The 72,089-nt window shown below is 44.3% G+C and overlaps 1 protein-coding gene, 1 long non-coding RNA gene and 2 pseudogenes across 5 annotated transcripts in view; 3 read left to right on the plus strand and 1 right to left on the minus strand.

The window, feature by feature from the left end:
- Positions 1–35,639: 35,639 nt before the first annotated feature.
- Positions 35,640–39,653, minus strand: LOC120976561 (uncharacterized). Its single transcript, XR_005772335.3, has 3 exons — positions 38,592–39,653; positions 37,031–37,555; positions 35,640–35,726 (listed from the first exon to the last, which is right to left on the minus strand). It is a non-coding gene; the product is annotated as an uncharacterized lncRNA (long non-coding RNA).
- A 3,914-nt stretch (positions 39,654–43,567) lies between these two features.
- LOC109771079 (UDP-glucose 6-dehydrogenase 1-like) lies at positions 43,568–46,737 on the plus strand (annotated as a pseudogene).
- Positions 46,738–47,250, plus strand: LOC141020957 (UDP-glucose 6-dehydrogenase 2-like; annotated as a pseudogene).
- A 23,219-nt stretch (positions 47,251–70,469) lies between these two features.
- The window catches only part of LOC109754123 (uncharacterized), an 11,247-nt gene continuing 9,627 nt past the window's right edge, over positions 70,470–72,089 (plus strand). For 3 of the 4 annotated variants that reach the window (XR_002230634.4, XR_005772336.3, XM_073510184.1), the window contains exons 1-5: positions 70,475–70,786; positions 70,889–71,096; positions 71,183–71,291; positions 71,650–71,860; positions 72,029–72,085. The gene's annotated coding sequence lies outside the window, so the exon portion shown is untranslated. Of the gene's footprint in view, positions 70,787–70,888; positions 71,097–71,182; positions 71,292–71,649; positions 71,861–72,028; positions 72,086–72,089 lie in introns of all 4 variants that reach the window. The other variant, XM_073510185.1, reaches the window with a different exon arrangement.

Here is a 72,089-nt window from a genome sequence, read left to right on the forward strand (position 1 = left end):
ACATGCACCCTTCTCATTTACTTCACGACTATCAGTTATCAATATCTCCCATGCTAAACAAGCTAGTGGCGGTTCCCAAGCGATAAAAAGTATAGGTTTTGACTCGGTTGGGAGTTTTTGTTTGATTATTCGAGCGATTAACTCTTTTTGTATTTTGCAGTTTGGGACTGGCATCCCTAATACCGCCCTTTTCTCGTGCGATGGCGAGTGAATAAACACTCGACCTGAGAATAACCCGCTTAGCATGGAAGATACCGACTACCTCATGTCGTTCCATGAACGATCCAGGCACACAAAATGGATATTTTTAGAAGTTTTTAGAGGTGGCACATGCAAATTTACTTAGGATGGCAGGGTAATACCGCATATAGGTAGGTATGGTGGACTCATCTGGAATAACTTTGGGTTCAAGGTTTTTGATGTACAAGCAGAATTCCCACTTAGTACAGGCGAAGGCTAGCAATTTAGATTGAGAAGCGACCAGCTAGAGAGCAACAACGATCATAACCATGCATTATGCATAAGTAACATTGGGCACTAGCATGAGTAGGATATGAACACCATGAACATAAATACCATAGAGGCTATGTTGGTTTTGATTCAACTACATGCATAAACATGTGCCGAGTCAAGCCACTAGAACATTCAGAGGAGGATACCATATCATCATACTACATCACAATCATTTTAATGCTATGTTGATATCCAAGATAAATCATTATCAACTCCCAGCTACTTATGCATGGCATGAGAAACTATAATCTCTAATTGTCATTGCAAACATGTTTAATAATAATGGGCTGAATCATGGATACTAGGTTAAACATATTTACACAAACAGAACAAGTCGAGTTCATACCAGTTTCTCTCTGCCACGGCCAGTTCATCGAATGTCGTCATTATTGCCTTTCACTTGCACGACCGAACGATATGAAAATAATAATAGTGCAAGAGTGTCGTGGACTAAGCTGGAATCTGCAAGACATTTTATTCAACAGGAGAAGACAAGGTAAAATGTGCTCTTTATTAGATCAACAATTATTCTTTTGAGAGCCACTCAACATTTTCATCGTGGTCTTCTCCTTGGTACAACCCGAATAAAAAGAAAATAAATTCAAAGAAACACACTGAAATATTTTTGGAGTTTTTGGTTTTCTTGAACAAGCAAGCAAAAACGAGAAAAACTATTTACACGAGAAAGCTCCCAACAAGCAAAGGAAGAAAAAGGAAATCTTTTTGGGTTTTCTTTTTAATATTACTACTAAGCATGCATAGAAAGTAAATTAACTACAATTAATTTTTTTGGTTTTTATAAAGTTTTTCAAACACACAAGAAGAAAGCAAGAAAATAAATCTAAGCATGGATGGTACAATGAAATAGTGTGGACACCGATAAATGGAATAAGTGGACATGAATGTAGAGTCGGTGGAAACACGTATGATACGTCTCCAACGTATCTATAATTTTTTGATTGTTCCATCCTATTATATTATCTGTTTGGATGTTTAATGGGCTTTACTATTCTCTTTTATATTATTTTTGGGACTAACCTATTAACCGGAGGCCCGGTGCCAATTTCTGTTTTTTGCCTATTTTAGAGTTTCGCAAAAAAGGAATACCAAACGGAGTCCAAACGGAATGAAACCTTCGCGAGGATCTTTCTTGGACCGAAAGCAATCCAGAAGACTTGGAGTAGAAGTCTGGAATGCCACGAGGCAGCCACGAGGCAGGAGGGCGCGCCCCCCACCCTCGTCGGCCCCTCGTAGCTCCACCGATGTACTTCTTTCGCCTATATATACTCTTATACCCTAGAAACACTAGGGAGAGCCATGAAACCACTTTTCCACTTCCGCACCTTCTGTACCCGTGAGATCCCATCTTGGGGCCTTTTCCGGCGATCTGCCGTAGGGGGAATCGATCACGGAGGGCTTCTACATCAACACCATAGCCTCTCCGATGAAGCGTGAGTATTTTACCACAGACCTTCGGGTCCGTAGTTATTAGCTAGATGGCTTCTTCTCTCTCTCTCTTTGATTCTCCATACAAAGTTCTCCTCGATGTTCTTGGAGATCTATTCGATGTAATACTCTTTTGCAGTGTGTTTGTCGAGATCCGATGAATTTTGGATTTATGAACAATATTATCTATGAATATTATTTGGTTCTTCTCTGAATTCTTATATGCATGATTTGATATCTTTGCAAGTCTCTTCGAATTATCGGTTTAGTTTGGCCTACTAGATTGACCTTTCTTGCAATGGGAGAAGTGCTTAGCTTTGGGTTCAATCTTGCAGTGTCCTTTCCCAGTGACACTACGGGAAGCAAGGCACGTATTGTATTGTTGCCATCGAGGATAAAAAGATGGGTTTTATATCATATTGCTTGAGTTTATCCCTCTACATCATGTCATCTTGCTTAATGCGTTACTCCGTTCTTATGAACTTAATACTCTAGATGCATGCTGGATAGCGGTCGATGTGTGGAGTAATAGTAGTAGATGCAGAATCGTTTTGGTCTACTTGACACGGACGTGATGCCTATATTCATGATCATTGCCTTAGATATCTTCATAATTATGCGCTTTTCTATCAATTGCTCGGCAGTAAGTTGTTCACCCACCGTAATACATGCTATCTTGAGAGAAGCCACTAGTGAAATCTATGGCCCCCGGGTCTCTTTCTTATTATATTGCATCTCTTTTATTTACATCGCATCTCCTTTACTATTTTGCAATCTTTACTTTCCAATCTATACAACAAAAATACCAAAAATATTTACTTTACTATCTCTATTAGATCTCACTTTTGCGAGTGACCGTGAAGGGATTGACAACCCCTTTAACAACCCCTTTATCGCGTTTGTTGCAAGGTTCTTGATTATTTGTGTAGGTACTAGGTGACTTGTGCGTTGTCTCCTACTGGATTGATACCTTGGTTCTCAAAAACTGATGGAAATACTTACGCTACTTTGCTGCATCACCCTTTCCTCTTCAAGGGAAAACCAACGCATGCTCAAGAGGTAGCAATGTACTCCCCCAAGCTTAGGCTTTTGGCCTAACTTGGTAGTCGATCAGTAGCCTGGAGGGTAGTAGTCGGCATGGTAGCTCACGGAGGCTCTTGGTGCTGATGTCTTAGTCTGCCGTGCTGCTACCACTGCTGCGTTATGAGCTCGGGCCTCGCTCTCAAGAACAAAATATCTCCCCTTGCTGTGATAATAAAAAAGAGCAGGCGCAGGCAAATATGTGTCCACAACAGATTTTTGGTTAAACATTAGATTGTAAGTGAAATTACCAACCTTTCCCATAAGGATCTTATGTTCTTTTAAAGTGTCAAAATCTAAATACCGCGTGGGTAGGATAGGATCAAAGGGCAAAGGTGAAATACCCAGCTCTCGTGCTAAACGTGTGGCATAAATTCCACCATAGAACCAGCCACTGTTGGCATTATGTTGAAGTCTACGTGCAACAATCGCTCCAAGGTTATAATTCCTTTCACCAGTGAGAGTGGTGCGAATGAGGCTCAAGTCTGGCGCACAAAGTATGCTACAGTCCTGCTTGCCTACTATGCATTTCCCATTAAATAATGCAAAATACTGAATTGCGGGAAAGTGAATGCTCTTTATTCTTCCTTGTCTCACTCCCCTATTTTCACCGTAACAAAGGCTAGTCAAGAAAGACTCGAACCCGGCCATGGGTGGCTCATCAAGAGAGCCCCAAAATGGAAGTTTGCAATGGTAAGCAAAATTCTCCATTGGGATAGTAAATGGTCTATCATAAAGCATAAAAGACACCCTAGACTCACGATGGAAAAATGTAAATCCTTTGACAAATGACCCAGTGAGAAGTTGGCGTTATTCACACTTATTTGAAAGGTAGGGACCGAGGCCGGCATTGTAAACATATTGCTCAAATTCCTCCTTAATGCCCACACGCACCATATATTCATCACAAGGCCATAAGCATGTTTTGGTGGCGGCATCTTGCGTGGAACTTTCACTCGTTTCAACATAAGACCGGCAAGCAGAACTGTCACTAGAAGATGCCCCCGAGGATCGTCTCCTCGAAGAACTCCTTCCAAATAGTTCATCATGTCCGCGTACAATTTTTCAAAAATAAAATTTTTGGGGTGACAAAAATTTATCAACAAAACTTATGAAATTGATAGCAACTACTCATAGGGATACATAGAGGCCATAGCAAGCATTCAAACTACTTAAAACACTAAGAATTCAACATGCAAGCACATCTATGATAATCCCCAAGTGCAGGGAATCATCGTAGCAATTCCCAATGGTGGAAGTGATAAGTATGGAGTGTCGAACCCACAAGGAGCTAAAGGTAAGATCAATATTCTCTCAAGTCCTATCTGCCAATGATACGACTCTACGTACACCGAACGTTTGCTTCAACTAGAAACGAGAAATAAAACTATGTTGTGGGTATGAAGAGGATAACTTTGCATGATATCTAAGAGATAAAACATAAAAGTAGGTGTTGTTATCATAAAGTTAGAATATATTACTAAATATTATAAATAGCGAGTGTGGAATAATGATGGATCGGTGTGCGGAATTATCCTAGGCAATCGTTAACAAGACCGGTAGTCGTCATTGCAATTTCATATGAGGGAGAGGCATAAGCTAACATACTTTATCTTCTTGGATCATATGCACTTATGATTGGAACTCTAGCAAGCATCCGCAACTACTAAAGATCATTAAGGTAAAACCCAACCATAGCATTAAAGCATCAAGTCCTCTTTATTCCCATACGCAACAACCCCCTTACTCGGGTTTGTGTTTCAGTCACTCACCAACCCACTATAAGTGAATCATGAACGTATTGCAACACCCTACAACGGGAATCCCTCACGCTTGCGCGACACGGATGGCACCATAGGACAGCACCAAAATAAAACATACAACTCGTACCAATCTAGATCATCAATCAACCCAAAGACAAAGGATATCTACTCAAAACATCATAGGATGGCAACACATCATTGGATCATAATATGTGGCATAAAGCACCATGTTCGAGTAGGGATTACAGCGGGGTGCGGGAGAGTGGACCGCGTAAAAGAGATGAGGATGGTGATGATGGTGGTGACGTTGATGAAGACGATCACCGCGGCGATGATTCCCCTCTCAATGGCACTCTAGTGCCACCAAGAGAGAGGAGGAGAGGTTCTCCCCTTGTGCTTCCTCCTCCATGGCCTCCCCCTAGATGGGGAAAGGTTCTCCCTCTGGTCCTTGGCCTTCATGGCGATGATGGCCTCTTCGGGATACTCCTCCATGGCCACCGGTGATGATGGCCCCCTCCGGCAGGGCGCCAGAGAGGGCCTAGATTGATTTCTCGTGGCTACAGAGGCTTGCGGCGGCGAAACTTCCGATCTAGGTTATTTTCTGGGGGTTTCTGTATTTATAGGAATTTTTGGCATTGGTTTCACGTCAGGGGGGTCTCCGAGTTGTCCACGAGGCAGGGGCCCACGCCCAGGGGGGTGGGCGCGCCCCCCACCCTCGTGGACAGCCCGGGACTCTTCTGGCCCAACTCTTTTGCTCCAGGGGCTTCTTTTGGTCCATAAAAAATCAACAAAAATTGGCACGTCAATTGGACTCCGTTTGGTATTCCTTTTCTGTAAAACTCAAAAACAAGGAAAAAACAGAAACTAGCACTGGGCTCTAGGTTAACAGGTTAGTCCCAAAAATCATATAAAATAGCATATAAATGCATATAAAACATCTAAGATGGATAATATAATAGCATGAATACTTCATAAATTATAGATACGTTGGAGATGTATCAGCATCCCCAAGCTTAATTCCTGCTCGTCCTCGAGTAGGTAAATGATAAAAGAAATAATTTATGAAGTGTGAATGCTAGCAGGTGCACAAGTTTGATCAATGATAATTTCAATCACCTTTTCTAGTATCAGTATATGTCATAATAGTAGCTCATCTCATAAAACTTTTCATGATCAAGTAACAAGCTATTCACATGTTAAAGTATAGATCATAAACTTTCTTGAAAACTAACAAACAGTGCTCTTAGTCATCAAACAATTGCAATTCATCTTATTTTCGGGAAGGGTCTATGTAAGAGCTTTGAGTCAGCAAACTTCACATACTCAACTATCATTTAATCTTTCACAATTGCTAACACTCATGTGATAATTATGGGTTCAAAGTTTTAATCGGACACAAAGAAAGATAGGGGCTTATAGTTTCGCCTCCCAACCTTTTACCTCAAGGGTAATGTCAACAATAATAATGTATGAAAACCTACATCCAAGTGGATATATATATATATATATATATATATATATATATATATATATATATATATATACGGATCGCTCCAACACAAAGTGCTTGCCGAAGGAAAAAGTGTAAAAAGGAAAGGTGATGATCACCATGACTCTTGTATAAGGGTAGAAGATAAAAGTAAAAGATAGGCCCTTCGCAGAGGGAAGCAGAGGTTGTCATGCGCTTTTATGGTTGGATGCACAAAAACTTAATGCAAAAGAACGTCACTTTATATTGCCGCTTGTGATAAAGACCTTTATTATGCAGTCCGTCGCTTTTATTTCTTCCCTATCACAAGTTCGTATAAAGCTTATTTTCTTCGCACTAATAGATCATACATATTTAGAGAGCAATTTTTATTGCATGCACCGATGACAACTTACTTGAAGGATCTTATTCAATCCTTAGGTAGGTATGGTGGACTCTCATGGAAAAACTAGTTTAAGGGGTATTCGGAAGCACAAGTAGTATCTCTACTTGGTGCAAAGAATTTTGCTAGCATGAGGGGGAAAGGCAAGCTCGGCATGTTGGATGATCCTGATAATATACTTTATTTCGGATATAAGAAAACATAACCCATTACGTTGTCTTCCTTGTCCAACATCAACCTTTTAACATGTCATATTTTAATGAGTGCTCACAATTACAAAGATGTCCAAGATAGTATATTTATATGTGAAATCTCTCTTCCTTCAATATTCTTTCATGAATTGTTCAAGTGACCAATTCTGCGTTTGCTAACCTTCAATAAGTTTACTACCTATACTTATTCTGTGTGAAGTAATTACTCCCCATGGTATAAGCATAAGTAACATATATAAATTCAGATTTATGACATTCAATTCATTCAACCATTTACTCATAGGATATACGTGAAGCACGTGAGTAAATGACAAACTACTCAAAAAAGATACAAGTAAAGAACACTGAGTAGTCAAATAATTAACTAGCCATGGGAGGATACTTTTTCATTCAAGATTTCAGATCCAATGATATTATTCAAACAGCAAGTAAAATTGAAAATACGCTCCAAGAAAAACTCATATCATGTGACGAATAAAAATATAGCTCCGAGTAAGGTACACCGATAGTTTTGAAGACGAAAGAGGGGATGCCTTCCGGGGCATCCCCAAGCTTAGGTGCTTGAGTCTTCCTTGAATATTACCTTGGGGTGCCTTGGGCATCCCCAAGCTTAGGGTGTTCCCACTCCTTATTCTCCTCATATTGATATCTCACCCAAAGCTTGAAAACTTCAATCACACAAAACTTAACGGAACTTCGTGAGATAGGCTAGTATGATAAAGAGCAAACCATTCACTTTGGTACTATCAAAGACAAGGTTCATAATTGTTATCACACAATGCCTACTATACCATATTATTTCTACAATTTATATTGAGAAACATAAGCCATAGAAACTAGAAAACAAGCAAACTATGCGATGAAAACAGAATCTGTCAGAAACAGAACAGTCTGTAATGATCTGAACAGAAAACATACTTATTCTACTCCAAAAATTATGAAATAAATTGGTGGACGTGAGGAATTTGTCTATTAATCTTCTGCAAAAAGAATCAACTCAAAATCACTCTTCTGAAAAAAATGACATCTATTCTCGTGAGCACAAAGTTTCTGTTTTTTTACAGCAAGATCACATTAACTTTCACCCAAGTCTTCCCAAAGGTCTTACTTGGCACTTTATTGAAACAAAAGCTATGAAACATGATTAATACAGTAGCTTAATCATGTAATCACACAAAAACAGTAAGGGTAAATATTGGGTTGACTCCCAACAAGCGATTTTCTTTAATGCCTTTTAGCTAGGCATGATGATTTCAATGATGCTCACATAAAACATAAGAATTGAAACATAAAGAGAGCATCATGAAGAATATGACTAGCACATTTGAATATAACACACTTACTATGCCTAGGGATTTTGTGAGCACATAATTTATAGGAACAAGAATCAACTAGCATAGGAAGGCAAAACAAGTATAACTTCGAAACTTTAAGCACATAGAGAGGAAACTTGATATTATTGCAACTCCTACAAGCATATATTCCACCCTCATAATAATTTTCAGTAGCATCATGAATGAATTCAACAATATAACCATCACATAAAGCATTCTTTTCATGATCTATAAGCATAGAAATTTTTCTACTCTTCACATAAGCAAAATTCTTCTCATTCGGAATAGTGGGATCACTAATTCCTAAAGTCGACACTCTTCCAAACCCACCTTAGATGATAGTATTATTCATACTCCAAAAGATATAAGTGAAGTTCATGGAGAATTCTACAATTAATATAGGCTTAACCAATATCCAAGCTCAAAATGTATAAGTGAAGCACACGAAGCATTCTATAAAACCATACTCAAAAGATTTAAGTGAAGCACAAAGACCATTCTATAAGATCATACTTCAAAGATATAAGTGAAGCACATGAAGTATTCTATAGATTGATGAAGGTACATCTCATACTAGCATGGTTCTTAAAGAAAAGGAAAACACAAAGGACACAAATCATGTGAACAAAACAAAAACCGAGGTACACCGATATTTGTTGAAGAAGAAAGATGGGATGCCAACCGGGGCATCCCCAAGCTTAGATGCTTGAGTATCCTTTGAAATATTTACTTGGGGTGCCTTGGGAATCCCCAAGCTTGAGCTCTTTCCCCTCTTTATTCTTCTCATATTGGTAGCTCCTCGATCTTCGAACACTGCATCCACACAAACTTAACAAAAACTTTGTGAGATCCGTTAGTATACTAAAGCAAATCACTACCTTTAGGTACTGTAATGAACTAATTTTTTATTTATATTGGCGTTAAATCTACTGTATTCCAACTTCTCTATGGTTCATACCCCCCCCCCCCCCCCCCCCCGATACTAGCCATAGATTCATCAAAATAAGCAAACAACACTCGAAAAATAGAATCTATCAAAAACAGGACAGTCGGTAGTAATCTGGAAGTTTAGTAAACTTCTGTAACTCCCAAAATTATGAAATAAATTTGACAATTTGAAACTTTTGTACAGAAGTAATGTGCAGAACGTTTCAGACCCATTTGACCTTCCAGTAAAAAATGTAAAATCACACACTACAGCCAAAGTTTCTGTTTTTGTTCTGCACATAGTAAACAAGCAATCTAATCATCCTAAAACCAAAGCTTGGCACATTATTCTTATAATACAATGGATATACACAAGGGGATAATTATTTACAGAGAAACTTCCATGAAAAATTCTACATTTTTTCCGTGAGCATGAACACAAGTGCTCAAGGTCGACCCTCACTTCTTCAATGCATAACTTTCCAATCACTTCTCTTTTTGAAAAACTTTTTAGGAATGAGAGGCAAGTAAAAAAATTGTATTTTCATTCTTAATTTTTTTGTATGTTTCACCCACAACTAAACAGAAAAAAAAGGAAAAACAAAATCTACTTAGTGAAGAAAGCAAACAAGCACACATGAGAATATCAACCCCACGCAATTGCTCCCCGGCAACGGCGCCAGAAAAGAGCTTGATAATCCCCAAGTGCAGGGAATCATCGTAGAAATTCCCAATGGTGGAAGTGATAAGTATGGAGTGTCGAATCCACAAGGAGCTAAAGGTAAGATCAATATTCTCTCAAGTCCTATCTGCCAATGATACGACTCTACGTACACCGAACGTTTGCTTCCAACTAGAAACGAGAAATAAAACTACGTTATGGGTATGAAGAGGATAACTTTGCATGATATCTGAGAGATAAAACATAAAAGTAGGTGTTGTTATCATAAAGTTAGAATATATTACTAAATATTATAAATAGCGAGTGTAGAATAATGATGGATCGGTGTGCGGAATTATCCTAGGCAATCGTTAACAAGACCGGTAGTCGTCATTGCAATTTCATATGAGGGAGAGGCATAAGCTAACATACTTTCTCTTCTTGGATCATATGCACTTATGATTGGAACTCTAGCAAGCATCTGCAACTACTAAAGATCATTAAGGTAAAACCCAACCATAGCATTAAAGCATCAAGTCCTCTTTATTCCCATACACAACAACCCCCTTACTCGGGTTTGTGTTTCAGTCACTCACCAACCCACTATAAGCGAATCATGAACGTATTGGAACACCCTATAGTAGGAATCCCTCACGCTTGCGCGACGCGGAGGGCACCATAGGACAGCACCAAAATAAAACATACAACTCGTACCAATCTAGATCATCAATCAACCCAAAGACAAAGGATATCTACTCAAAACATCATAGGATGGCAACACATCATTGGATCATAATATGTGGCATAAAGCACCATGTTCGAGTAGGGATTACAGCGGGGTGCGGGAGAGTGGACCGCGTAAAAGAGATGAGGATGGTGATGATGGTGGTGACGTTGATGAAGACGATCACCGCGGCGATGATTCCCCTCTCAATGGCACTCCGGTGCCACCAAGAGAGAGGAGGAGAGGTTCTCCCCCTTGTGCTTCCTCCTACATGGCCTCCGCCTAGATGGGGAAAGGTTCTCCCTCTGGTCCTTGGCCTTCATGGCGATGATGGCCTCTCCGGGATACTCCTCCATGGCCACTGGTGATGATGGCCCCCTCCGGCAGGGCGCCGGAGAGGGCCTAGATTGATTTCTCGTGGCTACAGAGGCTTGCGGCGGCGGAACTTCCGATCTAGGTTATTTTCTGGGGGTTTCTGTATTTATAGGAATTTTTGGCATTGGTTTCACGTCAGGGGGGTCTCCGAGTCGTCCACGAGGCAGGGGCCCATGCCCAGGGGGTGGGGCCCCCCCCCCACCCTCGTGGACAGCCCGGGACTCTGCTGGCCCAACTCTTTTGCTCCAGGGGCTTCTTTTGGTCCATAAAAAATCAACAAAAATTGGCACGTCAATTGGACTCCGTTTGGTATTCCTTTTCTGTAAAACTCAAAAACAAGGAAAAAACAGAAACTGGCACTGGGCTCTAGGTTAATAGGTTAGTCCCAAAAATCATATAAAATAGCATATAAAACATCTAAGATGGATAATATAATAGCATGAATACTTCATAAATTATAGATACGTTGGAGACGTATCAATCTACCGCAGCACCAAGAGTAGCCAATTATTCAAAGTATAAACCACTAAAACAAAAACTAATTGGACAAACGGTGGAGTCACATACCAAGGAAGTATCCTCCGAAACAGTTTCGGAAACGGGGCTTCGAGCAAAGAGATCGAAATCCGCGGGTTTGAGCTCAAGAACACGGGAGAGAGAGCAATGGGGATTTTTTCCGGAGGTAAGTGATGATGTGGGATGAAGAGGTAAGTGAGGGGGACCACGTGGGAACCACAACCCACCAGGGCGCGCCTGGGGGTCCTGGCGCGCCCAGGTGGGTTGTGCCCACCTGGTGCACCTCCCTCTAGTATTATTTGCACCAGAAATTCGGAAATATTTAGAAAAAAATCATGTAAAATTTTCAGGGCATTCTGAGAACTTTTATTTTTGGGTCATTTTTTATTGCACGGGAAATTCAGAAAACAGACAAAACATGGCATTTTATTTTATTTAACTAATAAAAACAGAAAACAAAAGGTAAGGACAGAAGGTAGTGCTTACTAAATTCATCAACTTCATACCGTTCAAAAATGATCCATTAATAAGGTTGATCAAGTCTTATTAACAACCACTTTCGATTAGCATGAAACCGAAGAACTTTCGTAAAGTCACTAAGTTACCTCAATGGGGATATGCATTTCCCCAACAATAAGTATTTCATATTTCTTTTTGACAGTAGGTAGAGGTATTTGAAAACTTCCAATAGTGATTGTCGGAGATTTTTCAATAACATTAATACCATTCACTTGGAATTGTTTCTTTGCAAAGTGCATCGTATGCTCATTACCATTAATATGAAAAGTGACCTTGCTTTTATTGCAATCAATAACAACCCCTGCAGTATTCAAGAAGGGTCTGCCAAGGATAATCGACATGTTGTCGTCCTCGGGCATCTCAAGTATAACAAAGTCAGTCAAAATAGTAACATTAGCAACAACAACGAGCACATCCTCACAGATACCGATAGGTATGACAATTGATTTGTTATCCATTTGCAAAGATATTTCAGTAGGTGTGAGTTTATTAAAGTCAAGTCTTTTATATAAAGAGAAAGGCATAACACTAACACCAGCTCCTAAATCACGCAAAGCAGTTTTCACATAATTCTTTTTGATAGAGCAAGGTATAGTTGGTATTCCCGTATCTCCAAGTTTTTTAGGCACTCCATATTTAAAAGTGTAATTAGCAAGCATAGTGGAGATTTCAGCTTCTGGTATTTTTCTCTTATTCGTGATGATGTCTTTCATATACTTTGCATAAGGAGGCATTTTCAAGATATCAGTCAAGCGAGTATGCAAAAAGACTAGCCTCAGCATTTCAGCAAAGCGTTCAAATTCTTCACCATCCTTATTTTTAGTTGACTTGGGTGGAAAAAGCATAGGTTTTTGAACCCACGGTTCTCTTTCTTTACCGTGTTTTCTAGCAACAAAGTCTCTTTTATCATATCTTTTATTTTTAGGTTGTGCGTTATCAAGATCAACTGGTGGTTCTATCTCAACATCATGGTCTGGTTCTTTATCATTGTTTGGTTGAGAGCCTTCATGAACCTCATCATTATCTTTTTCATTATCAGTAGGTGGGTGTTCAAAACCAGATTGAGTTTCAACATCAGAGATAGAAATTTCATTATCATTATCAGGAGGTTTTTCTATTTCAGGTTCACTAGAAGTATGCAAAGTCCTATCATTTTTCTTTTTCTTTTTGTTTTTAGAAGGACTAGGTGAACTAGTGTTATTTCTTTGTGAATCTTGTTCAATTATTTTTGGGTGTCCCTCGGGATAAAGTGGTTCCTGAGTCATTTTACCTCCTCTAGTTGCAACTCTAACAGCAAAGTCATGCATATTATGATTCATTTCATCAAGCAATTCTCTTTGAGATTTAGCAACTTGTTCTAACTGAGTTTGAACCATAGAAGCATGTTTTCCCACACCTCTAACATCATTTGATATTCTAAATAACAAGTCACTCAAGCGAGCAATCATATCAGAATTGTATTTCAATTGTTTCATAACATTTGCATTGAAGTGATCTTGTTTTTTAATGTAGTTTTCAAACTCATAAAGGCATTGACTAGGATGCATATTGTGAGGATTATCATTATCATTGAACTTCATTAAAGAATTTACCTCTACCACCTTAGGCAGCGGTGGTGTATTAAGCCCATGTATTTCTTCAATAGGAGGTAAATTTTTAACATCCTCAGCTTTAATAACTTTTTCCTTCATAGATTTATTTGCCTCTTACATATCTTCATGACTGAGATATAATATACCCCTCTTCTTTAGAGTGGGTTTAGGCGGTAGTTCAGGAAGAGTCCAATCATCATAATTTTTCAATATGTTATTCAATAATTCTTCAGCTTGTCCAACAGTTCGTTTCCTGAAAACACAACCAGCACAACTATCTAGGAAGTCCCTAGAAGCATCGGTTAGTCCATTATAGAAGATATCAAGTATTTCATTTTTCTTAAGAGGATGATTAGGCAAAGCATTAAGTAACTGGCAAAGCCTCCCCCAAGCTTGTGGGAGACTCTCTTCTTTAGTTTGCAGAAAGTTAAATATTTCCTGTAAGGCAGCTTGTTTCTTATGAGCAGGAAAATATTTTTCAGAGAAGTAATAAATCATATCCTGGGGACTATGCACACAACCAGGAGCAAGAGTATTGTACCAAGCTTTAGCATCACCCTTTAATGAGAAATGAAATAATTTGAGAATAAAGTATTAGCGAGTTTTCTCATCATGAGTAAAAAGGGTGGCTATATCATTCAACTTAGTAAGATATGCCACAACAGTTTCAGTTTCATAACCATGGAAAGGATCAGATTCAACCAAAGTAATTAACTCTGGGTCGATAGAGAATTCATAATCCTTATCATCAATAAAAATAGGTGAAGTAGCAAACTTAGGATCACATTTCATTCTAGCATTCAGAGATTTTTCCTTATACTTGTGTAATAATTTCTCTAGATCATCTCTATTATTGCAAGCAAGAATATCTCTCGTTGTTTCTTCACTCATAACATAACCTTCCGGTACCTTAGGCAATTCATATCTGGGAAGGCTAGTTCTAGCAGGTGTTTCAGGAGATTTAGTTTCAAGCTCATCATCAGATTCAACAACATCATGTTGTATTACTCTAGTAATTTGTTCATCGAGAAATTCACCAAGTGACACATCATCATTATCAAGCAAGGTACTAGCATCATCATAAGCATCATTCATAGTAGAAGTAGCATCATCAATAACTTGCGACATATCAGAATTAATAGCATGTGGTGGTGTTGCAAGTTTACTCATAACAGAAGGTGAATCTAAAGCAGAACTGGATGGCAGTTTCTTACCTCCCCTCGTGCTTGAGGGAAATATCTTAGTCTTAGGATCCTTCAGATTCTTCATAGTGATAAATTGATTATAATCCCAAGTGACTCAACAAATATATCTATTCTCCCCGGCAACGGCACAAGAAAAAGGTCTTGATAACCCACAAGTATAGGGGATCGCAACAGTGTTTGAGGGTAGAGTATTCAACCCAAATTTATAGATTCGACATAAGGGGAGCCAAAGAATGTTTGAAGGTATTAGCAGCTGAGTTGTCAATTCAACCACACCTGGAGATTAATTATCTGTAGCAAAGTGATCAGTAGCAAAGTAGTTTGATAGTTTTGATAGTAGTGACAGCAGCAATAGTAACAGTAACAGTGATAGCAGTAATTTTGTAGCAAGTGTAACAGTGATGATAGCAGCAGTAACTTAGCAGAAACAATATGGAAAAGTTCATAGGCATTGGATCGGTGACTTGTTGGATGATATTCATCCTGTGATAGTTATAACCTAGGGTGATTCGACACTATCTCCAAAAATTCTCTTTTATTGTATAAAAATTCCTCGCAAAGATTCGTTCATTCCGAGAACTTTTATTTCTACACAAAAACAACACCATGGCAGTTCTGCTGAAAACAACGTCGGTCTGGGGTTAGTTTCATTCAAATCATGCAAATTAAAGTCCAAAACAAGAGGAAAAGCATTAGGAAAAGTAGATACATTGGAGATATATCAGGTGTGAAGTTGAGTAAGACTCAAAGCCCGACCATGACATAAGATAGAGAGAGAATGGAAGTCATTCCCTATGCCTCAACCATAGGTTCTATAAAGTATGCCATGATGTGTACCAGACCTATTGTGTACCTTGCCATGAGTTTGTCAAGGAGTGCAATAGTGATCCAGGAGTAGATCGCTGGACAATGGTCAAAATTATCCTTAGAGGACTAAGGAAATATTTCTCGGGTATGGAGGGGATAAAGAGTTTGTCGTAAAGGGTTACGTCGATGCAAGCTTTGACACCGATTCAGATGACTATGAGTCTCAATCTGGATACATATTGAAAGTGGGAGCAATTAGCTAAAGTAGCTCCATGCAGAGCATTATAGACATAGAAATTTGCAAAATACATACAGATCTGAATATGACAGACCCATTGACTAAACTTCTCTCACAAGCAAAACATGATCACACCTTAGTACTCTTTGGGTGTTAATCACATGGCGATGTGAAATAGATTATTGACTCTAGTAAACTCTCTGGGTATTGGTCACATGGCGATGTGAACTATGGGTGTTAATCACATGGCGATGTGAACTAGATTATTGACTCTAGTGCAAGCGGGAGACTGATGGAAATATGCCCTAGAGGCAATAATAAAATGGTTCTTATTATATTTCCTAAATCATAATAAAGGTTTATTATTCATGCTAGAATTGTATTGACCGGAAACTTAAATACATGTGTGAATACATAAACAAACACTGTGTCCCTAGTGAGCCTCTACTAGACTAGCTCGTTGATCAAAGATGGTTAAGTTTTCCTAACCATTGACATGAGTTGTCATTTGATAACGGGGTCACATCATTAGGAGAATGATGTGATGGACAAGACCCATCCGTTAGCTTAGCATAATGATCGTTCAGTTTTATTGCTATTGCTTTCTTCATGTCAAATACATATTCCTTCGACTATGAGATTATGCAACTCCCGGATACCGGAGGAATACCTTGTGTGCTATAAAAAGTCACAATATAACTGGGTGATCATAAAGATCCTCTATATGTATCTCCGAAGGTGTTTGTTGAGTTGGCATAGATCGATATTAGGATTTGTCACCCCGATTATCGGAGAGGTATGTCTGGGCCCTCTCGGTAATACACATCATAAGCTTGCAAGCAAACAACTAAGGAGTTAGTCATGATGTGATGTATTATGGAACGAGTAAAGAGACTTGCCGGTAACAAGATTGAACTAGGTATGAAGATACCGACCATTGAATCTCGGGCAAGTGACATACCGATGGACAAAGGGAATTACGTATGTTGTCATAACGGTTCGACCGACAAAGATCCTCATAGAATATGCAGGAGCCAATATGGGCATCCAGGTTCCGCTCTTGGTTATTGACCGGAGAGGTGTCTCGGTCATGTCTACATAGTTCCTGAACCCATAGGGTCCGCACAATTAACGTTCGATGATGATATAGTAGTATACGAGTTATGTGATTTGGTGACGGAATGTTGTTCGAAGTTCTGGATGAGAACAGGGACATGACGAGGAGTCTCGAAATGGTCTAGAGGTAAAGATTAATATATAGGATGATGGTATTCGGACACCAGAAGTGTTTCGGGCGGTACCGGGTACTTATCGGGTCACCGGAAGGGGTTCCGGGCACCGCCGGCAAAAGATCTGGGCCTTATGGGTCAAGAGGGGAAACGCACCAGCCACAAGGGGCTGGTGCGCCCCCATATGGGCCGGGCTAGGAGGAGAAGGAAAGGGGGAAGGGAAAGGAAAGTGTGGATTAGGATTCCTACTTCCTTCCCTCCCACCTCTTTCCTTCCCCCTCGGTTATATATGGCAGGGAGGGGGCGCGGCTTGGGAGGGACTCCAAGTAGGATTCCTCCTACTTGGGCGCCTCCTATGGCTGCTCCCCTCCCCTCCCACCTATATATATGTGGGAGGGGGGTGCCTAGCACACACTAGATCAATTGTTAGCCTTGTGCGGCGCCCCCCCTCCACCATTTACACCCCCGGTCATATTTTCGTAGTGCTTAGGCAAAGCCCTGCGGAGATCACTTCACCATCACCGTCACCACGCCGTCGTGCTGACGGAACTCATCTACTACCTCGATGTCTTGCTGGATCAAGAAGGCAAGGAACGTCACCGAGTTGAACGTGTGCGGAACGCGGGAGGTGTCGTGCGTTCGGTACTTGATCGGTTGAAGCACGAAGAAGTTCGACTACATCAACCGCGTTGTGAAACGCTTCCGCTAATGGTCTACGAGGGTACGTAGACACACTCTCCCCCTCGTTTCTATGCATCTCCATGGATAGATCATTGCGTGTGCGTAGAATTTTTTTGTTTTTCATGCAACGTTTCCCAACAATCCGGCCCCCACTGCTTCTAGATATCCAGAAGAGCTCTTTCTGCCGCGGCACTGGCCATACCGCGGCAGTTCCAACTTAGTGTTTTCATTGTGCCCGGTGATCCTCCTCGAGGGAGGTCGCCGATTGTTGTGTTGCTCCGTCCTCTGACACACTCAGGTCAGCCCTCTGCCTCTTAGGATCATGTATTTTCTGCGGGGTGTTTAGTAAACTCTTATCCACATGTTCAGCTGCTTTACTCTCAATAAGGTTTACTTTGCCAGTCACAAATCCGGGTGGAGGATTTACCGGGCCTGTAGGTCTCTCAAAAACAGTACCATCCTGGCCGATTAGGCGTTTACATGCTAATGGCACCATTGCACCAAAATTATTATCAAACCTCGGGTCGCTTATCATGTCATTATTTTCTTCCACATTCGGGTCTCCCTTCTTGCCTCTTCCCCCATCAGTGCCTCCACCTCTGCCCGCTCTTCCTCCTCCACGGCCAGCGCCATTACCATTCCCACGGTTTAACTGAGCATCGAAATTCACCAATAGCCATTCACCTCATTCATATTCCTCTTCCTTGTGTATATACCATCACCGCACTCCAAAACTGTATATCCTATGAGACCGCAGAAATTACAAAACTCAGGAAGTTTTTCGTACTCCACTGGATACTTCTTCCTCTCCTTCAAGGTTAACGATACAAAATGCACCAGTGGGGTATCTAGCTTCACAAACACTCAGGCCCGAAGGTACTTCCTAGGATTAATCCCGCCTTCATTCACTATCATGTTGAACGGGGGGTTCCCTACTTTCGCCGCTATCTTCTCTGCAATTTCTTTCTTCTTCATCAGTCCATCTGGCAATCCAACGATCCTAGCCCACACTGGTATTCCGTCGAGCTTGTATTCATGGACATTTGTTATGCCATCAAATTCACCCAGGACCACTGCAGCGTTCCAGAACAGCCACGGGCCATTGTTCGTCACCCAGTTCCAGTCCCCCAGGCACATGAATTGTGCCAAGAGGAGGTTCTCATCCTTCGGTTTGAAAATCACCCCTTGGGCCGGCGCCCAACCATTGCGTAGCGATTTGAACAGCGTTGTGTGGCTAAAGGGTCTCTGGGTATCTTTCCCTAATAATCTATATCTATACCTACTAATAAAAGAAATAGGTATTCTTAGTCCGTCATGCTATTTTATAGAAAACCCCCTGATTTTTCTGACATTAAACCCGCAGTAGATATCAAATGTTTTTTAAAATACTCATATCTTCTAAACCGTAACTCCAAATTTAACATGTTGTATATGAATTTTGATTAGAAAAATATGTAGAATCTGAATATGATGTTATTTTTACCTGTTAAAAATCTTTAAAAATACTATCTAGGGACCAATACCTATGACATGCATGGCAAGAAATAGTGATGAAATATGGATGCAAGTACCTGCATCCATAGAAGACCATACAAAAATATTCTTTTTCAGACAAAAAAATCCCTTTATGCTTAAAAAATCATCTATCTTTTTAACAACTCTTCATGTATTTAAGAAATATGCATGTGGAAAAAGTGTTCAAGAGTTACCCTAAGTTGGTGATGCTTAAACTGAAAACCGCCCTTGATGCACACATGTCTATGTAGTGTGTTAATGTGTCATCGTCTATTTTTGTCGTTTTTCTTTACCGGCCCGTAACAATACCCCATTTTACACATGACATGAATAAATGCATGATCACTTGTCCGTTTCTTTGTACGGATTAAATCTATATGCAAGCCGTGTTGAAATAGAATACCCGTGAAATCTTAAATTGCGCTTTTGTAGGCTAAGACCATCTTTGTTTGGGCCGTAGCTACAAATTCTCATATTATAGACAACTTTTTTGTAAATTAAGAGCGTGTGGTTTTTTTTTCTCCCGTTGCAACGCACGGGCCTTTTTGCTAGTCTTTCCCTAATAATAAAGCACGGATTGACTTTGTCGGGTTCACCGTCACAATACGCTTCTTCCCGTGAATTTACGCTTTCGGTTTTTTTCTTCAACACGTCTATATTTATACGGTACTAATCTATCTACGCCGGCTGCCTGTACGTCAAAAGCATTGCGCGACTTGGGCCTGCACCAGCGTGTTATGGCTCTTGAGCCAGTCGCCTTGGCCCGTTTAAGTCACACACCTGGTGAAAGGTGGCCCCGCTGCATTGGAGGACGGGAGGCAAAAATTGATGCTGCTATACGATTCGAACTCTTGACTTCCAGCCCTGTAACAGGGATTGCAACCAACTCAGCTAGCTCAAATTCTACTAGGAAAAGGTTAGATGCTCCTTTTAAATAGTCCCACCTCGCCCCCTTCCACTTGCTTCTTCCATTTTTATATGACTTAAACTTTTTTGGTTATCGAGGAGGTGTTTCGGGAATCAATAACAAATTAAGATACAGACGCTGAAAGAGAAACGAGGAAAGAGGAGGATCGAGTGCTGCTGTTGAAGGAAAGAGGAACATTCAGTCTTGCTTCTAAATATATAGAAAGCTTCCAGAGAAATAAGAAAGGGCCATGGCCTCGGTTCGCTGCAGGAAGTCGAAGGGAGGAAAGAAAACGGGAAGGAGGCCCAGCGATGCAGCAGGGGAGGGAGGGGTCAGCCGCTGTGCCTCTCTCCGTTGTGGCGCTGGGCGGCGGCGCCATTGCTGCGGCTCGGGCGAGCTCGCGAGAAGGCAGGGGCACGAGGTCGGCGTCCATCGCGCGACAGAGGAGACCCGCAGAGGACTGGGTCGAGGCAGAGAGGGGTGCGGTGGAACACCTGCCGGCTGTGCGGGGTCGCTTGTCAACTCGAGGTTGCTGCTCCATGGTGTCTTCCTGTGACGACTGACGAGTGAGTGAGAGAGAGAGAGAGATGTGGAGAGGCGGAGCCAGGAAAAGAAGCTTCAGAAATATAAGCGGCGATGCTTGAAGAGCGTGGGCCGTTCAATCTCGCATGCAGCCAGGGGCTACGAGAGCAGGCGTGTTGCACTTACTTTATTTTTTATTTAAGCCGGGGTGCACTTCTTGTCAGCCAAATTGGTCTTTCGGCTTGATGTGCACGGACTAAGATTGAGGCCTACTCAGGGAAATTTTTTGCCCAATATGAAACACGGAAAAAAATGTAAAACTGGCATAAGCTTTTGAGCTGCAATTTTATGTGCTATGGTAACCCGATCACAATGGATTGTAGGGTATGTATAAACTCAGATTTTGTCTGCCCTGCTGTACACTATATTGTTAATTTCGCCCGATTTAATTTTTAACCATGGCAACAATGCTCAGTTTATTGAAGCTAAGGAGCAATAGGTAGGATGCATGTTCTGAATTTTTGCATTGAGATTCAGACAATACCACAGTTGAGATTGCTAACTGTGATATTGATTTATGATGTTTTTGGAAAAGAGCGAGGAGGCTATGAACAAATTTAAGTGGTCAAGGACGGTAATACATACCATCTTCCCAAACTAGCATCCCAAAATACCTTTCATCTATAATTATTTTTTCATCTGAGATTTTTGTCCCGTGTTGTCTTGACTAAAGTAGATTTATGTTACTTAGGTGACAAGAGAGTTAAGTCACGATCAATTGATTTTTTTTTGCATAGCAACGCATGGGCATTCAACTAAGGATCTCCTTATGTAGACAAATGCATGTCTTGTGCATGTATGATACTTTAGCAAATGGATAAATAAGTTTTTGATTAAGACAAATCTTGACAGTATCACATACGTAGTGTCTTTCCTTGGCAACTCACATACCCACAAACTAAACATGAAAGATATTTTTTTCTCCCGGTGCAACGCACGGGCATTTTTTGCTAGTCTTTCCCTAATATATATATATTATATATATCTCCCTAATAATAAAGCATGGATTGACTTTGTCGGGTTCACCATCACAATACGCTTCTTCCCGTGATTTTACGCTTTCAATTTAAATTTAAAACATATACACGAGGTGGTACTAATTCGGGGAATCACGTCGTGTGCATAATCGTTCACTAGACTGGGCCGCCTGTTAGCGCGCTCCAAGTGCCTATTACTTCGGGCCCACCGAAGAGGTACGCTGCCGGGTCCAGACCCGCTTTGCTGATCTCCTTCTTTTTTTAATCCAATCATCCCTCTGATTCAGAAACATCCTTCGTGGTTCAATCCTACCTGCGCCCGTCTCCTTCTCCGACACAAACTCTCTTCGAGCTCGCACGCGCCCATGGGTGTCCGGCACAGGTCGGTGCTTGCCTAGCCTCTCTCCCATAAATACTCCACGGTTGACGCGATGGGAAAGATGAAGGCGGAGCAACAAGATGATCAGCCGTAAGCCGAGACCGTTCCCACAGGCAATTCATCCGGCTACGTATCTCGCCGAGGCCAATGGCAGCAACAGCCGAGGCCCAAGTCGTTGGGATTCCCTTTTTCTCCGCGGCTCCATACCCGGTATCTCCGTACTGTTGCTCCGTTGCCGGTCGGCAGAAGGAGGTGGCCGGCGTCGCCCCCGTCTTCAAATCCCCTGGTCACTCGATCTCATCCGCCGGCGCTGGGTGCCCGCACCAGATTTGTGCTCCCTATATCGAGCGACCGACGGCTGCTGCTCCCAGCCCCGGATCTGCTCCTCCTCGCCACTTGCAAACCGTGGCTCCGATGATCCACGACAGGGGATGATGACCCACGGCGACAGAGGATGACGACGTATGGTTGCTGCTTCCAATCACCACCATGGACCCGCCACTCCAACGACCATGGCGGGGACGACCACCCATGGATGTAACTCCCCACCACCGGTCTTCTCCATCGGTACAGCAAGCTGCTCCTCCATCCTGTCCGTCCCAGCCAACGCCAGAGGCCTCCTCCGCTGCCTCCTCCGACCCATGCTGTAGCAACCTTCATACGAGGCCGCTATGGTGCCGCGTCGGCTGCCCAGGAGGTAAGGCCCAAGTCCAAGGTGTTGGTAAGTACACAAACATTCGATTAATGTCTATATCGTGCACTGATTAGGGACCTGAAAAAAGCAGGGTAGCTTGAGCTAGCACACAAAAGCCCATTGAAGAGATTGATCCAAGTGCTTCTGAACTGTTAGGCCCTCAAAGTTTCAAGCAGAAGCCCAAAAGAAGAAGGATCAAGAACATCTGGTAAAAATCCCTTGAGTTAGTATAAACACGTATGATTTCTTCACATGCACAATGCGCTGGTACATAGTTTCAGATTTCCAATGGATACTGGTGTTGTTGTTTTTTTGCTGGTGGATACTGGTATTGTTGCTTGACATCTTTCAAGGGTCTACTTTATGATGGTTATGAAGATTCATCAATGATCTCAGTGCTACCGGTCTAATGAAATAACATGACTGCAGTCCATCGTTGATTTGCCTTTGAAGAGGTGCAGACACCTGATTCAGCAGCAACTACAGAAAAATTCCAAATATTCGTGATGCACTACTAGACCATCATGTGAATAATGCCTCTTATTGGAAAGAGTGACGTCTTTTCTCTGAACTTATGGGTGTTAAATTTCAGCATTTTCCATTGTTCTTCAGTGCACTAAAGAATAGTGAAATCCTGGCTTTTGGTTCAGTTTGTAGCCTATATGTGCAAGTTAGTGGAAATGCGCATTGTTCCTCACTGTTTCAGTCTGTCTGTAACGAGCAACTTTTTTTATGACAGTATTTTTTGATAAATATTCCTGTATTTGGTAGTGTAACATACACTTCAAAATAGTAGCATGGTCTTTGTATGGTTATTTCAATCAGCAACATTGCATTAGGGTCTTTGTTGGCTGTGCACATAGTGATGCTTACAACTGCTTTGAATTATTTGGATAGCGTCAGTTGTTGGACATGCATTGCTGAATTTTCGCAAATACTGAACTAGAGTTTTGTCTCATCGGATTAGTTATTTCATTATTGGTCTCCCAGTTGTCTCTGAACTGATCATTTTTCGTCTCTGCATTTTGCTAGATACTACTATTGAAGATAATGCAGTATGTGTGGAGGAATGTGCCAATTACAGGTGCAGGAATGTGGTGGATCAACTCTTCTTCACCTTGGGATTGATCATATTCAGATGTATTATGAATTTATGATGAGATGGACAGCATTGTAGTGACATGGATGAAGCACTGTATTGAAATAGAAGACGTGGACCTATGAGGTGGTTGTCCGATCGGCTAGGGCAAAAAACCAACACAAAGGCACACCCGGATCGACCTGCACGTCATCGCTATTGGTGTCGCAACTTTGAGATCGATTTTCAGACCTGTCTCCATGCTTTTGCCCCGGGTGTGAAATCAACTTTCTAAGATTGACCTGGCTATTGTTTTCGCTTTCCTGCTCAATACAAAAAAGGGATTGTTCAGACTGATTTATGTTTGTGCAAGCAGCTCTCAAGGAACCTCCGCCGAAGATTTACAAGGTGAAGGACTTGAACTGTATCTCACGTCCACTAGCCCACACCCAGGTCTCCGCCAGCAGCCCTCCGATTGCGCCACTGGTCCGCCTCTCTGAGTCTCTGTCGATCGGCTGTTCTTCTCGGACCTTACCAGCAAACTCCTGTACTTCTCCACCAGAAATAAAGTCCATATCTATGATGGATATACCAAAGATGATTTGTTCAACAAGATGAGTGCTGCAGTATTTATATGAACTGGAGTAATGCAGTAGTGTATCTGTATGGTTTGAAAATCCTTTCTTTTTCAGTTGTATATTAGAATGGAATTTGTACGGTTTGGTCTGCATTTTCACAACCAATATGTGGAGTTGAAGTAGTGTAAATTGTTTCACTTGCTTTTTGGCCAATATCCCTGTATATGTTTTGCTTTTTCACTATTTATTTGTACTGTTGCTTAATGTATTGTTTGGTCGTCTGCCTGTTCGGTCTGCATCAATGAATTGACGCCCTGAAGCTCTTTTTGATTTCTATAATCCGTAAGCACATATGAGCATCGAAAGAAAATAATATCCCATGATGAAACGTGAGCAAGCCTTGGTGTATATATGAACGAACTGATTTTTTTCCTGCATTACAGGTGAAGGAAAAAAATACAATCTCCATAAGCTCCGCGGCCTTGAGGCCGATCCCCGGGTTTATGCTCTTCTCTTTGTCTCATAGTTGGAATTTCTTATGTTTTGACTATAAAACTAATGTAAGTGTGTTCTGTTGTCATGCATAGTTGGTGTTAGATGGAGGGATGCGAACGTGGAAGAGTACACGAAGATTCTGTACTATAATGGGATCAACTGCAGGGACAAGCAGCATCACATGACAATCTTAGTTGTGTATATGGAATTATAGATCAGTCGACTGGGATAGCCGCCAATCCTCAATCCCAACCCAACTTCAAAATCAAAATCTTGCTCACTTGGCTAATCGGCGATGTTGATAGTGGCAGGGAGGAGATGGATAAGGAGGACTAGGCATTGGTGCTGAGGTGTCAAATGGGAAAGAGGCACCGTTGAGCCTGGATCACAACAAGGACAACGATCTCGACCTGAGCAACAGGAAAAGACCACGAGCAAATCATGGCCATGCACACCAAGGTATTTTTTCTGGAGGAGGATAACCCCCAGCCTCCCGTGGTCACTTAGTGCATGGATGTGATTTATGTGCTTGTGGGTTTTCCCATCGTGATAGATACTATATCTGATGTGTTTTCATTCTTCACAATATATTTTCATTCCAATCAACATATCTGATATGTTTTGATTAACCTTACACTCTTAAGCGTACATAAAAAAATTAGAAGCTTATCTTGTAAGGTTCAGTAGTTCCATCATGTTCAAACACTCATAAGTTTCTATTGATTAGGAAGATGTTGGCTTCACGTTGTTTTGCCTTTAGCTGCTGGTTTTTTGCTACGATAAACTGAAATAACTAATGCACATCTCCTAACATAAGTTTTGGATCATGAATTGTAATTGAAATCCATAGAATGCAGATTAGATGCACCAAGAAGGTAAAGATTGTGTTGGCACATACTACGATCTGATGTAGTGATATTCTGTTGCTTTTTGGTCAATGTAAATTGTATTACGTTTTCATGGAAGCCTTTTCTTTCCCCTCTCTCATCATACTACTGCTCTTATCCTTGGTTCCCATATAAACAAAGGAATATGATGGCTGACATAGTGATACTCTTCCTCAGCAACATCCAGATACATGATGTTCCATCAACAACTTCAGAATATGCTGGTGATGCTCAACCTGCAACTTTGCACCCATACTGCCTGTTTGTTTTATCTAGAAAATTGACAGATTTTTTATGTGTTTCATTATGAACTAATTATTAGAAAATATTTCTTTGTGAATTATGAGATTGATCTTTCAACATGGCATAGAAAATGCACTTTTCAATACTTCTAATAATGTTTTGCTCCTTGCAAAGTTGTTTGAGTTTTTATTTAAAATTTCTATGAACAAGTTTATTTATTGTGTACCCGTTGCAACGCACGGGCATTTATGCTAGTCTTTCCCTAATAATAAAGCACGGATTGACTTTGTCGGGTTCACCATCACAATACGTTTTTTTCTCGTGAATTTACGCTTTCAGTTTAAATAAAAAACATATACGCGAGGTGGTACTAATTGGTTAGTCCCTAATTTTTGTCCGTCTTTGTTCGTCCGTCTATCCTATTTGGTCACGTACGGCTGGATCACCACATGTATGGGCCGTGCGTAACCAAAATTCCCCGCATGGGCCGCACATAGCTTATTTTGTGCATCCCCGCATGGGCCAAGGTGGGCCTAGTCGGATATTTTGGCAAAATAATAAATTTACTTGCCTCAGGAATTGAACTCGCGATCTCTCAGACCATACCATACACACCTACCAACTAAGCCATATCAACGGATGTGTAGTCAAGACGTTTACTTTTCTTAGTACCACCTCGCCCCCTTACAACTGAAAGCACCAACATATATACGTCTTAGAATTACACCTTATCAACCACCTCAATAAGTCGGCTAAGGAAGGAAGGAAAATGAGTCCAGGGAAGGAAAGATATATACATCCATACTATTAAAATAGGCAGGAAGGTCTAGGTCAAGACGAGGTGGATGATTCATCTGCCTAAGTTGGGTAGGGTCCATCAACAACACGAAACTGCTCGGTAAAAGAATATTTCAGAGTTGCGCCTTAGAAAATCAAGCCATGAAAATACTGTCAATTTTTCTGTTTTTTCAAAGGCCTTTGAAAAATAATTATCTCTTTGTGGCACATATTTACCTCCTCTTCAACGGTTTTCATGTTAACTGGACCCCATTAAAGATTACATCACCTAGGCGCCAACTCAATATGAGGGCGCTCAAAAACAAGCCGACGAACTTCCGCACTCGAGAATTTAAAAAAAATGTTTCATGTCTACCACATCTGCACAACCTGATTCTCATGCCTTGCAAGCTATGTTACTTTAGTTGAAGGAAGGATAATGTAGGGATGCTATTTTCTCCCGTTGCAACTCCCGGGCAATTTTCCTAATCTTTCCCTAGATATTTTTCCAGGAAGAAAGCGTAAATTCACAGGAAGAAAACGTATTGTGACGATGAACCCAAGGAGTCATATATATCCCTAATAATAAAGCACGGATTAACTCCTTGGGTTCATCGTCACAATACGCTTTCTTCCTGTGAATTTATGCTTTCAGTTTAAATTTAAAATATACTCCACGAGGTGGTACTAATTCGGAGAACCACGTCGTGTGCACGCCTAGTTCTGCAGGATTCGGCCCGACTATGTTTTTTCTCACCAGTTTAAATATGTTTACGAGTTGACAGCAACAAGCAGCGTTGAAAGAGTTGGTCAAACAAGGAATCAATGGGCATGCTGAAAGGGTGAGGAAAGATAGGAGGGAAGAGAGGAGACCGGGTCACAAGGGGAGGGACAAGAGCAGGGGTGAGCTGCACACCGGTGGGGTCGTGCTGCTGCTGGTGCAGATCACCGGCGGGGGAGGGACCGGAGTTGAGAAACGGCGCGGAGATGACCAAGGGCGCAGATCACCGGCGGGGGAACAACCGGAGTTGAGAAACGGCGCGTCCGCGTCACGAAGGCACGAGGCCCGTCCGCGTCACGAAGGCACGGGGCAGACCAAGTGCGTGCGCAGAGGATGCGGCCTCGACGAGGAGGCAGAGGATACAATCTTGCTGCTGCTTCGTGGATGTGACAACGCGTGGGCATCGGCCGCCTCGGGCGAGCTTTCAACACACGAGTCTACTAGGTCCCACATCACCGACTAGGGCTACCTGTACTTTTTTACCCACACGCAATCCTCCGATTCATGCGCCGCGTGGTTCCAAGCTTGCTGCACGTCCGGTTGATGGGAATTAGCAGGCCCATACTACACTAGCCTTCTTTTCCTTCAAAATACAAAAGCTCAGGTTTTATGCACCGGTACTAAATGTTTTAATCACCGAATAGAATACCTAAGCACTGAATTAAAATGGGATTGGTTGCAAATCATCCGCGAGAACAGACCAAGAGTCCATCGAACGCAATGCATTGGGTGTTATGGCCCTTGTGAAACTGTAGTACATACATGCTGAATGTCAAAACGTTTAGTGTACAAACTATACGCTGCTTGCTCTTGAGAAGATAAAACCGACATAAAACTGATTAATATTTCACCATAATTAAAATATAGACTCCCAAGTCCCAAGAAATTACCATGCCCGTGGCGGGTAACGGCGAGCCGACTGCGACAGGGGTTGTAGCAGTGGTCGTCGGTGTCGGCGACCTGGCTGCAGCGACGAGGCGCATGAGGATAAATGCGAAACGACAAGTGTGTGAAGTGGATAGCGATTAAAACAGCTACAGGGAGACTGATCAGAATGCAGACCCTGTTTTTCTGTTTTTTTCTTCCTACATTCGGATGGCGCCTAGCACTGGCCAAAGAGATATCATTGTGGTGTCAACTATAATTAAAATGGGTTTACAGGATGTGCATAATAGTATATTTGTAGCGCCCTTGGGATTATTATGCACTAGCATATTAAATTACTCCCAACCTAATAATAAATAATGGATAGAGGAAGTAGTAAGTGTGATGACGTGTGCGGAACCTACAACCAAAGTGTTGATGAAAATACAACTCCCACAAAAGTATATACATCCTTTGGGCCAGTTGCGACAAAGTCACTGGTGGCAAGTGTAAAATAAATTGGGACATAGTTTGCAGTCCTAAAGCTATGGGCGGTCTGGGCGTTCTAAGCCTTGACAAATTTGCCACTGCCCTCCGCTTGAGGTGGCTTTGGAACGAGTGGGCGGAGCAGCCAAAGCCGTGGGTTGGGTTAGGCACCCCTTGCACCGAGGCTGATAGGGACCTTTTCGCGGCAGCAACGAGGGTCATGGTTGAAAACGAAGACAAGGCTTGCTTCTGGACGTCCCCCTGGCTTGATGGTCTCAGGCCGATGGACATCGCCCCTAAAATCTTTGAGATCCCCAAAAAGAAAGATTGTTCTGTCAGGAAGGCCCTCACTGATGATCTATGGATTTCGCAAGTTGACATGGCAAATGGCATTTCCGCCGGGCACATACAGGAGTTTACCATCCTTTGGGAGAAGTTGGATGGGATAACCTTAGATCAAGCCACGAATGACACGATCATTTGGAAACTTACAGAGCGCGGTATCTACTCCACTTCATCGGCCTATTCGCTACAGTTCGAGGGGCGCACCTCCACACCACTTCTAAAGACCGTTTGGAAAGTCTGGGCTACACCAAAATGCAAGTTCTTCGCTTGGTTGATCATTCACAACAGAGTGTGGACGGCAGATAGGCTACAACGGAGAGGGTGGCCAAACTGCGGTTTGTGTCCCCTTTGTAGCCAAGTCCAGGAGTCAGCGTCGCATCTCCTATTCCAATGCCGATTCTCGGTTGCAGTTTGGAATGTGGTAAAGACGAGGACCGGACTGAGCAATATTGTCACAACTGACTGGGCGGCTATGCAAAGTGTCAGGCATTGATGGACCGAGATTGTGTTTACACGCTCGCCTAAGAAAAGGGATGGCCTCCCTCCTTATGCTTATCTCTTGGGAACTTTGTAAGGAGAGGAATGCTAGGGTCTTCCGGAACGCTTCCGCGCCTTTGATGATTCTCGTGGAAAAAAATCTTGAATGAGGCGGCCCTGTGGGCTTTGAGAGGTGCCAAAGGGCTTGATGTAATTCTACACCGTGAGTAGTTGCTTTATCTTTGCCATTGTATGGCTGTTGTCCTCAAACTCTGTTACAACTCTCTCTTAATTAATGAAATGACAAATCTTTTGCCTCGTTTCAAAATTTATTTAAAAAACTACCGTTGCAACCACGGGCCTTGCTATTTGATGCCATTACATTTTGATCAATTCTCTCAAATACTAGATTCGTCGAAGATTAAAAGGCCCTAGATCCAATTCTCTGGAACCAAGGCACTGGGCAGCTTTTGACAGAATTTCTCAAAAAATGAACACTGGCTTCAAGAGGATAGGAATAAGAATACCCCATGATCAATCTGTCAGGCCGGCGGCGAGTGCACACCAAGACTACCACGCCATGCACACATACCATCATTTGTGTTAGCAATTGCCAACTACTACGAGTGTGCGCAGGGACATAGACATATGCTGATTGCGATGGAAGCCGAGGCAAACACACGCCAAAAAACTGTATAAAACTCACAGACGCTCAAAAATTTGCCTCATGCGGATGACAAAATTAACTACACATTTGAGGCTTTTTTTGTTACCAAAAAATAATATTATGTGCAAACAATCAAAACATCTTTCCAAAAAATATAATCAGGTGCAAACAATCAAAACATGTATGCTCATATTTCTAAATAAAATAAAATTAACTAACATTTAAGTTTTTGTTTTATATTTCCTACAAACATAGTCATATTTCAGGTACAATGACCAAGGAAGATCATATAAAAAATAAAACTTCGTTTTAGAAAATTAAATAAACTAACAATGAGATTTTGAATATTCCTAAAAAAAATGAATATAGGGTCTCACCTAAAAGAAATATTAGCCTGTTAGATTTCATCAATTTAATTTAAAATTGTTACAGTAGGATAATGTTTTCAAATTTGAAATTTTGTTATTAATGTCATGAAATGAGATTTGGCATAGTAAAAATCTCTTATTCTATGCAGGAAGGGTACAATTCAAGCTAGAAAATCCACACTAGCAGTAGATACTCTGTAGCTATCAATCCATGTACAAAACAATGCATGCCTTTGTAACTTTTTTTTGGCACTATTAAACTTGAACAGGGAAATTAAGCTTTACTAATATTTCATATTCACAGTTTATGCTATTAGTGCTTCTCCGCTGTGTTCAAATGGTAGGCGTATACCTGTGTGGGGACTTGAACCATCTTTTTAAGATTGAGACACTTTTTTCTCTCGTTGCAACGCACGGGCATTTGTACTAGTCTCTCCCTAATAATAAAGCATAGATCGACTTTGTCGGGTTCACCGTCACAATACGCTTTCTTCTCATGTTATAATACACTTTTACAATTTATATGGACAAAATCGTAATAAAAACGATATAAACGAGGTGGTACTATTTTTCGTAGTCGTCCTTCGCTGCCGTAATTTTGGTCTGTTCGCTCGTAGCTTTGTAAGTAATGGGCCAAAATATTTGTTATGGGCTGCTACAAGTTGGACCTCGCGACTGCCTTCCCCTCCCCTCTATTATGGCTGCAGCAAACAGAGTTTGCTTAAAATTAGTCCCACCCTGCTCTTTTAAATCAAATCCTAGCAACTTATATACCTTCGGAGTTGTGGGAATCAACAAGCCAGGAAAAGAGGGTGAGATATATGTGCGCCTTGGTGATTCAACAAGAGGCAATGGAAATCAACAGAGGAACGAATCGAGGTGTACGGCGAAGGAAACCTCCTCGTCCAGAGGAAGAAATTGGGACAAGGTTCGGGGTGGTAGCACCTCTACGGTGGCGCCATGGCCTGTTGGCTGCTGGCGAAGGGAAGGGTGATGTGTGTGTGTGGGTGAGCGGAATCAGGCAGTGGTGAGGCGCGAGGCAAGGGGGCGGCGGCTATGCCGTCTCCATGGCACAAGCATGGCGAGGGCCGGCCGCCAGATGCGGCCATGCAGTGCCCGTCGCCTCAGCCACCCACGGGAGGGAGGAGCTCCACCACCATGTGGAGGCCGCCGCCCAGCTGGTGCGCCGAAGAGCAGACCGACGTGTTAGGTAGCTAGCGTTTCAGCATAGATCGGTTGTTTTCCAGGTGCATTCTGGATCCTCACACGTGGATGTTAGCGTGCACACATGTGTTTGCTCTCCTTTCTTCTAAATAAAAATGTGCTTGCTCTCTAAACTATGCACACGCTGCCTTTTTATTTTAAGGTTGAATTTGACTCATCTATTTTATTTTTAGTTTGAATTTGACTCATTTTTTTATTTTTATTTTGAATTTGACTATGTTTATGTCCCTCGTGAACTCATACTGACGGGCTACTAGGACGCGGCAACTGAAAAGGTAACAAGCACCATACGTGGATGGATAAGGATTAGGCAATGTTGAACTAACATATATATGCAAGTATGGGCATACACGGTGAAAACATATATACTTGCACGTCCAATAAAAGTAAATACAAAATAAATTATCTTCAGGAGCTATTGATCCCGGTTCATGCGAGTGCATAACAAATCGTTGACGCCAAAACACAAATATTTACTTGTCATGGCAATAGAGTCTTTAGTTGTTCTCATTCTCAATGAAGCTATAGTTTTGGATCATGAAAATGATGCCATGTCTGATGTCTATAATGACGGAGTAATTACCAAATTTAAGGAGGCGAGGCCACAAAATGAGATGAGGATGGTGGGGATGCCCTGATTGTTGTCTGGCCTTATTAAACGAGATCTAAAGAGGCGAGGTCACATAAATGAGCGAAGGAAGGTGCCTGATTGTTGTGGGTAATTAAACGAGATAACATGCAAGATTGCATATAAAATTAAAAAGATTCACTTAATATTTTTTCTAAAATTTATCTGGTTAATTAAAAATTAACAACTAGATTCAAACGGTGTTCCATATTTTGTTTTGATATCGTAAACATATGTTAATTCAGGTACAAAATGCGTCATGCAACTGACCGGAGACTATAAAACTAAAAAGAGTTGCCTAATATTTCTTCTATAATTTGTATGGTGAATTAAAATTTAATGACTAGATTCTCTATTTTTTGATCGCCAATTTGCTTTTGGTTCAAATGATGTTCCATATTTTGTTTTGATATGGTAGACATATGTTCATTCAAGTCCAAAATTATTTTAAGACAAGTTCAAACTTGCTAGATTTCTTTCGGATGCTTCATGAAATGTCTGAACCTGAACTTATTCATAAACATACTTTTAATGTCAGACCCCATTATCCCTAAATTTGATATTGACTATGCAGTCACACAGTTCCTTGGCCCGGCCATCCATACAGTTGTTCATTCCATCGAGCTGGCCACCGCTACAAAAAGTGTGGTGAGCTACGACAATGCAAGTGAGAAGAGCACGGTGGAGAAATCCACACTACCTTGCAATGTCCGATGCTTGGTTACACTACCATATCGCGTCCACGGATAACGTGTCGTATGAGGTGGCGGGCGCCAACATGCACAATATCATCGTAGTAAGTGCATTTTTTTTCTTTCCGTTGCAACGTACGGGCATATTTGCTATCTTACCGAAATAGTAAAGCAAATAGTGCTTCTGGCCGTATGTCATTAAAATTACCCCGAAGTTGATACAAATTACCCACTATACCACCTGTAAGTCACAAAAAAAAACATTTTGTTTTTCTTTCGGTCAACACGCGACGCGGCTGGGTTCATATAAAGCCTATGCCCTCACGATTCACATTTGTGTAACTGCCCAACTGGCTAGAGCATCGCTCCCGCTTCGGGGAGAGCTGAGTTTGATCCCATCAACAGCCTCTTTTTTCTGCCTTTTATCCTCGCCAAGTGTCCGCTTAGCAGATTGGCTGCACAAAGCAAATCGGCCCAGGTACTATTTTTTAACTTTTTTTGGCAGATTTGAGTTTCTTAAAAAATATTCGTATCTTTCAAACGATAACTTCAAATTTTACTTGTCATATATGAAAATTGCTTAGAAAAATGTGTAGATTCTCAAAATGATATTACCTTGCATGTTAATCATTTTTAAAATTAATTTTTTATTACATCATTAATTAATACTTTTATTTGTATGTGGTATTTGAAAAATGCCTATTATATATGTTTTGTACCCATTTAAATTGAGTAGATATGATAGTCTGATGCTCTCACAAAAGCAATTCTTTCCAACATAGGGGATTTTCATTCCTATCGGCTACCATATGCTAAAGGTTACAACATGCACATATTATCCTCTCTATTTCACCCAGCCCACAATAATCAAATTATATACGATGATGTACACTAAATTGTCAATACAAGCTATAAACTAATGGCTTAATGTGATTTTCATATTATTTGAAACTATACCCATAAAGAATTTTTTTAAAGAATATCAATGTTGATATCCAACCTAGAACTTTGGTGATGCATGTCCTTACGGATTGATTGTTTTCGGTGAAGATGTATTACACGTTGGCAACCAAATTAAACTAAACATGGATTACAGTCACACACACACACACACACATATATATATATATAATGCTCTTATGCACATGCTATCATTGAATACTAAAAAATACTTTCTTATTTTCTGTCTAATGCACTATTTGCTCGGCATCACTGAGTAGGAACGCCAACAAAGGCGTGAATCGATATCCATCAACTAGGTAGATATTTATGTTGTCTAATAAACTGAACACGGCTTTAGTACACTTAGAAAATTGTCCCACTCTTTTTTTGCGCAACACCATTTATCATGTTTTTCTTGCACAACATCATGAAAGGTTTCAAGGGATTTAGTGATCTCGCCGAGTGTGTGTATGAGGCGTGATTTTTTTTACAGGAAGCACTTCTGATTGTCAATACATATTTCTAAGTTATGTATTACAAATGATTGAGTGGACTTCAATTTTGCTGTAGGCCTGAATGTTGTTCTTGTTGTAACATCTTGTAGTTTGTGATGCTTCATAGTGTAATTTTGGGTCGGTGGGCTTGGTGTTGCAGGAGCGGGTGCACATGCTGCTAAGCTTACAGGGCAGGGAGTACGTGGTACTAACTGAAAATAAGGATGAGGAGGTGGGTGAGCTGAGGGCGCCAAGGTGGACCCAAGTCCGGTCAGCGTTTAAGGAGGCACATACCAACCTATCAAACACTAACAGTCATGTTGCACTTTAAGGTATGTGTTTAGTAACATTGATACTATCTTAGGTTGATGATGCCTATAGTTTACTTTGATGTTTTTGGCCCATCCCGCGAGAAACATTACTGCTAGCATTTGATAGATTATTACTATGTGAATGAATGTTCCAACACATTATTGATTATCTGCTACACTCCATCACTTCTATTTTTTCGGTATGTTTTTCCAAGAAAATTAACTGGTTCTCCTAACCACTATTCTATTCGTGCGGATTGGGCATTGTTATCTACACTAGATATTTATGAATAACAGTATCTTGGTTTGATAGAATTTGAATATGGCAGTTCATGTTTCTTTTTCTTTTTTGCTTACACAAATTTATAGCAGTATTATGATCTGTGATACAACAGGCTATCATTAAACCATTTTTTACCAATTTTAGCATAGCAAACGTACCATTTTGCTGATAATAATCTCTAGATTACGATTACATTAACATTCAACATATACTCATCTTCCTCTGCATCCACATACCTTCAACTACTTGAAGCTACATATGCTTCCAGAGAGGAGAATTGTAAGTTCCTTCGCCCAGTGGCAAAGAGGATGGGAGCGGCAGGAAGCCTCCGAAGCCTTTGGACTGGCGCGACATGAATCCTGAAGGTTTTTAGTACAGCGGCAAAGAGTAAGTCTTTTTAATTCAGATACGGTTGCTGCTAGCTCCACTCCGCTTCCCATTACATTTAATTTAAGTACACATAGATTTTCTCTCCCGGTGCAACGCACGGGCATATGTGCTAGTAATAATAAAGCACGGATTGACTTTGTCGGGTTCACCGTCACAATACACTTTCTTTCTGTAAATTTACGCTTTCACCAATTTAAAATATATAAGCGAGGTGGTACTAATTCGGGGAACCACGCCGTGTGCATCAAACGATCCAAACAATACCCGCCCGTGCGCTTCGGCCCAGTAAATCAGGCCCACATGCCCGTTTGCAGCCCAACAAATAATGGCGCAACCACCAGAGCTAGCTGTGTTTGTTGTTATGCTAAAAAAAAAGCTATGTTTGTTGTAGGAAAGCACGGGCTCTCCCTCTCCTCCCGATCTCAGCCGCCACGAGGCGACCGACCCCGGCGACGCTCGATCCGGTGCTGCACTGGCCGCCGGTCGACGCCGGTGAGGATTTGTGCCCTCTCCCGACCCACGTCTCTCTCTCTCGCGAAATAGGATTGGGCGCCGCCGCCGTTTTCCTGGTTGAAGGCGGCCAGAGCGCCGCACGGGAGGCCTTTGTCGAGCGAAGCCCTGGATCACGCACGGCGTTCCCGCGGAGGGACAGGGCGGCAGATTCGAGGATGGGCGCGGCAGGCGGAGCTCTGTCCTCCTTTGTCCTCTCCCATGGAGCGCTGGATCGAAGAAGCATCAGCTCACCCCACCTCCATCCCGTCTCCTCTCCTACATCGGCCACACCACGCCGCGCTCGTGGAGCGGAGTCGCAGAAGCACGACGCCGACTGCGGCGGAGTGAGGAGAGCTCGTCCGGTCGTCTTGTCCCTCCAAGGCAGGATCAGGCCCAACCTCCACGCCACCAGCTCCACCCCATATCTCTTGCCTTTCAGGTTAGTTTCAGGTCCGCTTAAAAGTTTCAAGTTAGCTCATCTAAAAAGCAGTTTCAGGTTAGTCCGCATAATTTAGTTACAAGTGTTATTTGGTTGACTGTCGTTGTTACTTATCCGATCTGAATCTAAAGGTTCCATGTTTCTGACAAAACAATGGCTGATTTGCTAGCTGTAGAGCGCAAGCTAAATGATACAGGCTCTGCTGTGAAAACCAACGGGTCTCTTCTTTTACAAGCTTTTGCTACAGTTGAATTACTCAATGTGTGTGTGTGTTTTATATCATCTGGTGATCAAGTTTTAATGTATCTTGATGAAATGTAGACCTTTGTAACATATTTGCACCTTTGGAGTAACATATGATGTCCTTTATCAGTATGGCTGATCCTCCGCCCTTATTTCCTCTACTTGTTGATATGTGTCTGCTGGAACAAGCTGGTTCAATGGTGCCTTCAGCAAAGTCGCCGAGGCTGGTCATGTTGCCGGCTCAAGAACAATAGAAAAGTTCCAGATAGTTGTGTCAAATATATCAGCCAAAGTAAGTCAATAATAAATTTTACTTGGTAAACTAATGACCAGAAAGATAATCAGTGCCATTAAAGACATGTAGAAACACTAAAGAGCTGTATTCTGCACTTATTGTGTAGTCCAAACTGCGATGAAGCAGAACTTTATTTGCATTATGGTCAATAGGCATGCCCAGTAAACATACCTTTGAAACATCCTCTTGTTGCTGCCAGTGCACACATGATTCTCAAGTTTGGGAGCTAACCGATCATAGTTCTAGCGTTAGGTGCTACTCTCTTCCCCTAAACATTAGCAAGCCAACATCATATTCTTGCCTGCAGATAGTAGAGCCAGTCCTGATCCCTGATTAGAATTCAATCATTTAGATAAACTCCCAATTAAGAGATCACAAACACCCAGCAAGGGATATAGAGTCGAGTGCTGGAACAATTGGTCCATTCAGTCATAGTTTTTTTTTCTATTCACTCTAGGACGTATATGTTTTGAGATATTTGCAGAATATATGATGCTGTGATAACAATAGTGCCGTTGCTCGCTGCTTTTTTTAGCTTTTGGCAACATAAGTGGCATTTCGGAAGGTAATTTCTTTTTTGCATAGCTCCACGAGTAAATGTGCTTTTGAAAAGTCTTTCTTTAGCGAATCTACATGCACATTTTCTCATTCTTTGCGGTATATTATTTCAAATAGTGTGGTTTATTTGCAAGCTTACTGTGTCACAACATTGTTTGCTGCTTCTCATTGTCCAATTCCTCTTTTTTTCCTCTTGCTGTAATAGGGACCTGCCGTCGTTGCTTGAGCTTGTTGAGTTTGTTCTGGGAGCTCCTCTTCCTGGGGAAAATCTGTTGGAAACCTTGAGCAAGCATCTAATGTTGGCTGTGTCATCAAGCTTTGGCTTGTAACTGTGTATTTCTCTCCTTCTCATCTTCTTCTTTGAGGAGGTTTATTTTCAGGGAGTCTTGACAGATTTGATAGAGGATCTAAATTTTCTTTAGAATTTTAGAACCACTATCCTTTTTAGTGTCGGTGTTCAATTGATTATAGATGATAGTGACATTTTGGACCATGGTCCTGGTTCGGTGTGGTTTCATGATTGTCATACAGTACACTAAATTTTCTGAGTATTGCACAAGCTGAGTAAATATGGGTCGAGGTAATCTAACCTTATACTACATATTCAATTAATACACGTTCTTATTGAAAAAGATATACCAAATACCATTTTGTAATGGATAGCACACTTTTAAATAATGGACATAACAATTAACGCTTTTTTTGTAGTGAAGAACAACTGTGTTTGCACATACAATCTTCACTTAATTTGAGGACCACCATCCTCCCCGCTCCCTCCCCTCCCCCAACCCGATATAGATGCCTAACCTGCGGGAACGGGAAGGCGGCCGGCGGGTGACGCGAGGCGCGGTGGCGGCGCGAGGAAGACGGGCAGATCCGGGCGCGGCGTTGACTGGCGGCTGGTGCGGCGGCTTGTTCCGGTGCCAGCGGCGTCCTGCTCATCCAGAGAAGGAGAGATAAGGGCCTCAGGGAGAGAGGAAACAGAGGAAGAAAGGAGAAGGAGAAGGGGCGCAAGGTGAGGGAGGGATCTGGCGGGTGGTGCGAGGGCTTGCTCCGGTGGCGGCGGCGGCCTTCTCATCCAGAGAAAGAGATGGACAGGGACGTGGGGGAGAGAGGAAGCAAGGAGAAGGAGAAGGGGCGCATGGTGAGGAAGGTGGTCGCCGGCTGTGGTGCCTCCGGTGACCGACCGGCGGTATGGTGGCGAGTTCCTGTTGAGGCCACATACAACTAGCACCGTCAGCACCACAAGACCACACCAGGAGGGTGTCTGGTCATCCGCGTGGTCTCCCTCCAACCGGCGCGTCTGACCACAGCCAATGGTGTCTGGAGTTCTGGACACCTGCTCGGGCTACCCTGCTGCTGCTACTTCTGTCCTCACGCCTCTGCTGCTGCTCCTTCTACTTCTCAGATGCCCCTGCTTGCTCTGAACTCTCCCACTCTCTGCTGTTGCATCTGAGTGCGGCCACGGTGCTGGTCTAAGCAGCAACAGAGTGGTGTTCGAGGCGATGGGTGCCTGGAGAGGGCATGCTGGGCGATGCTGCTGTAGAGGATGAGAGAGAGCAGAGAGGTGAGAGGTAGAGAGAGCAGAGAGAGGCGTTGATTGCTGCACCTACTGATCTGGTCCTGCGGAGAAAAAAGAGATAGGTGAGAGAGAGGAGTTAATTGCATAGAAATACCATAATTGGGGCATCACATGCAAATTGGTACCACGATTGCTAATTTTTACGTGTCAGTACCAACATTGCTCTAGATTTTTGCAAATAGGTCTAAACTGCGTATAAACACGTATTGACGGTGTATCTGACTAGCGGGGCCCGCCCGTCAGGTGCCGACGTGGCATGTTTTTTGCAGAAAACCCCCTTACGTTGTATGTAATCACAAAAATGCCCAAATTTTTGCGGGAAAAAGGCTCCATGAAAGGTTTTTTTTGTTCGCAATTTTTGCGGGGCCTGCCGGCAAGGCGCCGCGCAGTAAGAAGTAGCCGCTCGCCCGCCTGGCCGACCTCCTCGCCGCCACGCTCGCCGACGCTGTGCCCGCGCTCGCCGCCGGGCCCGGGGACGGGAAGAAGGACGCCGTCGCCGTCGCCGCGCACCTCGACGCGGGGCTCGCGCTCCTCGACGCCTGCAACGCCATCGCCGCCCGCGTCGACCGCCTCCGCCGCCGCCGCCTGCTCTCCCGCCTCGCGCTCCACCTCGTCTCCTCGTCGCCCCCGAGCCCGTCGTCCCTCATCCGCGCGCGCGCCGCCCTCACCGACCGCGACAGCCGCGGTGTTCGGGCCCCTGCCCTGCCGGCGCTCCCTTCCATCCCGTTCGTCGACCCGCCCCGCACGCGCACGCGCAGGAACGTGGCGGGGAGGACGACGTCGAGCGGGCGCCGGCGGTTGACGAGGACGAGCTCCTGGACGCCCTTGGCGGCGAGGAGCTGGATCCAGGGCGCGAGCAGGTGGCGGGACTCCTCCGTGCAGCTGCCGGTGAGGTGGACGCAGCGGAAGGGCCCCGGGTGCGCCTCGAGGACGCGGGACAGCTGGGCGGGGGCGGCCGGGGAGGGGGAGAGGTCCGCGTCGGCGAGGACGAGCGGGGCGGAGTGCCAGACCCCGCGCCAGCGGCGGGAGAGCGCGGCCGTGCGCGCGGCGTCCTTGACGGGCAGGAGTGAGACGATGCTGCGCAGAAGCGCGTCGGGGAGGCGGCTGACGCGGTCGACGGCGTCGCCGGAGGAGAGGGCGGAGAGGCGGGCGGCGGCGGAGACGGGCGGGTCGGGGAGGGTGTGGTGGGTGCAGAAGAGCAGGCGGGCCAAGATCTCGTCCGCCTCGTCTGGGTCGCGCCCGGGGTGCAGGAGCTCGGCCAGCACCGCGGCCGTCGCCCCTAGGGTGCCCTGGGCCGTCGCCGGCGGCGGCATCCCCTCGGTGAAGACGAGGGCTTTGAGCGGCGCGTGCGGTGGAGGTTTTTATGAACATACAACGTAAGGGGGTTTTCTGCAAAAAACATGCCATGTCGGCACCTGACGGGCGGGCCCCGCTAGTCAGATACACCGTCAATACGTGTTTATACGCAGTTTAGACCTATTTGCAAAAACTTAGAGCAATGTTGGTACTGACACGCAAAAATTAGCAATCGTGATACCAATCTGCATGTGATGCCCCAATTATGGTACTTCTATGCAATTAACGAGAGAGAGCGCAGAGAGATAGAGACAGCAGTGAGAGATGCGCACATCACTGAACCCTTTCGATTCTATTGCAATGTCGAATACAGTAGTTTTTTGTGTTCTAACTCTCTTGGAGAATCTGCAGTTATTTGGCTCATCGTAGTGCCTCAAGTTTCTGACAGTGACATGGTTGTACACCGTCGACTTTGCCGGAAATCCGTCTGCACATACTCCACTGTCCGCCAAAACTTGCTCTGACCTGAGGTACATACACTACAGTGTCATCGATCTGCATCTGTCATCGTCTATTTACTTCAAGTCTGTATGTCATCAACTATACTACTTATTAAAAGGGAGAAGGAGAGGATATGTTAGAGCTAGATGAAACAATAGCCCTGTGAAGAGAGGATTCTGCTTTCTAAGTGAGTATCTTGGTGCATGCTTGTTTCTGAATAAAATGCAGAGGTCATGAATGAATTAAACCATGGTACTCTGAAATAAGAGAGCAGGCAACGGTAGGTTTATTTTCAGTTAAAGCACTATCAGTTGTATATACCCCATTTGAAAAAAAAAAATGTTTATGCTCCTTGCAAACTACTAGGTATTATTTAAACGTTTTTACATAAGACTGTCCACCCAGTTACGGTAACTAATTAGTATATTATAGTTAGTTACCGTATTAATTAATTAGTATATTAGTATATCGCCAGGCTGTAGCAAACAATTTGGTCGGTCCCAGCAAAAAAATAGTTCCAGCAAAAAAAGATCGCTATCGCGGTCACAGGTACTATATGGTTCTACTGTATGTCTCTGTAGTTATTTGGCTGAGTCGAAATTTGCTAGAGGAGTTGCAATAGCCTTGATCAAATATTCAGGACATGCGTCCAATATCCTGTGCGTGCGTGACTTGGATTGATCTTTGTTGGACAGAAGTGTATAATAATTTGGTAAATGTTTGACTGAATTTGATAATTTGTGCACAATGTGAGTTACGGTGTTAGAGGCCCTGAACGCATTTAGCACGTGAAAATATGTGTTAAGTCCTGTTCCAAGTTGTTATCTTTCGGAAAGAGAACGCAACAGAGATAGATTTCTATTCGAAGCACGAGTTAACCACAAGGAATCCCCATGCTTTTGCACCGAGTGTGAAATCAACTTTCAGAGATTGACATGGCCATTGTTTTTCGCTTTCCCCCTGAAGACAAAATAGGGATTGTTCAGGCTGATTTGTGTTTGTGCAAGCAAAACTCAAGGAAACTCTTCTGAAGATTTATGAGGTGAAGGACCCGTGTGTTGCAATGGGAGACCCAATTTCATGGATGACACTTATTCTCCCGTTGCAACGCACGGGCCTTTTTCGCTATCTTTCCTAATAACAAAGCACGGATTGACTTTGTCGGGTTCACCGTCACAATACGCTTCTTCACGTGATTTTACGCTTTCAGTTTGAATTTAAAATATATACACGAGGTTTACCCAAGGTGGTACTAATCTATATACGTGCCCATGCATCAAAACCATCAGGTTCAATGTGTGTTCCTACCGACTTGGGCCTGCAGGCTGGGTCGTTGGCCCAGCTCCAGTTGAACGCGAGAAGAAGAAAAATAAATAAAATTGGGATGTGGACAATGGGATTTGAACTCTTGTCTGCTGTGTAGATGCTAACGTAGCAGACCAATCAATCCAGGCTTGTGGGTATTACAACGTCGGTGTCTGGCTCTTTAACATAAAGCAAGGCGTACTGGGGCCAAGGGAGTTGGACGCTTGATGGGCACGGGAGTGCTGGGCCGAGACGGCTGCCGCGGCCCACGGGGCGGACAAGGAACAGGCTGGAGGCTTTTTCATATTTGTTTACTTATGAAATAGTCCCACCTTGCTATTTTGCATTAATTTTTACCAATTTATATACGTTCTTAGGTTATCAGGCATCACGGAGCTGCTTCAGAAATTAAGCAAAGAATAAGGCACGAATATCTCATTGAGAAACAAAGAATGAAGGCCCATGGAAAGAGAGAGAACGGAAATAGAGGGTAATTAATTGGAAAGTAACCGGCTGGCAAATGAGATTCATGACATGCTTGATATAAGGAAAAAGAAAAAGAAAGAAAATAGACACTGATTGCGTGAGAAATAAAGAAGAAAAGAAAGAGAGAGGAAGGAAATAGGAGGATTGAGGGAGGATCCTACCAAATAGATAGGACATGCGGGATTTGTGGGCGCCATATATTCTTTGTTGGCCTGAAATTTAGTATCAATGGCAGGCGTACTGGCCTCATTCATATCTTATATGAATATAAAAATGATGTGGCATTTTTTTCCTACATGCAATCCTCACTAAATTCACGTCATTTTTTTTCTGTTGCAGCGGACAACATGACATGTTTTACTTCCACTTATGATCCTTACTAAATTTGCACCAATTTTATAACACATTGAATGGTATGTCTGCGCATACAATCCTCACTAAATTTAAGTCATTTTTTAGAGGTAATATCACCGGCAGTCACACAACTTGTATTGGATGTGCAGTTTAGTGCTACAACTTGCAAAATACGTCTTTTTGGTCAGCTAACTTGCGTTTCGGTGCATATACGGTCACTCCATGCGTATTCGGCGCTTGCGTGGCATGCCACGTCTGCATGGAGCCACTGTCAGTGACCGAAGACGCTCTGGAGCAACCAGCGCGTGGTAAACTTGCATGGACCCCCTGAATCTGTCTGTCAGGCCGGGCACCGGAGAGAGATAACAGAGATTGCTATAGAAAAGTGGTGGGTGTACAATCTTCATGACAGTTTCAGATTTTTGTCTTATTTTCACGGTTCAATTCTGTACAATGTTGTGCTGAAATTCAGTTGAAAACTGTGGCAAAATTCAGTTGAAAACTGTGCCAAAATACTGTCCAAAAATTCAGATTTTTGTCTTATTTTCATGGTTCAATTCTGTACAAAGTTGTGCCAAAATACAGTTGAAAACTGTGCCAAAATACTGTCCAAAAATTCAGCAAACGTTTTGGCAAAATTTAGAACATGTACAGAACATCCAAATAAAAAGAGAGGACTGGTATTCGAACCCAAGTCCTGCCAATATTACTTGACAACGTATTGCCAATTGGGTAATGAGCAGATTCTGCTCAAATCTCTCCACCCACCAGTTTTATAGCAATCTCTGTTATCTCTCTCCGGTGCCCGTATGCCTGACAGACAGATTCAGGGGGTCCGTGCAAGTTTACCACGCGTTGGTTGCTCCAGAGTGTCTTCAGTCACTGACAGTGGCTCCATGTAGACGTGGCATGCCACGCAAGCGCTGAATACGCATGGAGTGACCGTATCTGCACCGAAACGCAAGTTAGCTGACCAAAAAGACGTAAACTGCACATCCAATGCAAGTTGTGTGACTATCAGTGATATTACCTCCATTTTTTACCGGTGTAACCCGCGGGCATATATGCTATATTTTGTATAAATGGAGGTATAATATTATTTCGCCTCCTATTTGGTATGCCCATGTCGTTTCTCCATACTTAGTTAGGCTATTCTAACAAATAGAGGAAGGAAATAGGAGGATTGAGGGAGGATCATACCAAAATAGATAGGACATGCGGGATTTGTGGGCGCCATATTAATCTTTGTTGGCCTGAAATTTAGTATCAATGGCAGGCGTACTGGCCTCATTCATATCTTATATGAATATAAAAATGATGTGGCATTTTTTTCCTACATGCAATCCTCACTAAATTCACGTCATTTTTTTCTGTTGCAGCGGACAACATGACATGTTTTACTTCCACTTATGATCCTTACTAAATTTGCACCAATTTTATAACACATTGAATGGTATGTCTGCGCATACAATCCTCACTAAATTTAAGTCATTTTTTACCGATGTAACCCACGGGCATATATGCTATATTTTGTATAAATGGAGGTATAATATTATTTCGCCTCCCATTTGGTATGTCCATGTCGTTTCTCCATACTTAGTTAGGCTATTCTACCGATAGTCTATCCTAGGCCACCAGGCATCTGCCCCGTTCATCCGTGTTACGTTCCACCAATAAAAAAACAGCGCCCTCCTGACCCGTCTGTGCAACCCGGTCCAACAAATCAGACCCACCAGCCCGTTTAGGAGATGAGGCAAAAATAGTAGACCGTGATAGCAATCAAACTGCAACCTCCACTGTTCTTTGGTGTTGATCGTTTTAACCCACAAAAAAAGGTGTTGATTATTTTAAACTAAAGTTGAATTTGGTGTTTGTTTGTGTCCTTTACGGACTGGAACTGAACTACTACGATGTAAAATCTGGATACACAAATACAAGGCGCAAGCATTAGATTGTGCAGATGTGGCCGGGATCTCAAACACGACCGTTCGCTGGTCTGTACATGTAGACGATGCAATTCTTTATTGGTTCCAAACTTAGGTGGAACGTTCCCGTGTAGTGGACATCGTGAGAGACAATGAGGACAAAGAAAATAAGTGGTAACAGGGATGGGACGCTAAGGGTGATAATTTGTTTCTCCCGTTGCAACGCACGGGCACTTTTGCTAGTCTCTCCCTAATAATAAAGCACGGATTGACTTTGTCGGGTGCACCGTCACAATACGCTTTGTTCTCATGTCGTAATACGCTTTTACAATTCGTGTAGACAAAATCAAAATCCAAGGTGATACTATTCCCCGAGAGCTCTAACAGTCGAGCTTTGGCTGAAACCTCGCGTACGTAATCGGGCCGGCCCATAACCAGGAAACAAGAACGTAAAAATAGCACGAAAAACAAAACCACACATGATGGGTTCGATCTCGCGACCTCACGCTAGGTAGCAGGGACGCCAACCACATGAGCTAGCTGTTGATTATGCTCAAATTGCAGCGCCCCTGTTAAAGTAGTTTAGCGACAACTCTATTTATTTTTCTTAAATATTTTCAACAATTCTTGGAAACAAGTGTGGACGATTTTCCTTAAAATATTTGAATATGAATACGTTTTTAAAATCGTCAATAAATATCGAAAATTCGAACAAAATTTCGAAACCTGAACAAATAGAGTTCTAGTTCGATGGCCGGAGGGGGTGGGTGTAGGTGCTCTGGTGGTGCCTGTTATATACGGATTGACTTTGTCGGGTTCACCATCGCGTCCTTTTTGCAGAAAAGTCCCTGTAGTTTTTAGGAATCAACCCACACTCAAATAAATAACGTTTGTGTGTTGTGTTCAGTTTTTTTTGTTCCGTCTGTTCATCTTGGTCTTTCTCGGTATGTTAAACTCCCCTCTCAACGTGGACTCTTAGTTGTAGTCCAACTCTTCATCCCACGTCTCCTCTAATTTCTCTCATAAATATCGGTTAATACACATCTCCAAGGCACGGATCGCCGGCTGCAATAGCGACCGGCTCCCCATCTACGAGACCGGCCTTGACGACGTCGCCAAGCAGTGCCGCGGCCGCGGCCGCAACCTCTTCTTCAGCACCGACGTCGGCGAGGCGGACTTCGTCTCCGTCTCCGTCAACACCCCCACCAAGAGCCGCGGCCTCGGCACCGGCAAGGCCGCGCGCCGATCCTGACCTACTAGGTGAGCGCACGCATGATCGTCGACATATCCCACTCCAATAAGATCATGGTCGAGAAGTTCACCGTGCCCGTCACCGTCAAGACCGCCAAAGCCATCGAGAAGATCCTCACCCACAACGGCCATGGCGTCCTGAACCAAATCCTGTCCAATCGGGAGGTTCCTCGCTGAGGGCACCGCCGTGAAGGTCCTCAAGGATGTCTACGTGAAGGTCCTCAAGGACGTCCATGGAGGCAGGCCGCAGGTCATCGGCATCAACGACTGCAAGAGCCGCTTCATCTACCGCGTCGTCTCCTCCATGTTCAACACTGTCGCCGTGAAGAAGGTGGCCATGCTAGGTTCGCCTTCAAGAAGGATACCGGTGACACCCGCGAGACACCGGTCATCGACATGTGCCTAGGTCTGCTTGGCGACAAGGCCGTCGTTAGCATCTACGACCCGCAGGTGAGGCGTGACCTCGCCATGAACAAGTTTGACTGGGACCACGCGCACCCTCGCCACCTGCAGCCGGTGGGCCGTGGGCGAGCCCGCCGGGCAGCCCGTCACCGTCACGTCGGACGCGTACGAGGCCGTCCGTGATGCGCACGCCGTCTGCATCCTGACCGAGTGGGATGAGTTCAAGAGCCTCGACTGCTGGCGCATGTACAACGTGATGCAGAAGCCGGCTTTCGTCTTCGCCGTCGCAGGATTCATCATCTATGCAATTGGCAAGCCGCTTGACCAAGCCCAGTGGCTCAAGGTCATGCCAGCCGTCGCCTGAGGCGATGCACACTGATAGCCGCACGTCGACGAGCGTTCTTCTTACTAATTAATAACAACAAAAAGCATCGATGAATTTTAAGAGAAGTCTTATGTTATAAAAACCGAAAATCTCATAGATAGGAGGACTTATCTGTAAAACTTTTATGTTTCCCCCGTCAAGCAGACAAGACAGAAGCATCCAAAGGAGTTATTAGTACGGAGGAGAGGGCCTAAGCAAAAGCAGGGGGCAGATCAACGAGGTAGTACTTGCACTAATATGTTTCATGCGAGCTTAGTGCATTCTTATTCTATTAGTTAAATTTTAGATTTGTACAGCTATGTTTCATGAGAGAGGACATACTTTTACTTCCTATTCTCTGCTGGATTAGTTCCAAATTACAAGGATACAAGTGTTCAAAAGTTAACTAAGTGAAACACTGAACATGTTAGTTGATGACCTCCGACTAGCAGTTATGTTCTTCTCTCTTCGGGTTGTGTGACATGGATTACTGAATTTTAAAGAATATATATGTTTTAGCATTTTTTTATGATGTTTTGTTCAAGCAAAGAAGAAACGTAACTAGGCTAGAATTTTTGGAAGACAATATCCGTATAATATGTCTTGCTGTAAATTAATTACTGTATTTATGGCTTTTCATTGTGAGAGTTAGATGACCTGAAACTGTTAAATGAGATGCGTTTAATTTCACCCCACAAAAAAAGATGCGTTTAATTTCAGTTATCAATCTCTAAAGTTGGATCCCTTGACCAGTCTGCGATTTTGTATATGTTGTGCCACATATCTTATTAAAGATTTACCGTCTTCAGTTCATTAAATCAGTTTTTCTTCTCTCCCACGGATGCTTCATGTCATAAGTAGTTTGCGAGTCATTTTAGTATTCTTGCAGATCTCTGCAATAATGTAGCTGCAACTGGTCGAACATATACTCCTACTAATTTGTTAGCTGCTCTCAAGTAAGGCACTTCTTGAGTTAATCGTTGACGGTCGATATTAAGCATTCAACATTCTAATTATCATTTCGGCAGCTCTATGCACTTCCTAAATTAGTGGTCGGCGATCAATATTAAGCAATCTACATTCTAATTGAGCCATATAATGTACTATATTTCTTTATCCTCATGCCACCAAGTAATCTGCTATGCAGCTTCTCTATCATGGTTTCTTTGAAAATGACTAGCCATAAAAAATAATACAATGTTCATGTTTTCATTTTTCATATAGGACGTCAATCTCTTTGGAGATCACATGACCTATTTGGAGCACAGTTTCATGTCCCTTCAACGCATTCTTGCATCTAAATTATTGGGTTGGCATGAAGTGCGTACATACTAAAAGAATAAGTTACTTTCTTTTAATGTCAGATTTTCTCGAGCTTTATCTGACTATGATAAATATAAATTCACTCAGTACAAAAATAATAGTCATGAAAAATTCTAGCTCATGCAGTTGCGTGGATTGATGACTAGCTCAACTGCTCTATTGCCACCGCTTGTAACCATGCCATTGGCCTCCCCCGGCTCCTCCTTATCAACTGTGATCTCTGATTTTCAGGTAAAGTCCTCCCATGGTAGCCTCCCATAAAAGCACTTAACCCTATCACGTAGCCGGTTATGCATCCCATCGATTTCTTCCGTTGCAACGCATGGACAATTTTCCTAGTCTTTCCCTAATAATAAAGCACGGATTGACTTGTCGGGTTCACCATCACAATACGCTTCTTCCCGTGAATTTACGCTTTCAGTTTGATTTTAAAACATATAGGCGAGGTGGTACTAATTCGGGGAACCGTCTGTAGTTTCGGGCCATATCCGACGTTTTGTTTTCTGCCTGTACGTCAAAATCACACGTAAATCCAATTTGGCCCAACAAAGAATCCAGCCAGCCCTGAGTTTCTTTCACGGCACGCACCTCCTTCCCGTCCTTCCCTAAAAAAATAACTCCTCCCGTCCTGAAAAGGCACTAGCCGCCTCCCCAACCCCAACTCGTCGAAACCCCAGCACCCCATGACCTGATCGATCACCGATGGCGTTCGGCGAGGTCATGCCCTAGGCCTCATCCCCGGCCGCCCTGACAGCGGATCGAATCAGCGTAGTTGGCGCGTGGGACGGCTCCCTGGAGGTGTACCTGGGCGCCTGGACGGGGCTGATGCTGTGCGCCGAGGTGGTGCGGCGGGCCGGGGTCCTGGCGCATGCCGTGGCGAGCTAATCTCAACGTGATGCTGCTCACTAGCGCGACATCATGCCACCTGGCCGGTGCTGCAGCGACGTGGTTAAGAGGGACGTGGATGAGGCAGAGTCTACGCTCGGCGGCGCAGAGATCTGGAGGATACATGATTCTGTGGACACAGCGGCGGCGTGGCCCGGTGGAGCGGCATGTTGATTTTCTTGGGGGTAGGTTTTTGCTGTTGGTGACCTTTTAAGAAATTTAAGAGATCCAGTGCAGGGAGACATGCTATTGAGTTGGAAGACCAGGTGGATTTGAAGCTCATTGGTCAACATTCAGTCAAATTTCATGTTGAACAGGTACGTCCATGATGATCTGGTGCTTCTAATCTTTCTTGCCTATAGATTAGATCTTAAGCCTCTCTTACTTTGTCCAATATAGTTAGTCTGCATATGAGAACACACGTATGTCAATGGATAAGCAATTGATCTCTAATCAATCAAGGTTTGCAAACTCATCCAGATCTCAATCTTAATGGTTCAAGAATCAACATTTACACTTTAAAGTGTATTCATTGACCAATTCTTTTTGAAATATGCATCGGGGCCATCGAAGGCAAGATGCTTATGTTATGTTTTTATTCTGATGACAACTCATCTTCTTTGCCTGTTGGTAGCTGCTCATGAGAAACTAGGATATATTTTTACTGCTTTAGATGCAAGCATCTTCTTTTCCATGGGCCTGCAGGGATTTGTTTGGAAATTAAGTTGAAGTTAACGACATTTGTTGTTCTGCATGGGCAGGGATGCAGAGTAATAAATATTTCTAATATAAGTACATGGGCCGTTTAACTATCTCTACTATTAAAGAGGGATCGAACGTCGTGATGGTTCGACCTCCTCTCGTGGTTCAACCCCCTTCTATCGCTAGCTATCGAAAGTCCTCCCACCGCTTCTTCCATCCCCGCCCGAAAAAAAAGGCAAAAAAAACCACAACCCACGAACGCACGATCCCACACCCACGCAGCCTCGTCGCCTCTCGCACCCCATGGCACCCGATCCCGTCTCTCTCCCAGCTCCTGAGAAAAAATGTCTCCTGCTGTCGCCTCCTCATCCGCCCCGCGGTCGCGGTCCTGGCCGTCGGCGCTGGGATCCAGTCCCATGAAGAAATTCTCTACTCCTCCCTCTTATCTGTACCATTCTAGATCGCGTTCAACCAACGGCGAGCTTGGCGGCAGCGCAGAAGGAGAGCGTCAGTATGTCGGCGCTAGAGTACTAACCCTGGGGGTGGTGTGCCCCTATCCCGGCCCCCTGCTGCGATCTTGAGAGCTATCATGCCGTCGGCGCCCATCGCGAACAATTAAGGCTCCTCCGTTGGGGTAGTGGTTGCAGAGGCTGGTGAAGAGCCTCAGCCGTGATGAGGATGATGACGCACAGCGGGGGTGGGAGCGGAACCACGGGGAGGGTTCCAATTAATAATAAAGTACGGATTGACTTCGTGGGTTCACTGTCGCGCCCTTTTTGTGAGAAACTCTTATGTTTTTGTTTATTAAACCCGCGGTACGTTTTTAAGTGGATGTCTAAGAAAAAACGTTTCACTTTTTATAAAAAAAACCCTGCGTTTTATCAACACGCGGTCACGTCCTAAATATCGTCCGTACGTTCAGCCATCGCGCACGCTCGCAAACTCGGTCTGGTCATGCATTGATTACGTTTGATTTTTTGTCCCACCTCGATCCCTTAAAACTGATTCTCATTGATTTATATATACAATTGCAGATTATCCGTAATATTAACCAGCCCCCTAAAAAATCAACAGACAGAAAACAGACTCTGAATGCATGGCAGAGATCCTCGGCGAGGCAATGAATTAAGAGGGACTGGGGATCAGACGCGAAGGCGTGGTAACCCGACATGAGAATCGGCGAGGCTATGAATTAAGAGGGACTGAGAATCAGAGAAAGGAGATGAAGCGAGCAAGGTAAGATGTGGATGCAGATGCATCTCGCTGGAGACCAGATAAACTTTAAATCGGTGGGTGAAGGTACACGTGCCTGATGGGTGTGCCAGATGACAACATTGTTTTTATCAGCCAGTACAAGAGTATTTTTCTTACGTTTGGAATGAGATATAATCTTCAAATAAAACAACCTTCAATAAAATACTAAATAATCAAAATCATTAGAATTCAAATCTTTTGATAATTTATAAAAAATTTAAATGAATTATTATACTCTCAAGGAGCATTTAAGGGCATCTTCGACACCAACCCTCAAAACACCTGCAATCGTCTGAACCGCGCGGTCCGAACCCGAAATGCAACCGAATATATGTGGATAGCTTTGAATGGTCGTCTTCTGCATCATTTCTAGCGGACTGGTCCCGATCTGTTGAGGGTTCTGCTTCACCAACTTTTGTTCCATTCTACATTTATACCATGGGAAAAGGTAGCCAATATAATGATTTTAAGCAGGTACAAGTGCTTACTTTTTTTTTACCCGTTGCAACGCACGGGCCCTTTTGCTATCTATCCCTAATAATAAAGCACGGATTGACTTTGTCGGGTTCACCGTCATAATACGCTTTCTTCTCATGTCATAATACGCTTTTACGATTTGTATAGACAAAATCGTAATATAAACGAGGTGGTACTAATTTTATGGAATTTTTATCCATCGTCTAAGAAAATTTAGTCCGAAGGCCGCTACGCGCCCAACAGGCTGGGCCTCAACCTGATGTTCCGCACACTGCCTCGGCCACATCGTCAAGATGGAAAAACGATTCCTGATGGCCGGCTCCTGCCACCGTCAGGGCGGAAAAAGAATGAAAACTAATCCAATCCACTTGTGAATCAAACTCCCAACCTCGGCTTCCATCTATGGGGAAGTAGCCAGCCGCACGGTACTATGATAACATGAGATTCGATTTCTATTAGTCCCATATCGCTTCTTTAAATAAAATCAGCCAAGAGAGACCCGATAAATCCCACTCAAAAAGAAAGAAAAGATAACATAGAGGCAAGGAGGGGACAATCTAGACGCGGCGGATGGCGGGATTCGACGGTCGGCAGCCGGCAGGGTGCTCGTGCTGCCGGCGATGAACACACCACATAGAGGCAGGCAGGGAGGGGCCGGGGCGGTGATCGAGGTAGACTATGTCGGCGGCGGCTGCACATCGGGACTGGCGATCAGGAGGGTGCGGTGGCTTGTGTTGATGGGGACGACAGATCCAGAGTGGAGGCCAGCTCCGGACGCGGCGGATGGCGGGGTTCGTCGGTCGGCGGGGTGCTGGACGCTGGTGCTGTTGGCGACGAACACAACACAGAGCAAAGGAACTCAGGTACCAGCAGCACAGTCCGCCACCAGCTTCTCTCTTTCCATGTCGCGGACAGCCGCAGACTTTGCGGTTGGGCACGTACTGAGGACTGGAAGAGCGCACGCACGCTGCGGTCGTTTAGGACCCCACACCGGCACGTTGCCGGGACACTTGAGGAGCTGGCCTGCAAAGGCGCAGTACTGTGCGAGCACAGCCGCGTGGCCCTTCTCGATGGCGGCGGAGCCGGCGTCGGCGAAGGCGTACATGGTGGCCATCTGAATCTGGTAGTGGTATGTGATCCTGTTGAGGATGGACAGGGGATGTACTGACGCCTGACAAGACATCGACGGCCAGTGTTGTATACGGTTTAACTCCATGCAATCAAGTTGAATCGTTGAATCGGTGACGAACAGTTTGCTTGATAACTGCTTGTGGATTCTCCCGATCAGAGAGAGTAGGCTGGTAGTACGAGTTACTTTGTATTTTCATTGGACGGAGCATACGCGGAATGTTGCGACGCCCGCCGGACAATGCGGCGTGTCCGCTTGAACCCGTTTGTGATGATGCAGTCAGCCCTGTGGCAGCTTTGCGGGTTTTTGTTTGACGGCGGAGCGGCGGGATGACCCGTCCATCTTGCAACATGACGCAAGGGCGCGGCAGGTGCTGCTAGCCGGCGGTGCGGGACGCGGGAGCTGTGGCATGCGGTCGCTGCGTTGTTGAGACGTGGAGGTGGATTGGATTGGGTCTTCCCTGACGAAGACAATCTTCATGGTACCTGATGAAGACTGCCGCTATAGCTGTATGAGCGTGACCCCAAAAAAATATAGATGTACATTTTTTTTGTGGGAAGAAAAAATGTAGATGTACACGTACGCACAGGACGCTCTTGCTCTTAATGAAAAAACTAATTATACACATGAGTCTTTGTTTTGCCACAAAGATAATCTTATTTCGGGTACAATGACCAACCAAGATCATGTAAAAAATAGACTTTGTGTCAGAAAATTAAATAAACTCACAATGACAAAATAAATTTTCAATATCTCTAAGAAAAAGAATGAATTTGAGGTAACCTAAATTAATTATTAGCCTCCTTAGATTTCCTCAATTTAAAATTGTACCAGCAAAAATAAGGTTTGGAAATGTAGAAATTTTGTTGGAAATGTCATCAATTAGATTTTGTATAGTAAAAAACTCTCTTATTTTATGCACAAAGACTACAATTAACATGCTAAAAATCGACACTAGTAGTAGATACACTATAGCTATAAATCTATGTATGAAATAATGCATGTCTTAGTAACTATTTTTGGCACTATTAAAGTTGAATTGTAAATTAAGCTTTCACTGCTTATGCTATTAGTGCTTCACCATATTGAAGTGATGGGCATGTACCCATGGAGTGTCTTAAACAATTATTATTACGCCAATGATTTTATTTCTCCCGTTGCAACGCACGGGCATGTTGCAGTACAGCTCAAGGCAGATCGTAGATTACATGGCTAAGCAGCCCACCTGTTTTTTGTAATTGTTTGTTGTGTTATTTAAATTAAATTGGTTTATGTATTCTGCTGGAGCAGTCACATGTCATACTAATTTCAGAAGAACAATTTTTAATTTAATGGTTAATGTATTGTTGGTCTAAAATGAAAATCCCAAACAAAAACAGAGTCACAATTTGTATTTATGCGACGAATAATGGAAGTTTCAAATGCTAAATTTAAACTAAGATTTTTGGAATAAACTGTTGTCTCTAAAGCTTGTCTCATGTAAGCCATCAACTAAATGTATTATATTAGCATGAATAATTGTTAAGTGCAACCAGTGGTCAGTTTCATTTGATTTTGAATAAACAAGGTGGGCTATACATTATATGATCTCAGTAGCTTGATTTGAACCCCGTTGCAACGCACGGGCCCTTTTGCTAGTCTTTCCCTAATAATAAAGCACGGATTGACTTTGTCGGGTTCACCGTCACAATGCGCTTCTTCCCGTGAATTTACGCTTTCAGTTTGAATTTAAAACATATACTCAAGGTGGTACTAATTCGGGGAACCTACTCGATGGGTTCGTTCGCACGCACGCTAAACCGGCCTGGGTAGTCGATGGGTTCGCTCACCTGGGCCATGTAGTTGCGCATTGATGAGCTCGCTTGTTTTCTCCCAAAAAAAATATATGCTTTCGGCCGTCTTTTTCTTTTCTTTTGTTCGTCGTTTGGTTTTAGAAGCCCATCCCAACACGTTCGTCCGTCCGATTAGGTAGGCAAAATTTCACGCCCGAGTTTCCCATCTCTTAAATACCTCTCCAAGATCAACACAGTACCCTGGCAAGATCCGCCGTATCTCGCGCGACCCCCGATCCAGGCGACGAAACCAACAACTGACTCCCTCCCTCGGGTTCGTTCTCTCTCACAATTATTTTTCACTAGATCGAGATCGAGGGATATTTGACGGGGATTGACAGGGGCAACGGCGATGGGGCGTTGGATGTGTGTGGCAGTGTGGTGGGAGCGCGGGGAGGGGCGTCGTGGTTGTGGAGGCGACCGACGCCATAGATAAGCGCTGGGGGTTGCCGATGCCATGGCCGAGCGATGGGGAGAGGCGTCGTGGTGGAACGACCACCATGGATCCCCTCGCCCCATGTCATGATGCAATTGTTGCTGCTCTTCAAAATCTATCCGCTCTATCACATCTGGAACCACACAGGTCACAGCCTACCAACTGGCACCCTGATGCCGTTTTGGTTGCCGTCAATATGCCATTTGCTTAGCAGTAATGTGTAGAAGAATCATCAATCAAGTGCATCTACCAACACGATGGCAGAATTTTTTATTGGCTCTTCTCTAATCTATAAGTCATATATTGAGGCAGTGCTTGGTAGATTCTTTTTATTGGCCGTGTTGTGGTGAAAACATGGCGTGGCTGATTGCTTCATATGCTGATACTGGTATGTGTATGCTGCTGATTGGTCCTGATATATGTTGCCTGTAGCTGCTAATAATAATATTGCTACTCAGTTTGATAGGTAAAGTGGTAATGGACTGCGAGTTTGTATAGCGCTCATATGCCAGTCAGTCAATTTTCCTTTCTTTGATGAATTAGAGAATATTGCTCATATGTTAATGGTCAGTGCTACGCATCATCCGACTTATAGGAGCCTAATTCTAAACCGCCTCCCTAGCCATTCGATGAGAGCTGCTCAGCCGTTTGATTTAAGCCAACTGGACCGCGTGCATCCTTCCCCTTTCCTAGCCCAAAATTGACTCCGTCGTCCGTCGCTCGTCGTCAACACCCCAGTCCTCCCTTCCTACCTGCAAAGGTTGCACCGGCCAGCGGTCATGCACCATAATCGCGTTTCAGCAGCCGCCACAACAACCGGATGCATTGCAGTTTCTGTCGCCAGCGAGATCAAGAGGTCGTGGGTCGTGGCGCCAGACGAGTAGCATTGCAGCTCCGCCGCTGGCAAGATCCGCGCGTTGCAGGAGCGCCCACGTTGCATTGCAGCTCCGCCACTGGCGAGCAGCACAACACACGTTGCATTACAGCTTCAGTCGCCGACGAGATTCTCTGGTCGCATTACCCCTTCTCGCCGTGCAGCTCAGCCTCGCAACTGCTGCATAGCAGCGCCGGCAACGCCGACGTGCTCTGCGTCACAACACCGGCACCAACGAGCGTTGTGTCGCGGCAGGGAGTCGTCGACGAAGCTGCGTTGTAGGATCGACAGCCCCCGACGAGCGCCGCATTGCGGCACCAAGTCAACGATGAGGCTGCGTTGCACAACCAGCAGGCCCCGACAATTGCCACGTCGCAGCGCCTATAGCACTATCGAACGTTGCATCGCAGGACCGGCAGCCGTCGACGAGCGATGCATTGCAACGCCGGCAAGACGAGTCGCCAAAAACAAGGTTGCATTGAAGCACGCCGACGAGCCGCATCGCAACACCGGCGTGTGGAACTTGGGAAGCAGTACTTGGAACTTTTGCAACAAGCCATGGCGGATAGAGCTTGGGCAACAACAATGGTGGAGAGAGCTTGGGCAACAGCCATGGAGAGAAGTGAGGGATCAACAGGGGATTGAGCTCTATGAAAAATTGAGTGGTGCCGCAACGAGTAATGGGTTGCAGCTGCCGGCGAGTCCGCATCGCAGCACCGCGTGTCGACTTGGGAGCAGAGCTTGGGCAGGGCCATGGCAGAGAGAGTTGGCTGCTTGGGCAGGGCCATGGCGGAAAAAAAGAGGATCGAGCTCGTTGAAAAGAATGAGTGGTTCTCCTGACTAGGAGACGAGGAGATAAGGTGGCCAGCTGGCCGGCCCCACCGTGACACGTGGCGTGCGCAGCAGGCGGTTGAGGCGAGTCATATTTTCAGTCGGTTGAAAGCAATGGGTTTCCTATGTTAATCAGCAGCTCCTCCCTAGCATTGTTGTGGTCTGAACTTCAAAATTTTCATCCACTCAATGTTGATTCAGTCAAATATCTCTAGGAAGAAAAATTATTTCTACAATATTCAAGATTTTTTATTTTTCTTCAGTTTAGTTCAGATTTTCATTATTCCAATTTTGATTTTGGTTCAGTTTTGGTCAGGTTTTCATTGTTTTTCAGTTGAATTCAGTTGCAGATTCATCCAACTCATCTCCATTGCCATGCATAGAAAGGCTTGGATTTGATTTTGGGTCGGTTTAGTTCAGATTTTCATTATTTTTCAGCTGGGTTCTGTTTCACATTCATCCAACTCATCTGTGAACACAATGATCAAGTGTTTCTCTGGTTGGTGAGGTAACCTGGGCAGTACTGTTTGAGATCGTTGGTGAGGGACTACTATGCAAGCTCGGCCTGAGCAAAGATGCCGGCAGGGTGAGATCAAGAACATGAATTGAATGGTATGGCTCAGCACTATTGGGCTTGGCATTATTTTTCCAGCGAATTGTGTGTTTCTCTGAGATGAATTAGGTGCACCAAATAGGCGAGATTGTATAGTGCTCATATGCCAGTCAGTCAATTTTTTCCTTTCTTTAATGAATTAGAAAATATTGCTCATATGCTAATCAACTGCTCCTCCCTAGCATTGATGTGGTCTGAACTTTAAAATTTTCATCCACTCAATGTTGATTCAGTCAAATATCTCTAGGAAGAAAATTATTTCAACAATATTCACTCTACTGTGCTTATCGCGGTCCTTTGGAATATATGGAGGCGCAGGAACTACAAGCTCTTCCCTGATGTTTTTCTGTGGAGTTGCACATTACTGCTAGCAAGATTGCTGATGATCTTATGTTGTGGTCCAACAGGTACTCAAATGGAATTAAGAGAGGGCTCTTTACGGATTGGAGCACTATGTTGTATCACCTATCTATGAGATTCTATTTTTTTTCCTTCCTTTTCTTTTTATTAATCCCAGTGTATAATTTGGCTTTGTATAGTTCTCAATTTTATGAAGTGGTCCAGGCTGGCTTAAGCACACTGTAGTCCCTCAAAAAAAGACGGTGGGTGATGCCTCGCCCTTCCTGAACTGAATATCATGTGCTTCTGTACTACTAGAAGAAGGTAAGTAGTCTTTTATGCGATTCATTTTTCCATTTGAATGCACTCCATTATTAACGGATTAGTTAAAACATCAAACTATCATTCTTTCTGGAGTCTTGATGTGTTATTTTTTCAGCCTAACACATGGAACTTTCTATAGATTTCATGGTTTATGCAAATTAGTTGAGCTAGGAATTTTTTGTGAAGCTGGTGTTAACTTGCATGAAGAAGGCCTTAGAAAAGGTGCATGTTGTTGCTGAGGTATAGGAGGGGGCGGCTGCCGTGGTCGGGGAAGGCGCGCCGAAGGCGGATGCTGGTCGAGATGCACGAGATGTTGGCCGAGAAGAAGCATATTCAGCAGTGGTGGTTGATCCATTATGCGCCACACAATCAGCTCGCATGTTTCCTACCCAAGGACGTAGGGTTGGCAAATCCATCAACAAACGGGATTATGCGCCTTGAGTGTACTGTACACTTATTTGCAACCTTCCCTTTTTCTGTTGCCGTTTAGGGATTCTTTCCGATCAAATTCAGTTATCGTTTCAACCTACAGCCGAGCTATGACACTCATTCCCTGCTACAGTGATGGCTAAATATTCTTTACAACATCGCTAGCATCGTCATAAAGATTTCTGGGCCGTTTGCATGCTTATTTTGGTGGAGGAATTTGAAGGAGAGAAACAGTAGGAGTTTCAATGGCAAGGTGAGCGACTTCATCAGATCCTGCAACCACACAATCCACGAGCTGCACACTTGGCTGTGAGCCTGAATCAAAAGCTTGGGATGGTTGACACCATAGAGAGCATATCTTAGTTTCTTCTCCCCCCTGAAACACTTTTCCTACTTATGTAAAGTTTCTCCACTCGGTGTGCCAATTGTTTGGTACACTTAGTGTCTGTCAATGGAAGCAACAGTAGCGAGAAGGCTGCAGTTTTGACTGGCAAGGCAGAGGAATCCGTTTCCAGCATGTGATGTTGCTATGAGGAAGAGTACATTATGAAGAAAGATACATGTAAAGCTCATCGTAGCAATGAAGTGCATTGAATTTCAGTTGTCACTTTTACCGAGATGGAATTGAGTGTTCAATATAAACAGAATTTCAGTTTGATTATTTGCTTCATTGATCAACATACAAAAATGATTTATTGTTCCATATGAGTCATATTAGCTAGACGTATGCCGCGTGCTGCCCTAGATTATGCAAATTTTCATTGTGATAGATGGTTCAAAGAACCGTTTGAACCTTGGAAGGGATCCGTTTTACATATGTTTATTTTGCAGCCCATGGCCATGAACTATTTTAAGACATGTTTTCTGTAGAAAACTATTCTAAGACATGTTGTTTACATTAAGGTCATTGATATCATTTTATAAAGTAGGTAATTCAAAAAATATCCTTGGGAGTGTTCTGTTCTTATAATTATTGCAACATTTTTTTCTTTAATGTTTCAAATTTCCTGTCCATATCACATATGTCAATGTCTAGCTCATCTTCTCATTAAAATAGTTGAATATCATCCGTTTGGGGTGTAACCAGATCAACATTTAGTTATTATCCAAATATTCCTTCTCTCTCAAACCCTAGCAGCAACGGAAGTCTCACACACTCCCTCCGCCTTCCGCTGCTCAATGCACGGGCACATGCGGATGTTCTCTGCCGTGACCATCATGTCGCCCATCTTTGTGCCTTGGGTTCGGCGGATGGGAAGAACGCTCGGAGCGAAGCACATGGGATGCCCCCAAAAAAAGATTCACTTCGTCCTTTGGTGTTAAGGTGTCGTTTTTGAGGCACTCCAAATACTAACGCCAACTAAAAAGGTTGTGTTTAGATATGTAACGTGACCATCCACATAATGTCGTCTTCATTGACTTGCCTGACCATTGGAAATATTAATCAACCTTCAATCCATAGCTCTTATAATTTTAGGGTTCACTCGATTTATGAAACTTCCAAATCAAAGAACTACAAATGTAAATGATTCATAAGCCCTCTCTATTTCAATCCTTAGGATTTTTTCATGTGGAATTACCCAATTCCAAAAATTCTTTAGAATTTTCCACGAAGAAGGATTCAGCCGGGATATTCTTTTATTCCCGTTGCAATGCGCGTGCATATTTTTGCGTATGGGGACTAAAGTATGATATGTATTTTTTCTAGACCTCGGCATGCACCTACCAACCTTCAAGGATGTTGTCAAGCCATCGATGGGCGTTTCGATAGACACATTTATTTTCCCCGTTGCAACGCACGGGCATATGTGCTAGTAATAATAAAGCACGGATTGACTCCGTGGGTTCACCATCACAATACGCTTTTTCCCGTAAATTTACGCTTTCAGGTTGAATTTAAAACATATATGCGAGGTGGTACTAAAATATGATTCTGATTGTACGCGCACACTAAAAGTATCGCTAAAATTCCTTAGAACGATCTTTGTGACTCGCCCGGGCCTCAGCCCATTGATGGACCTCGCTGTGGCATACGGCCCGGCTGAAACGGCAGCCCACAACCGATGCAGACAGGCAGGGACGCAAAAATAATGTGCTTTCTTCAAGGATCGAACTCCTGACGTGAGGTCAACAGCCGAAGGGAGCACACAACTGAGCTAGCATCCCCACTTATGTATTTACATGAGATTATTTGTTCAAAGATAGTACCACCTCGGTACTTCATATCCAGACCCACCAATTTAAATATGGTTATGACTTGAAATATGCAAGCCACCTGAAAGATCAATAGGCAGAGGGAATAAAAGGATGTTGCCATGAAGGAATTAATTGTAAATCCCCAGGATTGTGAGGCTGCCATGAAGGAATAAATCCCCGGGCCATGCATGCACACTCACGTGGAGGAGGGATTGTGGGCGCTGCATGCACACATCGTGATTAAATGAGCATCATCGACCGGCCCATCATGGCTGCCCACACGCATGATGCAAGGGCGTACATGTTTAAAAAAATACTAGAGAACGTTGTGGGAATTAATTAAAGGGAGTAACGTTTCTTCCTTATGATTTTTGTGTTTTTGTATTTCGTAGGGCCTAGACCTTCAAATATGCTTATTATTAGGGAAAGATTGTATGTTAAATGAATTATACAAGCGCAATTTGCATCTAGCATTGGTTTGGATATGTGGTCCATGTGCTCTGCTGATGCACGCATGGCGCAGCCTCCACCTGTCCTCTATTACTCTCCTCATGACAGCGAACACCATCATTGTCCATGAAATTATAAGTTAGTATAGCGAGGTGCTCGCGGGAACGACATGCTACAGTGCGATGATCAAACTCATCACCATGGAATTGACCAGATTCATCTTGAATTGGTTGACAATGTGACAAAAGGAGGGGCTGGCAAAAACAGTGTGTTAAAGTGTGGTGACCAAGCTCACCTTGAGATTGATCATGGTCGTCGTTAATTGGTGGATGACTAACAACCATCGGCGATGGTGATGAAGAGAAGTGACAATATGGACGGGCTACGATGCACATATAAGGATTTGTTTTCTCTATTGCAACGCACGGGCTCGACCACTCTAGGAAGTCATCGTGCACTCAAGCCTAGGAACTTTCGGTAGACGGCAACTCGATACGGCTAGCTTTGTTAGCTAGCTACATAGTCAAATTGTACAATGTACAACGTCCAACTGTTGTTATCTTTCTTATCTCATCCCAATTGCACAATCAATTTTTGTAAGGAAGTTTCACCCGCAAAAAAAAATTGTAAGGAATTTCACCACAACAGTATTATTGTACATAGTATGCTGAAATCAGCAAAATGTGGTCATAGGTTCATAGCATTGAAGATTTTGTTTTTTTTCTCCCGTTGCAACGCACGGGTCCTTTTGCTATAATAATCTCTCCCTAATAATAAAGCATGGATTGACTCCGTGGGTTCACCGTCATAATACGCTTCTTCCCGTGAATTTACGCTTTCAGTTTTTTTTCAACACGTCCATATTTTTTCCAAAATCCAAGGTGGTACTAATTCACCGTCACTTTCCTGCTTCCGCACAACCAACGCCATAAAAACTGCCCGAGGCCGTCCAATCTGTTCGACCGTGTATGCAGAGATTGTGACCGTATCAAACAAGAGACCGATCCAAGTATCATGAGTCCCGACCATATCCGAGTCGGCTCTTCTACCCTTCCCCTTGCCTTTAAATATTGTAGGAATCGATTGCCTTGCATCAAATCGATCCAAACTTCCAATCAAAATCGAGTGTTCCAAGCTATCAGGTATGGAAGAGAATCATGGTCGCGAACACCATGGACGGAAGCAAAGTCAATGGATCACGCTGGTCAGCTCCTACGGCGAGTGCTTCGAGATCACGCAATAGGCGGCAGCGCTGTCACATCCACCACATGATCGAGGATAAGTGCGTCGAGAACCGCGTCCCGCTCCGCCGCCGCAACATGTACCAAGGTCATCGAGTGCTGCAACATGCACGCCGCCGCCGGAGGTACCAGCTCCACGTCCGGCCAGCAGGACCTCAAGAGCTAACAAGCTGTCCCACGATCCTTACGTATACTACATCAGTCCCTCAAGCGGCAAGACCTCGCAACGGCTCGACGAGTTAACTGATTTCCGCCGCCATGGCACTTCCATGAGCCATTGCCCACAAGTGGCTGCTACTTGCCACCCCGTGCCTAAACTTCGGCACTCAGCGATCCCGCGAGCCCGCGACTGATGGCGTCACTGACCGGCGGTGCCGCCTGCTGCTCGTCCGTAGCTAATTTGCAGATTGGATGCACTTTCGATTGGATGCACATAAGATAATCTGTCCCTAGGAAATAAGGAACAAATTATTTGTCAGCGTATCATCACAGCTAATCTGTCATGTTCCGGTAATGCCTAATGCATTGGCTTTCTAGCAGTACATTGATCCCTGCTCAAGGTAGCTCTGTATCTCTGATTATTTTTCCCCCTATGATGGAATTAATCAACATATGTCTGATGCCCATGTAATGTAATGGAAATTTCTCACTATTGTGTACATAGACATGTATCATAATTTACTGCCAATTGTACGTAGCCCACTTCTGTTCTGTTTCTCTCCCTGAATATGTTCTCTAGATAATTATCAGAGTAGGCATTCTAGCTAATTATACATTATCTTTTGCATCGCGTGTTGATACAAACGTGATTTCACTTCCGATTGGATGCACCTAAAAGCTAAGATATTTGTTGGTTGCAACTCTGCTGCCTTGAATTAACCGCTTCTTTTTATACAGATTTTTTCTCTCTGTATTCCTGACCAGCTATCTATGCAAATTTATATAGAGAAGAAAATTGTTTACCTCTGTTTTATAATTTATAACTCTTAACTTCTAAGCAGGAGATGCCTATGGCAATTTTGGGATTCAGCTCAAGGTCAGCATTTCTTGGTACATGTCACTACTGCGTGCTAAGGATTGGTCAAATTTTGACAACTTGATCCACTAAATTTAGTGGGAAAGTTGGCTGAGAATAAATTTGAAAGGAGAAATCATCCAATAAAGTTCTAGACTTCTTTCATTAGGACAAAAGTAAAAACATTCTGCTATATTCTAATTGTATGATCTGCATACAACCTTGGTATCCAGGTAGTGTGAGCCGAGATATAACGCTGTCAATTTGGGAAAAGAAGCACAGTCTTAAGAAGCATGCTCTCTTAATTAGAATTGTTTTTACTAGAAAACTGATCCTAGGATGTTAAAGACTTGTGTCATATCATTCTTCTGAACCATGTGTTGCTCATGGTCTTTATCTGATGCAATGTACTTATATTGTTTGCCGCTACTTAGCTTGGTTTCCCCAAGTGAAAGCAAGTCTTCATGCAGTTGCAGTCCTTTTGACATGAAAGAGTAGTGTTACAAATCCTTCACGCTTTGAATACTCCTACTACCACACATGTTTATCAGCTGCATGTTTCTATTTGTAAAATTCCATGTTGAAAAGGAGTTCTATTGCAGGTATGCCTTTGCTTATTTTGTGGGATTTTAATTTATATAAGGACAACCCAAAAAAAGATATAAAGGAGAAGAGAGAAGACAGTATGACACACATCTTCAGGAGGCAGAGCAGGCTCAGCCAATATTAGTGTGTCTTTTGAAAGTTTTGGACACGGTGAAAAACCTGACAAAGGACACACATGAGGTCTATTCAAACATTAATAATTTGAACTTAGTGATGGTATTTCTGGATAGGCATTGCTATTGCACTCAATGCCATACAACCAGAGCCCTGCCACGCCAACGGGAATTTACTATATGCATCACCGTGACATCAATTTTTTTTCTTTCCCGTTGCAACGCACGGGCATGTTTCCTAGTCTAACATATAAAGCCTCCTAGAGTACCCGCCCATCTGGGGGCATCGCTAGCGCGCGTCGGTTTTGACCACCCGATCGATCTCCTACAGTCGTTTTTTTGGCTGTTGGCGGCTGGTCAGCCGTCTGTTTTTTTCACTTTCGTTCCTGATTCTGGAGAGGATGGCAGGTGGGGCTCGATAGACGTGGGGCCATGGAGTCAACGTGACTTCATCTTTTGGTACGCGGAGTCTTCATCGCGTGCTCGCCAATCGCGATCTGGGTAAAAGCAACCCTATCGCACGAGCCAATCCTGCAGCCGCCTCCCCGCTTCCTCCGCAGCTCGCCCCACGAGCCCCTCTCCCCTCCGCCGCCTCCTCTCCTTCACTTTTCTCTCCGGCGTCGCCCCCAAAGGAGGCGCACATGGGCGGTGGATCCGTGCTAGAGAAGAGCGGCGGGGACTGCGCTCCGTTAGTGATAGGGTGCAGCCGGCCGCGGGGAAGATCGCGCCGCCGCCCTTTCCTTCCTCCATCCCCGCCCCTGCCACGAGCCCCTCCTCTTCCCCTTCCATACCGGCCTCTGCCGCTGTCCTCATTGGGCATCACTCCATGTTGCGGAGGACGGTTTGCAGCCTGTGCAGTTGAGGTGAGGAACGGAGGTGGGGGGAAGGAGCAACAATGGGGAAGATGTTGTGTGCATTGTGGGAAGCAGCTTGTTGATGTTAGGAATAAGCAACTTGTATTCCCATGAGGCCATAGGCCGATATATATACATGTACAGGTGTGGTACATATGCAGGAAACCCCTTATACTACAGGATAAATACAAAGGGGTATACATGACTTATATTATAACTCTAACACCCCCCCTCAAACTCATGGTGGAGGAACAACACTGAGTTTGGAGAGATAAAAGCCATGTTGTGCTCTAGTCTGGGCCTTCATCAGGAAATCCGCCAACTGTAACTCGGAAGGCACATACTGAAGAGCAACGACCTGATCCTGCACAGCAGCGCGCACATAGAAAGCATCAACACCAATATGCTTGGTGAGCTCATGCTTCACAGGATCACGCGCAATGCTAATAGCACCTGTACTGTCAGATAAGAGCATAGTCGGTGTAGTGACAGAAACACCAAAGTCCTGAAGTAACCACCGTAACCAAGTCACCTCTGCTGTCAAAAGAGCCATAGCTCGCAACTCAGCCTCAGCACTCGAACGGGAAACTGCAATCTGTTTCTTCGTCTTCCAGGCAATGAGAGAACCGCCAAGAAAAACACAGTAAGCAGAAAGCGAACGGCGATCAGAAGGATCACTAGCCCACGTAGCATCCGCATAGGCCTGAAGCTGTAAAGAACTGGAGCTAGGGAAGAAGAGACGGTGAGAGATCGTGCCCCAAAGATATCGGAGAACACGAAGGAGATGACTATAATGAACCGATGTGGGAGCAGAAACAAACTGACTCAGAATATGAACCGGATAAGAGATGTCCGGACGAGTGACAGCTAGATAGACAAGACTGCCAACGAGATGACGATAACGCGTCGGGTCAGCGAGAGGATCACCATCAGTAGCACGAAGGTGAACATTGAGCTCCATAGGAGTCTCAACAGTGCGTTCGTCAGAAAGAGCAGCACGAGCAAGAAGATCCTGGATATACTTTTCCTGGGATATAAAAAAGCCATCAGAGGTAGAAGAGACTTCAATCCCAAGAAAATAGCGAAGAGGTCCAAGATCAGACATAAGAAACTGCTCACTAAGACGGGCCTTTACAAAGGCAATATACTCGGGGTGATCCCCAGTGATGACCATATCATCAACATAGAGAAGAAGAAGAGTCCGGCCACGAGGAGAAAGGTGAATAAACAATGCGGGATCATGAACACTTGCTGAAAAACCAGCAGTAGTGACCACAGAAGCAAAACGCTCAAACCAGGCGCGAGGGGCTTGCTTAAGACCATAGAGAGAGCGACGAAGACGACACACCATGCCATCAGGAACAGAATACCCAGGTGGTGGCTGCATGTACACCTCCTCACGCAGCTCACCATTAAGAAAGGCATTCTTAACATCAAGCTGAGATATAGACCAGTGGCGTGCAGAGGCAACTGCAAGAAGTGTACGAATAGTGGTCATATGGGCCACAGGAGCAAAAGTCTCGTCATAATCACGACGATGCTCCTGCTGAAAACCACGAGCCACGAGACGAGCTTTGTGACGCTCAAGAGAACCATCGGAGCGAGTCTTAACCTTGTAGACCCACTTACAAGTGATGGGACGGACTCCGGGAGGAAGAGAAACAAGATCCCAGGTACCAGTGCGTTCAAGAGCAGCAATCTCCTCTGCCATCGCAAACTGCCATTCAGGATGAACAACAGCCTGACGGTAAGAAGTCGGCTCAAGAACAGCAGCACCAGCGGTGGGAAATCCAAAGCGATCAATAGGCGGACAAGGACGAGAACGCAAGCCATAAGTAGGCTGAGAGGAAGAGGACGAATCATCCAAGGAAGCATCCACAGGTCGTGAACGACGAGTGTAATGCTGAGGAAGAGATGGAACAAGAGAAGGAGGAATCGCCAAGGTAGAATCAGGGGGTGGCGACGAAGAAGTCACCGGAGATGAAGGTGTAGAATCCGGGGACATGCTAGGTGAGGAGACCGGGAAAGATGGTGGCGGTGAATCGACGAGGGGTGGAGAAGCAGAGGGAGTGGGACGAATAGGCACAGGCGCGACGAGAGTGATAGGGGAGTCAGGAAAAGTGAGAAAAGAGATATCCTCCACTGAAAAGACCGAGGAAGATGGCCGTGGGTAAAAAGGACGAGACTCATCAAAAGTCACATCTCGAGAGATACGCATCCGACGACCGACAGGATCCCAACAACGATAGCCCTTATGCTCATCACTGTAGCCTAAGAAGACACACTCAACAGACTGCGCGGTCAGTTTGGTGCGTTCGCGAGGGGCAAGAAGAACATAGCAAACACAACCAAACAAGCGAAGCATCGAATAATCGGGAGAGCGATCAAACAGATGCTCAAAAGGAACACCACCCTGCAAAGCAGCAGATGGCTGAAGGTTGATGAGATAGACAGAAGTGGAGATAGCCTCGGCCCAAAAATGAGGCGGAAGAGAGGCGGCGATCATCATAGCACGAGCCGTCTCAAGAAGGTGACGATGCTTGCGCTCAGACACACCATTCTGAGCATGAGCACCAGGACAAGAGAACTGGGCAAGAGTACCCTGCTCAGCAAGGACACCACGCAACATCTTAGATATATACTCACCAGCGGAGTCAGCACGAAAAACACGAATGGGTGAAGAGAACTGAGTATGAACCATGGCAGCAAAACGCTTATAAATAGACAACACCTCACTACGTGAAGTCATGAAATAAAGCCATGTGTAACGAGAAAAATCATCGATGAAAATAATATAGTATTTATGACCACCTTTCGAAGTGAAAGGAGCCGGACCCCATACATCAGAATGGACTAAATCGAAAGGACGCTGAGACACTGACTCACTATGAGAATATGGTAGCTGAATCTGCTTGCCAAGACGACAACCCTGACACTCTAAAGAGACATCTCCTGAGACAGACCCCAGAAGACCTCCACGAACTAAAGACGATAAGCGAGAACGACACAGATGACCAAGTCGATGATGCCACTGCTTGAAGGAACCAGTAACAGAAGCGACAGCAGCGGAGGAACTGGCGATGGTGGTGGCAGCGGAAGGAACATGAAGCCAGTCCAACTCCCAAAGACCCTGAGAATCACGGCGGCGAGGGCCAGCCCCAACCAGAGTGTGCGTGCGACGATCCTGAACAGAACAAGAGTCAACATCAAGAATGACACGACAACCAGAATCAGTAAGTTGACCGGCAGAAAACAGATTCATGGTAAGTCGAGGAACATGAGCAACATCAGGAACAGAATAAGAAGGAGTAGAAAGATGGCCTCTACTAGCAACAGAAAGTGGAGTACCATCAGCAGTGAAGACATGAACAGGAGAATCCAGCGAGCGAAGAGAAGACAAAGCGGAAGAATGAGAAGACATATGAAAAGAAGCTCCAGAATCCAGAACCCATGGGGATGTACCTGACTGTGTAGAGGGCGGGTGCTCAGTGCGGGAAGCATCAGTCACAGAACCAGCAGTACCCGTCGAGGAAGAACCGGAAGCCGTGAGCAGACGCTTAAGTCTCAGAATATCCTGCTCGGTCAAAGCAATGGCTGAAGCTGGCGAGGGAGATGACGAAGTCCCTGAGGAGGATGATCGCGCCTTGCGCAGGTGTTTCCGCTTTGTGTAGCACTGGGACTCAATATGACCATCATTGTTGCAGTAGTCACAATGTGAACGGGGCCGACCTGAGCCTCCAGAAGGAGTGGGCAAAAGCGGCGGAGCACTCGAGCGAGAATGGGGCGGTGCAGCAGGTGGAGTGGAAGAAATCCGAGTAGCGAGCACAGAGGGAACCTCCAGCAAACCAGCACCACGTAGGCGAGTCTCCTCAGCACGAATCTCTGAAAGCGCCTCCATGAGAGAAATACGGCCACGAGCAAGCAACGGAGCACGCCGGGGCTCAAACTCCTTACGGAGCCGAGACAGGAACTCGTAGACGCGATGAAACTCCAAATCGGCTTGGACAGCCTGGCAGCAGGGGCAAGTACGACAACCAGCACTGCGGAGAGAATCAAGCTGGCGCCAGATAGCAGAACTCTGTGCATAAAAGTCATCAACAGTAGAGTCACCCTGCTGAAGAGCATGCTCCTGACGAACCACAGAAAGGTATAAGGCATCACCAGAGGGCTCATAGCGCTGACGAAGACAGGTCCACATCTGGAAGACAGTAGGAAGACCCAGAAACTCAGAAGCAAACTGAGGCAGAACACTAGCAGTGAGAACAGCTGCAGCACGAGCATCATCATCAAGCCACTGGGTGTAAACAGACAAAGCACCATGATACGTCTGAAGAGCCTCCTCATAAGCCAAAGCCCTCTCATCATAGGCACGATCAGCAGCCTCATCAGCAACCTTAGCCGGATCCTTGGCGGCCTGATTAGCATCCGGAGGAAGAACCAGGGGAGTCGGCGGAGTAGGGGCCACCGGAGGAACCGGACGTGGCGGACAGCAGACCTCGCCAGAAAGAACACCCCAGAGACGGATGCCACGCATGTGAATGCGCATGAAGCCAGCGAACTCGGTGTAGTTGGTACCATCGAAGATCACCGGACAGCGAGGGACAACAACGTAGCCTGATGCAGCAGACATTTTTTATTTTTTTTTGCAAAGATCCGAAAATAGCAGAGGCCGGACGAGGACGGCGGCTGGGAGCGAAATCCGGCGCAGCAGACCTCAGATGACAGCATGACAGCAGTAGACGATCGGGAGGAGAGGGACCTGGTGATCCACACAGCAGGAGACATGGCTGCGAGCCTAGCGGGCCTGGCGAGCAGCGCCTGGGCGGGAACGACGTCCTGGCGGGAGCTGCGTCCTGGCGAGCAGCGCTGGGCGGGAGGGAAGGGCGCCTGGCGGGAGCTGCGTCCGGGCGGGAGCGGCGCTGACCGCGAGCTTGCGGGAGGAGCGGACGACGGGAACGGCGCCGACCTGGAGCGGCGCCTGGGCGAGAAGTAACGACGCCTGGCGAAGAGAAGACGCGGCGGCGGCGAGATGGGATCGGAGCACGAGTTGCGCGTGCGAAAAAAAAGACCTAAAGCTCTAATACCATGTTAGGAATAAGCAACTTGTATTCCCATGAGGCCATAGGCCGATATATATACATGTACATATGTGGTACATATGTAGGAAACCCCTTATACTACAGGATAAATACAAAGAGGTATACATGACTTATATTATAACTTTAACAGTTGAAAGCCCTGGCTGGCCAGGGGATAAGAGCAGGAGGTAAAAACCCTAGATGCCATCCTCTCATTCGGGCTGCATCCCCACGTCTCGTGTTGCCCTCTCTCCTCCCCATTGCTCTTGTTTTCCCCCTGATTTCTCTTTTCTATTTTCCCCTTTGTGGTTTGACTAGGCGGTTTATAGGGTCATCCAATTTTTATTTGCAGGTGCTAATCTTGCTGCAAGTTGTTGGCTGGGTCTCTTTCTCCCTAGGGAAGGCATAGTAGACCTCGGGTAAATCAAGGATCTCGCGGTGGCTATAGCGATGCCCCTATCATCTCATCCCTCTTTCTATGTGCTTCTCTCCATGGACAGCATCGCCATGGCCAGATCGATGGTTAAAGCCGTAGGTGAAATATATTTATCTTTATTAGTCATTTATGACAAGCACACTCTTCCTTGATTTGATTTTCTTCAGGATGTGATTATTTACTGTTTTTCTCTCGATGCAGCATTTTCCCTTGATTAAGTTCAGAAGATGGCGCTCGTTGCCAGCGGGATCTCGAGGAACATGTGACCTCCATGGTGTTCACTGCCAGACGGTTTGGCAAGGAGGGGTAGCTTATGCGGCGATCTTTCTTGGGGAACCCTGGGCAACCGTCATTCAGGTCTCCTACTAAAGCTCCTCCTCGCCACACGCCATGTCTTCCACCCTGACATGTAAGTTGCGCTCCACCCATCCCCATCTCTCTCTCTTGTTTATGTTGTCTGATTGAATGATTATGGTCATCTCATGATTGTGGAAGATTTCTTGCTCTTCTGGGCTTGTGGAAGTGGCCACTTATGGAGGTTGATTGATTTGGTTGGTTCGATAGGATCCCAACCTGAGGAGAATAATGGTTTGGAGATGGCTAGGTAATGTGATAGATTCAGACATCTTATTTGTTGGATGTGTATTTCTTTTTAAATAGGCAATATGTTCTTGTTTGATTGCTCTACAAGGTCTCAAATAGTCAGCTACCATCATTCTTAAATCAAAGGAAAGATTACTGCACTTGTAGTTATGATATGTGCTAATAATGAATTGAAAACATGAAAATTGTAACCTGAAGGTTTGAGCGTTGTCACCTAACCTTTTCTGTTTATAATGAACACCAGGGTATAAATCTTCAAGTGCCTTTCTTGTTTAAGCTTGTGTTCGATTAGCTTGCAGCCCTTGGTAGCACTAAGACTTCACTGGCATCATTTACAACCCTATTGGCTCTCTTTGCAGCGGTCTGTGGGGCATCGACCAGACTGGCAGCGACCCCGATGGAGGGGAAGGGCTCGACAGGCGCTTCCAGGCAGGAGAGGCTTGGGGGCCTCGTGGATTGGGGAGATGGCGGCCACCCGGGTTTCTTCGATCGATCTGCGATCTGGACAGGGCCACGGCAACGCGAGCGTGGGGCGTAGGCGAGCGACCCTCTGCAGCCACGCGTTGACAGGTAGAAGGCATAACACTCCTCCCACCTTTGCTTCTCCCCTCCTCCCCTTCACTTCCCACTCCTTTCCGATCTAGACTGCCCACCTACGTCCGCATCTTTTTTCTCTCGATTTGTACTACTTGATTCTTTGGTTCTCTTATAATATTATTTTGATTCCTCAACTTTTAGTTACCTGTCGAGACTATAAGAAGAATTTTGAGGAAGAATTTGATCAAGAAGACCAAGGTGA

Source organism: Aegilops tauschii, chromosome 3 (genome assembly GCF_002575655.3).
Source record: "Aegilops tauschii subsp. strangulata cultivar AL8/78 chromosome 3, Aet v6.0, whole genome shotgun sequence".
Taxonomy (NCBI): Eukaryota; Viridiplantae; Streptophyta; class Magnoliopsida; order Poales; family Poaceae; genus Aegilops; species Aegilops tauschii.